This window comes from Melospiza melodia, chromosome 2 (assembly GCF_035770615.1).
Source record: "Melospiza melodia melodia isolate bMelMel2 chromosome 2, bMelMel2.pri, whole genome shotgun sequence".
Classification (NCBI taxonomy): domain Eukaryota; kingdom Metazoa; phylum Chordata; class Aves; order Passeriformes; family Passerellidae; genus Melospiza; species Melospiza melodia.
The window spans coordinates 66,240,447-66,310,723 of NC_086195.1; the positions used below are offsets into that span (position 1 = coordinate 66,240,447).

General features: G+C 49.3%; 2 protein-coding genes across 2 annotated transcripts; both read left to right on the forward strand.

Annotated features, from left to right (window-relative positions):
- Positions 1–1,067: 1,067 nt before the first annotated feature.
- Positions 1,068–53,677, forward strand: CAPN5 (calpain 5). The gene is made up of 13 exons (XM_063148689.1): positions 1,068–1,143; positions 16,921–17,097; positions 33,002–33,133; positions 41,579–41,787; positions 42,206–42,398; positions 42,956–43,149; positions 43,802–43,879; positions 44,440–44,635; positions 45,711–45,833; positions 46,499–46,695; positions 47,183–47,304; positions 49,939–50,075; positions 50,372–53,677. Exons 2-13 carry the CDS (start codon positions 16,936–16,938, stop codon positions 50,552–50,554), a joined length of 1,926 nt encoding a protein of 641 aa, XP_063004759.1. The 5' UTR covers positions 1,068–1,143; positions 16,921–16,935; the 3' UTR covers positions 50,555–53,677.
- Positions 36,333–36,812, forward strand: OMP (olfactory marker protein). Its single transcript, XM_063148690.1, has one exon. The coding sequence runs from the start codon at positions 36,333–36,335 to the stop codon at positions 36,810–36,812; it is 480 nt and encodes a 159-aa protein (XP_063004760.1).
- Positions 53,678–70,277: the final 16,600 nt, after the last annotated feature.

The following is a 70,277-nucleotide window of genomic DNA, read 5'->3' on the forward strand; positions in this document are numbered from 1 at the left end:
AAGCTTTCCAGCAGCCTGGACACCTGGCCCAACACCAGCCCCACGATGCCTGTTGCACATGGACCTCCATGGATGTGCAGGTGGGCCAAGTGCATGCCCAGCCTTTGAATCCCCTCCTCCCAGTGCCTCAGCTTCCCTCTTACAAAAGAGAAAAGCGGATTAACTTTGGTCTTGGGCTGGAAAACACATCTCCTCAACCTCTGTGACCATGTCCCATGCTATTCCTTACAGGGGATGTGCCCTTTGCACCCAAATCCTACAATCTCTGATGACTCTCCCCTGCACCCTCCATGGGTTATGTCCCAAAGCCTCCCAGTCCCAGCTGGTGTCTCGGTGGCCCAGCTGGTGGTGGTGCATGGTGCTCCAGCTTGTCTAGCTCCCAGTGACAGGACAAGGTCCCAGGCAGTGCCTTGTCCTACTATCCGGTGCCAGGGCAATGCTGGGCCAAGTGCCAATGCCTGGAAGGTCCCAGTGGCAGTGCCAGTGTCCGGGTATGCAGGTGCTGGTCCCAGTTCCAGCTCCCAGGTGGTGCTGCAGGTGTCAGGGTAGCCCCAGTTCCCCATTCCTGTTTCCTACCCAAACCGGTGCCAGCCCCTGTTCCCAGTGATGGACACATTTTCTGGACGATGCCAGGTCCTGGTGCCCGGGCAATGTTGGACCCGGATCCCGGTTCACCAGACTGGTCCCCAAGTCCTGGACCAGCGCCAGCTGGCACCGTTCCCATTTCCCCCTACCGGGTGGTGCCAGTCCCCACTCCCAGTAGCGACCACAGCTCCCAGCAGTGGGGAGTGCCGGTTTCCGGTGCCGGTTCCCATTCCTAGTGAGAGTTCCCGGTGCCGGTTCGCTGTCCGGTTCCCGATCCGGTTCCCGGTTCCCGGTTCCCGGTTCCCATTCCCGATCCCAGCGCCGGTTCCCATTCGCGGTGCCGGTTCCCATCCCCGGTGCCGTTCGCAGTGCCGGTGCCGGTTCCGCGGCGTGCCCCGGTGCCGGTTCCGTGGCGCCCGGAGCGCGGGGCGCAGGCGCGGTCCCGGTCCCGGCCCGCCCGTCGGGGCGGTGCTTGCGGGAGGCGAAGCGCTGCGGGCAGCGGCGCGCCCGGAGCGGCGGCACCGCACGGGCACCGGGCACCGCTCCAGCCCCGGGCAGGTAAGGCGCCCCCCGGCCCCGGGAAGGGGGGCTCGTCCCTGCAGCCCCGCCGCTGCTCCCGCCGCGGGGGGACGGCTCCGCGCCCCGCCCGGGGTCCCGCCGCGTCCTCGGGGGATGCTCGGGGGCACCTGTGGCTTTGGGAGCAGCGCAGCAGCTGCACTCCGGGGTGGGGGCGTGTGTGTTGGTGTGCGAGCGTGTGTGTGCCCAATGCCTAAAGGGATTTGGGGAAAAAAGCCCGAAGCGGGCGCCCTGCGCCTCCCCTGCGCGGAGCACGCTGCTGCCTTTGCCTTCAGCAAGCGCTGGTGTGAGCGCCGGTGTTTGGGGGTGCTGAAGTCGGGGTACTCGGCGTGGTGCATGGGAAAGTTGCGTCCCGGATGGTTAAAACCCCACAAGTGCCCCCCAGTTCAGCTTGTGGAGCTGGGCTGGACAGAAACTTTGAGCACCGAGGCCTGGGTGCTGGCTGGAGAGCAGCAGGATTTCTGCGCTGAGAAAAAATCCTGAGGTTTCAGTATTGTTCTTTGTTCCATTTTTCTGGGACAAACACAGGGCTTTTGGAAAGTCTCCTGGAAAGTTTAGGCGAGAGAGAGCTCCTGCTCTCAAGAAAGGCTAACTCGCTGCTGGGGTGCAGGATACTGATGGCTTTGGGGTTTCCAAGCTGAGATAGGAATCTGGATTTCCCAAATACCAGTCTTTCCTCCCTTCCCTGAAACATGCTATTTTGAGCTTGAGACACCAGCTTGGTGCTTTCTGGCAGAGGGTGTCCCACTGGATGTGGCTCTGGTCTTCTGTCCCTCACCTCCCACTCTGGTGGCTGCAGGTGAGTGTGGGCTGCACGCCTGGCTCTGCAGATCCAGCCTGTGTGGTGCTTGGATAGATAACCAGTTATTTATCACCAGTTACCATTTCTGCCTGGATGCTGTGCTAGCTCTGAGCTTGGTGGGGAGTGCAGCCACAGCAAATGGAGCTGGAAGCAGAGCAGGGAGCTCAGTGTGCGGTGGAGAATGCTCTTAAATCCTCAGCTGCTTGTCTTCTGCATCCAGCAAGGACCTTGCTGCAGGCTTTCCCCAGGGCACCTTTTATCTCCATCCCATCTTATATCTTCATGGATCCTCCTGCCCGGGTCAGCCTGAGTTCCAAGCGTGCTGAACCGCTGTTAAACTGGAGGGAAGGCAACACGGGGTCCCTGGAGCTGCATCTTTCACCCATTGCTCTGCACATGGAGAGTGGGTAGCCCAAGGTGCAGGGAGCCTGGCTGGCCCTGCTGCTCAGGGTAGCAGTGAGTTGAGGAGGAACAAATTTTGGGACACAGGTGAGAGCAGGAGTCACCTGTTGGCAGCATCCTTGGGGCAGCAAGGACTAGGGCAGGGGAAAAGCAGCAGAGTCAGGCATGAATGGAGGTGCAGAGCCTGATGCAAGTGCTCACCACTCACTCCTGCTCAGTGCAATATATTGCTACAGGCATATCTGTCCTGGTGGGTTCTATTTCCACCTGCTCTTCCCAGGAACATCAGCTGCCTCCTGCTTATTTAAGCAGCTCTTTCATGTGAATCACCTGGAGCTCAGCTCCAGCCCATGACCCAGGCAGTGGGGTTATAAAACCCAAGGGGGAGCGAGAGATGCTCTTTCAGAAACCCTTTTTGTACCCTTAGGAGTGGGATGTGAGGTCTGAACCCCTCCTGCACGGGTGCCTGTGTACAGGTGCTGCTGTGTGCGTGGGGGCTGGCTCGCTCGGTGGCTGGTGCTTGCCAGCAGCCATGTGCCAGAACTGGTTGGGGAAAACTTTCTTGTTGGCACCAGAATTAAGGATCAAGTCATGAGTGAAAGGAAAAGCAGGTTTTGAGGAAGCCAGCAGGGCTTGCTCTAGCAGGCCCTGCTCAGAGTAGAAATCAAGTCCCTTTGTCATGTTGTAAGGACACCATGATGACACGCAGAAGGAATAATGCCATCTGCAAAGCAGTGACACATGAAATAGGGGCAAAGTGATGTGAGTGATGTGACCAAGGCAGTCAGGTTTGTGGCAGACTCAAGTCCAGCCTGCTCCCTGTCATCAGCACCCCAGTCCCTGTATGGAATGACTGAGGTGTGGCTTTGACATGGCCACAAGCCCGAGAAAATCCCTGCCCCGCTGCTGTGTCCACCACGGCATTTTCTGTTCAGGGGAGCTTTCAGCTGGTGATTGACAACTGCCATGGGTATTCTCAAGCCTCTGAGGTGGAGGGAGATGGAAACCCAGAACTATTACTGAAGGGGACTGGCCTGTAGCTGTGCTCTCATTTTTGGGGAAAGGAGATGCTCCAGGTCTCCTTTACCTGGATGTGCTGGCAGTTTACACGGTGCATGTGGGAGTATGTCAGGGGAGAAGATTTCTGCCAGGGGGGGCTGGGGGAGGTGACAAAGGGCACTGCTGGACAGATTAAGCCCACGCAGCAGAGCTTAAATCTGCTTAAAGCCTTTAAGGGAGGATCTGAGCTCATTCTCATTTTTCATGCTGAGATCTGCCTGCAAAACCAAGCTGAGAGGTGGATGGGGTGCTCGGCCAGAGGGCAACAGCTGAGCTCAGGCTATGGGGCTGGCCCCTAAGTTGTACACCAGCCTGTACACTGGGGCACGCTGCGTCTGGTCTTTGTGCTGTGTTCAGAGATTGAATCGTATTGGGATAGCTGAGACTGGGGGTTCAGGGCTGCTTTGGTCCTGGGTGCCCCTGGGGGTGTTGCAAAAAGGTGAAGGGAAACAGGCAAAGGGTGTTTGTGGGACATGGGCACGGAAGAGTTAACGTGGAAGGACCAGGCTCTTCGATCTGGTGCTTGAGAGGGATTAACTCAGCCTGGAGCAGGTGCAGGGAAAAGGGCTCTGAAGCAGCTCAGAGGGATGGAGAGCTATTATACGAGGCTATAAAAGCCAAGCCCAGCGAAACAAAGGCAGAGAGAGGATGTGCTTGCTGACTCCAAATATATCCAAGGGGTGAGCTCCAGGCAGGCAGAAGAGCAATTTAAACTGAGGGCAGTGTTGGTGCTGGGGTGTGAATTCATTCAGTTTAGCTTAGGAGGCTTGTCTAGAGGCTCTGCAACTGTGTCACACCAGAGGAGAGTAGGAGGGTGTGAATTAGAGCACGTCACCTCTCTTACAAGGTGCTTGGCTGTGATACAAGGAGGTCTTAGCATTTGTCAGTGTGGGAGGGCAGGACTCTGTGGTCCAGACACCCTGTCCCGGTGTCTCCTTTGGGAAGGGCTGTGTTAGCCAAGCAGGTCTCACCATCTTCCTGATGTGGGACCAGACCAGCCATGAAGCAGATGATGCCCAGCTGAGATATTTTTTGTCTTTGATTATGCCTCAATAAAATGAATCCATCTCTCCCTTTCCTGGTTGCTGCACGGATTAATAACAAAGCATCCATGCTTTAAAAAAGGCTTTGGCTCTGATCCCAAGAGGAATTTAGGCAGTATTTGTGCTGGGGGATGATGATATGAAGAACGAGTGCATCCTCTAAATCTGCTCACACTTGTGCATTAATTATTGGATATTTTTGGCTGTCCAGAGATGCCAAGATTCTTCTCCTAATGCTCTCTCCAAGCAGGGCAGCATCAGGTTAATACAGAGAGAAGGAGAAGGATGCAGCTGTGCCTTGAAGGCTGGGATCAGGCTCTCTCTCTTCCTCCTCGCTAATCTCCAGAGTTGTCAAGTCCTTTCTCTGCAGATGTCCAGAGGTGAAACCCCTTCCTTGGAGAAGCCTCCTCAGCCCACCCAGAGGTGTTTGTTGCCCTCTGCTCATGCCGTGGTGGGGCAGGGCACGCTTGGGCACTGTTTACTTACTTATGTCTTCATGCCTTCACCTTCAGCTGCTCCTCTGAGGGGCTGTGGGGCACAAGGCCCCGGCAGTGGGCTTGTGCTGGCCTGCTGGGGCCAGACGGGGCTCCTGCATCTCCCAGCCCCGAGGGCACTGTCACGGGTGGGGAATGAGGCCCAGACAGGGCTCCTGCATCTCCCAGTCCCGGGGGCACTGTCACGGGTGGGGAACAGGGGCGGTGATCACTCGGCTCTGCTCACTTCCAGCTGATTACCCAGGGAGAAAGGGCCAGGCTCTGGGCACTGCAGAAAAGGGACACAGACCCAGTGGCTTCATGGAAGCTATGTTTGTCTGGCTGCGTTAACCCTTTACCTGCTCTGAGCTCTCCCTTTCAGACCATGGAGAATTTTCATCCACCTGCACTGTAGGAGGCACCATGTAGGAGACATGGGGATGACTTCTTGAGGTCATGGAGGGAAACAGGAATGGTTGCCATTGAGTTTTTCACCCTCTCTGGGAAAAAATCCTTTCTGCTCCACTCTGTGGCCAAGGAGACTTCACAGTTTTTGTTTTTCTGCATGATGCATTGGTTTTTCAGCCAAAATTGCAGATCCTCATGCTTTGGGGATCTTCCTGGACTGGAGATGTGACAGATGATACCCCTGCAAAGCCGTGCTGGGAGCCCGCGGGGTTTGCAGCATCTAGGTCAGAGCCTGGCTCCTTTGGGCCTGGTCCAGCCCTTCAGAGGGGCTGGACTGAGCTCCTAAGCCCCTGCCTGCAGCTTTTGTGTCCCAGTTCAATAACACTTTGATGCATTTTGCCTTAAAATACTCTTCTGGCAGAGAAAAGCTCTCCCCGCCCCTTGGTTTGCCCTTGTGCAGAAATGACCAGTTTTAGTCATTCCACCATCCATCTGAGCATCAGCTCTGTTCCCTCCTGTCCTGTGACTTCCATCCATTGGGAACCAAGGTTAAAGGGAGAGGGGACTATAAAGCATCCCAACCACCTAAAGTCTGCCCCATGCTGGGAGGCTGGAAGCCTTAATGTGAAGCTCTGAAATGATTTGTGGGAGAGGGCTCCTTCTCCATACCATGCAGAGACTTTCCCAGCTTATCACAGCCCCCAGCAGTAGACAGATATGTTGGAAAGACACCAGGAGAGGCCATGAAGACAGTCAGAGGGCTGGAGCACCTCCACTAAAGTTTCCTTGAACCCTTTTCTTCTCCAGGCTGAGGGAGTTGAAATTATTCAGCCTGGAGAAGAAAAGGGTTCAAGGAAACTTTAGAGCACGTTCCAGAACATAAAGGGGCTGCAAGAGAGCAGAGACTTTTTACAAGGGCATGGGGAGATAGGACAAGGGGGAATGGCTTCAAACTGGGAGAGAGCAGGTTCAGATTAGATGGTAGGAAGAAATTCTTTCCTGTGAGGATGTTGAGGCACTGGCACAGGTCACCCAGTAAAGCTGTGGATACCCCATCCTCAGCAGTGTTCAAGGCCAGGTTTGATGGGGCTTTGAGCAACCTGCTCAAAGAGGGGTTGGAACTAGATCATCTGTAAGGTCTTTTCCAACCCAAACCATTCTGTGGTTTCATGATTCTATAAAATTTTCTCCTTGCCTGGCTGCAGCTCATCCTTACGTGAGGGAGACTGCAGCCTTGGTTGATTCCTTCAAGGGTTATCCTGTGACCTAGACATAGCTATCAAACAGGGCTGTGGCAGACCATGAAAGGTACCCAGAATATTGCTTCCAATGTAGCTACAGCACGACAGGCAGCAGCAGGTCTCTCTGAGCTCCTGGTGAAAAGGGCAAAGCTCCAGCTCTGCTCCTGCATTATCTTCCCTTAAGCCATGTTGCCTCATGTTTTTGTGCTTGTTGCTGGAGTTCTTTTGGTTACATCTCCAAACAATCCATACAGTGATTTCTCTGGGTGACAAAAGGCATCCCTCCCTTGCAGCAAGCACCCTCTGACCCAGTTTTCATCCCATTTCCACTGGTTTGAGCTCCCCTGACTCCATGGTGCAGGATGCAGGTGGCTTTGGTTGACTCCATCCCTTCACAGCCCCTCCTGGGCTGTTCCACCATTTCCTCCTGTCCTGTATAGAGATGAAGGATGCATGTCTGTTTGTCTCTCTGGGTTTGGGCTTCATTTGTTTTATATTTTCTGAGGCACACCCTGATAATCAAAAGCGTCCTATGAAATGTTTGCAGGCTTGTTGCTCCCAAATCCTTGAAGAGCTGGTCCTACCAGTTGTTTGAGCATGTGTAAATACTGTGAGGATTGCTTAGGGGTGATTAAGGGAGGTGATTTCTCTGCTGAGCAAGGGGAAGCCTTGATTTGATAAAAGCTGCAGCTGCAAACTCTACTTTCTCAGAGCCAGGCTAGCACTGCTGCATGAGTGCAGGATGGGGATGGTGAGCGCTGGCTGCCTGCCCAGCAAGTGTTGCCTTTGGATCCGGGCAGGTCTTCGTGCAGGAGCAGGGGAGTCGTGATTTATTGCATCTGACACGGGCTGTGCCAGGGTCCTGTCCCGTGCAGGGGAGTGAAACCCCTCCCTGTGTCACAGGGTGCATCTCATCCATGCTCCCAGACTGCTGCTCCAGCCGGGAGCTGCTGCAACATCAGTGTCTGAAGAGATGCAGAGCTTGGGGCAGGGCAGTGTCTGGAGAGGAGGAAGGGGCTTACTCGTGATCCCAGAGCGCTGTGCTCAGCCCACACTCTCTGCTTGCTGCTCAGAAGGGTTAGGAACATGCTCTGAGCCTCCTCCTGAGGGCAAGCCAGGCTGTCTTCATGCAGGGAATCCAGACAGACCCCAGAGCAGTGGTGGGCATTTTTGTTTGGGTGGGAGCAGGGTGATGGATCTGGCTGCCAGCCATGGCAGCAGGAGCAAGCACCAGCCTTGCTGGGCTGCCACAAAGCAATAGGTCTTCATAAGAGGAGGAATCCTCACTGAAAAGTGAGAGGTGTACCTGTCCATGGCAGAAGGTGTTGGACTTGATGACCTTTAAGATCCCTTCCCACCCAAACCATTCCATTACTCTGTGTCTGGAACACAGAGTGGATGCAGTGCCCAGCATTGTGGCCTGTATCCATCTCCCTGAAGGAAGGGGAAAGTTTATGCCCAGCCCCTGGCCAGAAGAAACCAGCAGCCTTTCTGCTCCAAGGGTTGTATGGCAAACTCCTACCTCTGTGTTTAAAGAAGGGCAGCACTGCTGAAATGAAGGAATAATGGGGCGGGAAAGCTGGCTGGAGGTTGGAGGAGTTGCAGCATCCAAGGCAGAAACAGTTTGAAGAGCTCAAATTAAGACAGTGGGAACTTGCATTCAGACCTTTCAGCTTGTAAGAGCTGAGTGGATCCAATAGCAAGTATTTCTAATAAATCTCACAGATTTGAGGTGGTCCCGTCTGCCTAAGAGAGACCTGTTCAAAAGCAGCAGCACTATCAGTTGCTGCAAGCCTTCAAATATTACTTTTGTGCTCATGATGATTTAGAATAGTCACAGTAAGAAAAATTCAGTTAAGAGAGAGGGAAAAGGAGGTAAAATTAAATTTTAACCCAGCAGATTTTGCTGGTCAATCCTGAAAGTTTTACAGACAAGGAGAATGTTCTTATGAGTCAGTACCCACGTGTGGTCTCATATTTGCTATTGTGACTTTGGAATTTATAGGATGTGGGTTTTGGGAAGTGACTAGCAAGTGGGTTGAGGGCCTGTCAAAGAGAAAACTGAGGAGGGAGGACCCAAGTCTGAAGTGGACTTTGTGCCTTCTTGGACCTGTTCACAGAGTGCCTTGGTGCTTTGATTCAGGTTTGGGTCAGGCAAAGAGAAAATCCTGAAGTGGTTTATTAGCAAAAGGTGGGAGTCTTGGCAGAGGTTTGAGACCTGACTTGAGGCCAGCAGCTGTAGGACTGGGATGAAACCTGTGGTGTGGAGCCTATTGTCAGAAGCATTTGGGTTGCCTCCATCATCTGGAATTGCAGGAGATGTTCCTATCCTCCTTGAAGTGGAGCAGGTCAAGGGATACATTTCTGGGAATGGCCAGGAGCTCTCGAGAGGAGACCTGAAGGACTTGGTTGTACCTCTGGGCCTCTGTGGAGATGGAGTTTTGGGCTCTGCCAGCAGCAAGGGGTGAAGGTGATGGAGAGAGAAGAAACCCATTGCCTTGGGAATGGTGTTGTTATGGAGTTACAGAATGGTTTGGGTTGGAAGGGTCCCGAAGACCATCTCATTGCAGTACTATGCCATGAGCAGGCACACGTCCCACACGCCCCATCCATCCTCTCCTTGAAGGCTCCAGAGGGAGAAGGGGCACGCTGTGAAGTGGTCAGGGCTGAAGCTGCAGGAAGGATGCTCTGGGTCAGCCAGAAGGACAAACATCCCAGCTAGCCTGGCAGGGATGATCTTGAGGATCCAGCTGCCTCTCCTCACTCTCCCAGAGTAGCTGCAGCCCCGTTATCTCCTCTGCTCCTCCCCAATTCGTGTTTGAAGTTCAATTGCTTTAATCATCCCAGAGGCTGCAGAAGCGATTGAAGGCAGAGCATTTGCATGGAGACGTGCTGCATTTTATCTGCACTGATGATGACTTCTCTGAATGGATTTTCCAGTTCCTCAACCTCTTAAATAAACACCTCTGTCACCCATAATGCCCAAGAAAAAGGCACACATGGCTACATCAAGTAATGCCCTGTTATTCTTCCGTCCTAGTCCTTCCCTCTTTCCACCTCATAAAGGTACAGGCCTGCCTTTAGACCATAATTTTTTTTGCTCAACTGGCAGGAAAACCAGTGTGAGTGTATTGATGTGGTGCAAGGCTCCCACTGGAGTCAGTGTGACTGGATTTAAAAGGAGCAGGTCTAGCTGTTCAATTAGAAATGCTGAATAAATAATAAAAACACGTTCTCAGTCCAAACCTGCAAAGATAGCATCCTCTCCCCTCCTCTTCTGGTGATCAAAATGGATGCTGAGAAGGGCACAGCATCTCTGTGTCCTCATAGGGTGTGTGGTTTGTGTTCAACACGATCCTCATGTGGGGTGACAGCCCTCCTGGGCTAGGCAGGAGCCATGTGTCTGGATGACCGTGAGTGCAGGAGGCTCGATTCCGTGTGTGTGAGTCTGCTCTTCCTAGGCTGTATTTTTCCAGTGCCTGAAAACCTGCTCTGTGTGAGCAGTGTCATGTGCTGGAGAAGGTTCCTGCCTTCTCCTGCACAAAGGTGTTATTTTGGAAGCTGCACTGGCTGCTGAGTGAGCTTGGGAGTGCTTTGGTGTTGCTGGCCCTGTGCTGCTCCTTACAATTATTAACCAGGGTCAGGGTGTGCTGAGGCATGAGGGGTTAGTGAAGTCATGGCTGTCTCCAGGGACTTGGCATTGGCAGGGCCTATTAATTCACCTTTTGTTACTCGTCCTGCAGCTCCTGGTGATCTCCTGGGGTTTTTAACCCTTCTGTGACCTGGGAAACAAGCCTAACATCACGCAAGCAGTAATGCTGGGTGAGGGACCAAACAGCATGTGGAAGGAAACCCACAACTTAGCTTCTTCATTCTCCCCAAACCACAAATGGATTGGGCTGAGCTGGGCCCTGAGTGGTGAATATATTCAGCCCATCTCTGCTTTCCCTCAGGCTGCCTGGTGCCATGTTACTGCCTTGCTCTTTCCACTGCTTTTGGGTCTGTCTCTCTGCCACCACCTTTTGCTGTTGTTTCATTCTTCTCCCTGCTATTCCTGCATCCCTCCAGCCTCCTGCATTTTCTGGTCCAGTGGGAGAGGCTGCCACCAGCTTTGCTTTGATCTTGTTACTCCTTCCTGTGTCAGGACGCTTTCAGACGTGTGTCCTGGTCCCATCTGATCCTAGAGCCTGTGCTGAGGGAAGGGCTGGTCTGGCTGGTGCCACAAGCCCCATTTGTGTGCAGAGCTCTGGCCAGGCAGAGCTGGAGCCAGCACAGGGTTATGAGAGCGTTCCCAGTGTGGGGCTGCCTCTTCTCCTGCAGCTCCAACATCTGACCCTGTTTGCAAGCATGACTCACAGCTACAAGGAATGAGGAACTCCCCAGTCAAAGGCCTCTGTCCCAGTGTGAGTCATCCGAGCAGAAAGGGAGCTCCTGGTCAGCACACCCGGCTGGCTCCTAAAGGAGATCGGTATTCAAGGATGCCCAGACCCCCCTGTTAACCCTGGCCCTCCCAGGAACAAAATATCCCAATCCTGCACATACATGCAAACCTGCTGACTAGCTATGTCTGTCCCTGTGCTATCATTTTGCTGTTAAGCAACAAAGGAGTGATGTTCTGGTGGAAAAAAATCCAGAGGAAATAAAGCGAGTGTGATAAAGATCCCTGTGCCTTGCCGGAAACAGCCTCCAAATGTGACATCTTATCTGCAGCTGATTTTGTGCAGATGCTGACAGCCAGGCACGTTTTGGTGATATGGAGTCACTTGCAGCAGCTTTCTGCCAGGATGTGTGACCCTGCCCTTTCCCTGGCCCGGGTGCAAATGCGCTTTTTAATGAAAGATTGCTCTTGGTTCATACAACTGTAGAATGGATTGGGTTGGAGGTGCCTTAAAGACCTTCCAGTTCCAACCCCCTGCAATGGGCAGGGACACCCTCCACTAGATCAGGATGCTCAGAGCCCATCCAGCCTGGCCTTGAACACTTCCAGGAATTGGGTGGCCACAGCTTCTCTGGGCAACCTGTGCAAGTGTCTCACCGCTTTCACAGGGAAGAATCTCTTCCTCATATCAAATCTAAACCTACTCCCTTTCAGTTTAAAGCTATTCCAGATTGTCCTATCACTACATGCCCTTGTCAAAAGGACATTTTTTTTGAGTTTATTTTCAGTAATAGCCAGCTGTTAGACAGCAACTTCCTTTGCAGGTCTTGGAGTGCTTTGCTGAAGGGACCAGGATCTCTGCAGAGTGATGCTTTTTCCTGCTTCATGGAGGAGGAGGATCCATCAGGGAGCATTTGCTCTACTTATATGCTTGCAAAAAGCCAGAGGGTTTACTCACTTAGAACAAACAACCCTTAGCCCCACCAGGATGTTTTTTGGGGGCTAAATCTACCATTCTGAGTTTCTGAGGGGGAGCAGCTAGTCCCTGTAGTTGCTCATGCAAAATTAACCCTCAGGCTGAAAGGTGCCGTGTTAAGGTGTCCTGATTTGGATGCCATCTGTGCTGTAGCAAATCACTGATTAAAATCAGAGCTTGATATAAACATAATTAAGAGTGAAAATTATTATTTCCCCTTTAGCTCTTAAATGAGAACAGAGATATGAACTGATGAAGAAAAGAGATAAAGGCCAGAAGGGGATATTCAGTGCTCTGTTCTTCAACAGTTTTGTTTCAGCAAGTAACCACTGTGAGTGTTCAGTAATTTGCATTTTGGCTAAAGCAGCTGCTCTGTAAAGATGTCCAACTGTGCTCAAAAACATCTGGACACGAGCTACCTGTAACTTCCCATGGGAATTAGCTTCCCTGGTTAACCACAGTCAATTTGAGAAGAAATGATGTCTTGTTTTCTGATTTCCATCAGTGTGGTTTCAGCTTCCCCTCCCCGTGGGCATTGCTAATGCAGGATGCTGCACTGTGCTGCTGGCTCTGGGCCATGCCATTTGGGGTCCAAAGCAAACCTAGGTGCATGCACAGCTGGGAGTGGGAAAGGGCTTTGGGAATGGCACGGACACTGGCACAGGTTGCCAAGAGGAGCTGTGTGGGGAGGGTTGGAAGTAGAGGATCTTGAAGGTCCCTTCCAACCCAAACCATTCTGTCATTCTAAGATGACTCGAGGCTTTTTTGTTCATGGTTGGCATAGAGTTGTTGGCCAAGAGGTGTGGAGTGCTTATCTTATGTTCAGTGTAAACAGTGAATGGCAATTCAACTGCTTCTTCTTCTTGTTCTCTGAGCCGTGGAGAAACAGTGTGTAAAGCTCCCCTTGCATCAGCAGGGTTTCCTCTGCTGAGCTGGACTTCTGTGTTGGTAGGTGAGAGGATAACCCTGATGTTGCCACATGTCTGTCAACAGAAACACCCAAGGAGGCTGTAAAAAATTATTTAAATAACATATTTATAAAAAGCCTGCCTGCTGCTCTGAACACCCCACTACTGAGCCCCATAACATTTCACCTGGTTGAGGGTTGTGCAACCACATGCCTGGTTCCTGCTTTGTCTTCTCCTTGGCTGATCCTCTGCTTTGCAATGTGATATCAAAGCCCTCTCCTGTTTAGTGGGAACACAGCTGACGAGCAGCAGATCCTGTCCTTTGGAACAAAGTGTTTTGTCTGACCTGGAGGCAGGCACCTGTAGGATCTGCAAGCAAGGAGGCTTTGCTCCTGGCCAGACTGCAGCCTTGCATAGCACAAGCTTGGTGAGCCCATGCCAGCCACCCAAGGAGCCTCTGAGCTGGAAGGCAAGGAGAGGAAGATGTTTGGAGGGGAGGAGGGAAGAGCCTTTCAGCAGGCATTTGGTCCTGGCCAGTGCAAACACTTTCAATCCTTCTCCCTGTTGCAGTTCTTAGAGCCATGGCTGTTAGCAGCTGGCAGGAGCTGGAGCACCTGGGTGATGCTGGAGGTGAAAAGGGGAGTGCACAACACCCCTGAGTCATAAATCTGGCTCAGTCTTCCAACAAAGTGGTTTTTTGTTTAACTCCTTCATGGCAGGACTGAGGTGGGGATCGGACCACTGTTAATAAAAATTCGTGCTGAGCGGTGAGTGCAGATTCCCCTCCCTGCTCACAGGCAAACACGTGCATATGCAAGTGTAGAGTTGTTAATTCAAATCAGGCATGAAAACACCCACTTCTTGCGCTCCTGGAGCAGCTGAGCTTGGTCCAAGAAGGCAAAGAGTAATTAGACAGCCTTTGGGCATTTTAACGTGGCAGAGGTGAAGTTCAGCCTGGTAAGCATGAAATGCTGCAAATTAGAGAGAGTAATGAATTTTAACGCTGCCCTAAGAACATTCCCTCTGCCCCTTCCTTTTAATTATTTTGCAAGGTGTTTTATTTATTATTTGTTTGTTTTTCTAAATGATCCTGAACAGTGTCCCTTCCCCTTCTGCTTGGCATTTCCTTTGCAACTCAAATCCATCTAGAGGCTGTCATGTGAGAGTAGCCCTGCAGCGAGGACAGATGGCTGGCAAGGTGACAGTCACTGTAGGGTGGGATTGCAGGGCAAATTTCAGGCAGATCTGGGCATCAGAAAGGCTGGAACTCCTTGGCTGAGATGACTGCCACCCTGTTCTCATAGGGATGGACATTGCACAGGGTGTCTTGTGAAAGTCAGTGTTGCAGCGATCACTGGAAAGCACAGCTCCAAGCTGCAGGGTGTAGCAGTAATTTTATGAATGAGCAGCCAAGTGCCAGCCCTTGGCCATGGTACAGGCTGCAGAGAAGCATCCAGCATCTCCTACATCAAACCTATAATTCCTGCCTTTAACTTGAGCATGGCTATTAGAAAGGCACCAGACCTCCCTCCTCCCTACCCTTCCAGGCTCCCTTCCTAATCCCACTGGTTCTTTCTGCACAAGATCCCATGGAAATATCCTCTCATGTCTCTCAGCCCAGTTCATGCACCAGTCCAAGCAATTCATCTCGCAAGTCAGCTAACAGCACCTTCCTCCTCTCTCAGCCTGTTGTATTCCTGCAGAAGGCAGTTGCCAACCATCCTTTCCCAGCACTGCTGCTTTCCCTGTGTCTCTTTAGCATTGAGCGCCATCACTGTGAAGGTCTTGGCCTCACTGTCACTCAAAAGCAGCTTGTTCTGTGCCAGATGTCCCCATGACCTCTCTGGGTAAATCTCCCTTATTTTTCACCCCTTCTTCTGCTGGAGATCTGAAGGCCAGTGCCTTCCCTGGCCCTCTTAGCAGGGTGGATTGGACTACTGGGTGCATTCCCTGACTGCTCAGTGAGGCTGCCAGCCTTTCCACAAGGAGTAAATTTGGTGTATTATTTGGGGGTTTATGTGACCGTGTTCACAGGGGTCTGAGGATGAGGGAAGAGACAAGGATCTGATTCCTTGTTTCAGAAAGCTTGATTTATTGTTTTATGATATATATTATATTAAAACTATACTAAAAGAATAGAAGAAAGGATTTCATCAGAAGGCTAGCTAAGAATAGCATAAGAAGGAATGATAACAAAGGCTTGTGTCTCGGACTGAAAGTCCGAGCCAGCTGACCGTGATTGGCCATTAATTAGAAATAATCACATGAGACCAATCACAGATCCACCTGTTGCATTCCACAGCAGCAGATAACCATTGTTTACATTTTGTTCCTGAGGCCTCGCAGCTTCTCAGGAGAAAAAATCTTAAGGAAAGGATTTTTCAGAAAATATCATGGCTATAGGTTTATATCAGGCCATTTATTTTTAAGGCTTTTCTGAGGGTAGGTGATCCACTTGGGCCTCTTTGTATCATCTGGGATGCTACAAAGCATCTGGTACTGATGGGAGGGAGAAAATCCCCACGAGCTGCTTTTGCAATTCCTCCTCAGTAGCACAGACCTGTGGAGCAGCCAGCAAGGGGATTATTTTGGGTTCACTTAAGCTCTGAGTGATGAGCACTTGTGCTGCTAATCAAGCTGATAAATGTTGTCAATTAAAACCTGTGCTTTGCTCTTCAGCTTTCCATAAGTGAAGTGTTTTTGTCTCTCCCAGAGGAGAGAAGGCTGGCTGGGTGGGCAATGCTCCTGGATCATCAGAATGGGCATTAGTTAGCTCTCAGACACCTACTTTCCTGCTGCTAATCCTAGTGGCTCATTAACATGGGATATCACACTGCTGCTTAAATTGGTGCCAACCATCAGTGATCAAATAATCCTTGGGATTTTGGGTGTTTACAAATTAGCTGCTTCTGATTAGCCATTATCACAACTTCATTATCCCACCACGTGTTGTGATACCACAGCAAGCATATGGTTTCTATATGTCTCACCAGGAGGGATGAGAGGTCAGCCTGCTGGATGCATCCACCCACTGGATGGAGCACCCTTAGATTTACCGTGTTGGAGACTAAAGCTGGGATTATGTCACTTAGGAGCATGCTTTAGCGGTGGGCTTGGTGCTGCGGGGCTGGGTTAATGATTGGCATAGGTGACCTTAGAGGTCCTTTCTGACCTCAGTGATTCCATGCTTCCATGGTTATGTAGCACAAACATTCCCATTTCTTTAGGAAACCACACTAGATATTTCCAGACAGAGGTCACTAATGGCCAGCTTTTGAAAAAGGACATCCCATTTTGGGGAGAGATAAGGATTGTACATAGCTGTTAAAAATAAATACAGAGAAACTTTACGGAAGGAGTTCTGGAAGGAGTCGGTGATTAGGTAGTGGGGAGCTATGCAGAGCACTCCTTTTCCTTGTGCCTGAGCAAAGGGGTTGGTACCAGTGACTGAAAGGCAGGGGTGGTGGAGAAGTGCTGAGCTCTCTCTGGGGGGCATTTGAGCAATGGTTTCCTGCTGTTGTGTGGGTTGCTAAATGCACATCTCTGCTCTGGAAGCAAGACGCTTGTCAGGAAAGAATAATTAATCCAGAAACACGCAGTGCTCTGCCAGAAGACCTTTTTTTTAATTAAAAACCGATCTGATAAAGTCTGCTGAGAAATTGGTGTCTCTGACAAAATCATGAAATGCACAGTTTTGTGAGTTGAGGCTCTGTGATGGGGTAGCTCTGGGTAGGGCTCAGCCCCCACAGCTGTGCACACCCATCTTGCAGGGGGTGTCTTTTCCTCCTTTGCCTCTGAGGGCTGTGTTTTTCCCAAATGAGTTAAAAATTTGTTTGGAAGCAGGGCACCAGTTATTATCTACTGCTATGCCTGGTTTGGTGTCGTTTGGCCAGCTTGGGGGATAAATGGGAGTCCCCAACCCCGATGCATCAACAAGGTACGCTTGGGCTCCGAGCTGGTTGTCTTCAGCCACCATGTCTTGGTGCTGCCACTCAAGAGTGGCAGAGGAGGGTTGAGTGTCCCTGGGCAGCCCATGGCCCATCTCATTGCTGCTCTGCCTGTCCTCCAGAGCCGGTGGGGAAGGATGTTTTCCTCAGTGAAGCCCTACGAGAACCAGCGCTACGCCTCGCTGAAGAAGGAGTGCCAGCGGCGGAAGCAGCTCTTCGAGGACCCGCTCTTCCCTGCCAACGATGACTCCCTCTTCTACAAGTCGAGGATTCAGGGCATCCAGTGGAAGCGACCCAAAGTAAGTGCCCCATCTCCTTGCCCCTCAGCACTGCTTCCTACCATCTCTGCTCTCAGGTGTCCCTAAAAATGCACAGTGCGCCCTTCACCGAGGCTGTCAAGCCCCAGTCGACATCTCCTCTCCCCAGCAACATTTATTTATTTACCCAGACCTGATATTGTGAGCCTCTAGGGTGCCAGGCAGACCCCCTGCATTTAGGTCCAAGCTTCTCTGCATCCAGTGAGGTCCAAGAGCAAAGGAGGCTTTTCTGTGACTCATTTCCCCCATGCATAAACCAGAGAGATGGTTTGCAGCTGGGTCGGTGTTGTGTACTCCTGTAAGGCTGGCGGGTCCAGCAAGGCAGAGTGTTATCTCTGAATCACAGAATGGTTTGAGTTGGAAGAGACCTTAAAGAATTAGTTCCAATCCTCCTGCCAAGGACAGGGACACGTTCCACTGGAATACTCTTGATGGTCCATTTGGAAGGGGAAAAGAAGATAAGCTTTGGGTAGGTGAGATGGTTTTGGGATCTTTGGGGGAGAGGGTGGTTATACCCATCCTTCCTCTTCTGTGCAAAAACCTCTGTGCTGCTGTGTCTGTCGTGAAGGCAGGTTGCAGGAGGCTGGGGATGACATTGCCTGTCCCCAGCATTGCCAGTCCCTCTTCTGCTGTCCTCAGTGCCAGCCCAAAGGATACATATCAGGACCTGCGGGCAGTATGGGGAATTTGTATGTCTTGTTATGGCTGTCTGCTTGGAGTTGCCCACGAGTGCAGTGCTCTGACTGCCACGAAGCACACGGAGTCCCAGGGAGCTGTGATAATTGTGGTTAGGGAGTGGCAGTATCCCAGCATCTCACACACCAGGGTTTTTTTCCCTCCCCGTGGGGAGCAGCAGCCCTCTCTGCCCAGCCTGTGCTTTTCCACACGTGGCTTGGTGGCATTTGAGTGTTGTGGGGGTGCCTGAGCTGCTGTCATTGTCTTCGCCGCCGCTGACAGCCCAGAAAATCATCTGGCCTTGCCCAAGACAGTGCTGTGTCTGTGTGGGCGAGGGCAGCCCGGAGGGGGTGTACAAAAGGCTTTGTGTGCAGGGAGAGAGGGAGCTGAACTGACTCTTGTTGTGTGGCCAGAGGGGCTGAGCCCTCCAGCATCCCACTGGGCTCCTTGTGGGAGGAGACCTCGCTTCCCTCTGCTCTGCCTTTGTGTCTTCCACTCCAGCTCTGCCTGGACACAGGATTTGTGCAAAGCCCTGTGTCTGTTTTGATTTGTTCCCCTTGTCTGCTGGAAGGAAAAGAGGCTTTGTGCACAGCTGCCTTCTGAACACACGGCTGACATGGTTTGGTCTCATTGTGGGGGCCAGCATGAACACACTGTGCACATCCCATTTATATAGCAGGCAGGTGATAGCTGAGACTTTCTAAACAACTTTCTCTGGGACTAAAAGGTGGGGATCTATTTGATACTCCCTTGCTGATTTGCAGTCAGGTCACATATATTACTTCAGCCCCATGTCTAGAGACAGAGGGTGGGATCCCTTTGCAGAGGGACAAAGATTCCTTGTGTTCTGCTGAGCATCTCAGAGCTTTTCTCTATCTGCTTTTCTGCCTTTCATCTCACTTGCAGCCCTTGGTGTTCAGGCGGGTATTATCCTTTTGCTGCCTTGCTCTGCAGAGCATGAGTTTGTGAAAGCCAAGAAAGCTTTCTGAACCTCATCTGCAAGGTGTCATGCTCACCTAGTTCAGACCCATCCCTGCTGAAACAGAGAGTGAATTCAGACTTTTTCCAGCCACCCAGCTCTGCGGTTTCATAGGATCATAGAACGGTTTGGGTAGGAGGGGATCATTGAAGCAATTAGCATAGAATGTTGGGCCAGGGCTCTTTATGGCATGGGCTGTCAGTGGGAATGGAAGCTGGAAGTGGGTCCCATGTGCCAGCAAGGTTCTGTGGCTTAACAAGGCACAGAGGTGATCCTTGTTTTGCTGCCTGTGCACCAGATAAAGGGAATTTTGCCAGCAGTTTGGGTGCCAGAAGGAATGCATGCTCAGCAGTGGCAGACTCATGATGCCTCTGTCTGGTAGGATTGTTTGATCCAACCTACTCAACTGCCTTGACCACAGAATCACCATTAAAAAAAGAATATGAGCTCACACCTGCCCTGTTTGCTGCTGAAGTTTCGAGAAACCTCTTTCTCAAAAGCATTTCTCTATGTTCTTTCTCTCAATTGTTCATTTCAGCAAAAGTAACTCAATTTCACAGGGAGAATTGCTTTGTGCCAGCAGAAAATGCAAAATGACATTTTTAGTTGCTGGACCTGATTCTGCCTGAATTCATACTGGCTTTCCAAGGGAGGGAGTCCAGGAAAAATCCCAGCATCTTCTGCAAGAAAGCAATCACTATCAGCTTTTCCAAGTTAATGCAGGATTCAGTAGAGTCCAAAATGTCCATGAAGCTTAAATCAACTGTTCTGCTTGTGTGCTATTGAATGGCATGGTGCATTTATTAAACCACAGAAACATCTTGTTTCAATTACAACCAGCAAATCTTATCTTAGGCAATCACATTTAAATCTGTTTCAGAAAAAAACAAGTAGTGATACTCCCAGCTTTTGGCAGATGCTGTTTTGGGGATTGCCTTACCAGGAAATGGAATCCCCAGTCCCAGGAATACTGTTTACAGGGAAGGGATGGTGTGCACACATTTTTATCTCTCAGGGCCATGGCCATGGGTTGTTCTGGAGTGCTTGAGCTAAAACTGTGATAAAACATAAGAGCTCATAGTGTCTCTGGCTTTGCTGTGAGAACAGAGTGGGTGGAGAATGGAAATAAATGCCGTCCACTATTAAAAACAACCACTTGCTTTCTCAGAAAAGTTGTCATCTGTGATCTACGGAAAGAAATCAGACTTAGGAGATAAATTGTACCCTGAGAAGCTGTAGCTGCTGTATTCCTGGAAGTGTTCAAGGCCGGGTTGGATGGGCTTTGAGCAATGTGGTCTAATGGAAGGTGTTCCTGGCCACAGCAGGGCAGTCAGAACGAGGTGATTTTGAAGGTCCTTCTGAATGAAAACCATTCTGTGATTTTTCAGATAAAGCACTTGCATGTGAAAAGCAACCACAGTGAACTCGCTGGGGTGCTGGGAATGTGCTTTGGCAGAGGCAGGATCTCATTTCCTCATCCTTCCGTGGTGCTAGCACGGATCTAAACAGTCCATCCTCCGTGTGTGCATCTCTGCCTCCCCAGCTGTTCTTCCAGCATCCTCCCTGTTCCTCCATGCACTCCCAAAGCTTGAGGCTGCTTTGGCAAAAATACCCCAGCAAAACAACAAAACCCCCAATCTCTGCAGTTCTTTCCCTTTTGTTTGTGGTTTTTGTGGGCAGAGGGGAAAGGGAGAGGATGAGGAACAGCTCTGGTCCCTTCCCTGGTCAGGCTGTTTTGCTTCGACTTCCTCCTGCATCCGGCACTGCAGCCTTTCCTGGAACAGGCTCAGCCTTATTATTTCCAGCAGGGTGTCCTCCCTCCCTCCCTGCTTTCCTTGGCCTCCGGCCCTGCTCTGGATGCCAGATCTTTGCAGAGGGAGCAGCTGTTTGAGCCCTCTAATCGTGTTTTGGCTCCGGTGGTTGTTTGCTGGACGCCTTTGTGATGCGTCCGGCGAGGCCAGGAAGCCAATTACTGGAGTGCTTCGGAGGGAGGCAAACCACAGCATCAGCCTGGGCAGGGAAGGGGGTCCTGGACAGCCCTGTGTAGTGAATCCACTTAAAAACAAAGCTGGCTGCTCGTTGCCTTGCCAAAGCAGATTGTGGAGATCACTCAGGCAGCATCAGCAGCTCCTTTTGGCAGCAGCGCTCGGCTGCTGCATTAGAAGTGAAACAGAGCTTTTGGGCTTAGCTCAAATCCCAACACCTTGCTTGAAACTTCTTTCCCTTGTGCTCTGTATGTTGCTGTGCAAAGGAGAGGGAAATCTGTATCCAGCAAGCAGTACCACTCTCTGTGGAAATCTCGGCCTGGTTCTCAAGCTGAGTTTTGCCCTCTCCTTTTGGGACAGGAGTGCTGGCAGCGCACCTTGGAAGTGAGAGGTTTGGTCTGTGCTTTGGGTGAGCTGGTCTGGATGGCTGGGAGGTGGGTAAATAAGAAGGGGTGGCACAAAGATGAGTAGAAGGGGGTGAATGAGGTGCAGGATGGATGGCAAAAATACGGGGAGATTTGGGGCATCTGCTGTGTCTGCTGATCCCCTGTGGGAAAAAACGATGATGGTGTAAGGTAGAAGAGACTCATCCACCCTGTGGGGAAAGAATTAATCTCTTCTAATCATCACTGTCCCAAGTTCTTTCCTTGGATACAGAGTGCTTCCATGATGCCATGGGATTGCTGCAGGCTTTGGTTAGGGTCTGCCTTTAACACCTTTGGGCTTTACCCAGGGCTTGTTTTCTCTCTGCAGCAAGGAGGACACTGGGTTCAGGTTCAGCCTGCCAAGCTATGACCTGCTGCTGGGATGAGTCACCAGCCAGCACAAATTTGGGCATCCCTGCACCCGTGGGAAGCAAATGAAGCCTGGTGGATGTGGCATCCACAGCTTCTCAGTACAACCTGGTCCAGTGTCTCACCACTCTCACAGAGAATAATTTCTTCCTAATACCTAATCTAAATCTACCCTGTTTCACCTTAAAGTCATTCTCCCTTGTCCTATCATGCAGAATATATTACATCCATTGTCTCCTGGACTGGATGCTGTTGTCTTTGGAGGAGGTACTGCATGATGGGAGAGCATCTCTCAGCTTACATCATGCACAGGTGTGATGTTGAACTGCATGAGTTGCATGCTCTGGTCCTTCAGCTCTTCCCAGGGAGCAAGGCTGAGCATGGAGATGGTGTTTTCCTCCCTATTCTGGGAGGCAGGTGGGCTGCTGTGTGCTGAGTGTATTCCTGTCCAAGCAGTGTCACAGTGACTGGGTGGCTCAAGGTCACCTGTGGTCATTGTTGAGCCTGAGCTCATCCCTGCACTGTGAGTTCAAGCCTGGATGGTTGCAACCACCAGAGAAACTCTCTTGGGTGAAGTGTACACCCTCCCAATCTTCAGGGAAAGAGTTTTTTCCTCCATACCTGTTTCTCAGTATTTTTATCTCTCTCCAGTATTTAGTTGCAAGTGCTGAATTAGCTCTGCAGGAATTAATTGTCAGGGGAGATTGTCGCTGATTAAAGAGCATAAAGGTAGATTCTTGCAAAATGGTAATGCTATTTTGCCTGGATGAGGGCAATGTCATTTGGAGGGGAAAGCCTGAGAGAGTAGTCATGGGGGGAGAAAGACAGGCCAGGTGTTTTGGGAAAAATTATGGAAGCAGGAGATCTTAGGGCACTAGGACCATGGCATTTTCAGCCCTAGTATGGCACTGGGGAGACATGCTCCCAGTCACAGCCCTGAGATTTTTTCCCAGACAGACAAGAGAAATCTTGTTTTAGAAGCCAAGACAAAAGGATTTTTCAATAGCCATTCCCCGCCTTCCTGGTATATATCTACTATGACTTGTGTATAGGGGTTATGTCCATTCACAGAATCATAGAATGGTTTGAGTTGAAAGGGATCCTAAAGATCCTCTAGTTCCTTAGGCAGGGACACCTTCCACTGGACCAGGGTGCTCAGAGCCCCATGCAGCCTGCCCTTCAACACTTGCAGAGATGGGGCATCCACAACTTCTCAGGACAGCCTGGTCCAGTATCTCACCATCCTAACAGGGAATAATTACTTCCTAATACCTAATCTAAATCTGCCCTATTTCACCTTAAAGCCATTCTCCCTTTTCCTGTCATGCAGGATATGTTATGTCCATTGTCTCGTGGACTGGATGCTGCTGTCTTTGGCGGAGATGCTGCAGAATGGGAGAGCATCTCTTACCTCCACTCTTCTTTACATTATTAAGCACTTAGCTCTTTTCTCTTGCTGTATGAGGGTTATACAGTCAATCCCCTTAGGGGTTTCCTGGAAGGGGAAAGGAGTCAATGAACTAATTCACTAAAAGCAGGACCAGCACTTCCCTGCCCACAAGTTTGTGCACTAAAAGGTCGTTTCCCCAGTGTGTAGTGCAGGCTGGGAAGCTGGCAGAAACACAAGAGTGAAGATAATGGGGAGGACAGAGGTTAGGTTCTTGCAGTTCTTTGCTCTCTGAAGTTCACAAGATTTAGCAGAGAGGCACTTACACTGGCAATGGCAATTGGCACTTACACTGGCAATGGCAATTGGGTGCAAAAACCTTCTGGTGTCCCACTTGGAGGTGTTTCTTCCAGAAAGACTAAAATACTAACTGCTGTGCTCCAGAGGTGTCTTTACTGAGCTTTCTGCAGTGTCTTGGCCTGTCTCTCTCAGTTTTGGTCTCTCCCAAAGAATGCTTGGGGTTAGTGTTGTCACTGGGGCTCCTCTGTGCTGCTGGATTGACTGAGGGATCATCTCCTCTGAACAGAGTCAACAGACTGCCTGGGGTCCATCACAGGGGTTAAAATCCTTCCAGACCTTTGCATTTCTCGTCTTAAGAATTTATGAGCCACTTGCCTGTTAATTTATCTGCTGTTTTCAGTAAAACTGCAGATGATTGCCAGTCTGGCTGTTCCTTGCCAGGAAAAGATTTGATCATCATTTAATGCAATCTCTGAATTGACCTTGTTTTTTACATTTTTTAAGCCATTCATAGGCTACTCCATCCCTCAAGGATGGACAAGAGATTCATTGTTCTTATTTGCACTTCTTTTAAAAGGTCTCTGCTCCCATTAGATGTGATGCTGACCCTGGCTGTGTTCCAGCAGGTCTCGCCAGATCCTCCCAGGGCCACGGCCTCATGGTGCCAGGCAAGCACACTCTCCCCCTTAGCCCTGGAGGGAACTGGAGTTGATAAGCTGCTTGGCACTAGTGCAGCCTGGGATAAGAAATTTCCAGCCAGTCTGCTCTGTCCTCAGCATCAGAAGGACACGGCCTTAAAAGCAAAAGTGATGGTAAAATCCCTGCATTAGATTCATGGCGTGCTTCTTAGTGCTTCTAAGTGCAGCTGCGTGTTGGTGACAAGAAATTACAGTATTGGTAATGAGGAAGAGCAGAACAATAGCAGAGGGTGTCACAGAAAGGAGTCCTGGCCATCCACTGCCTCTGAGCTCCATGGCTGGGAATGTGTAAATCCTCCCTCCCAGACTGGGCTCTGGGGTCCTACAGGGGCACATTTGTCCTGTGGAGCAATTACAAAGCTGCTTATCGCAGAACCACAGAGTGGTTTGGTTTCAAGACCACCTAGTTCCAACCTCCCTGCCATGGGAGAGATATCTTCCACTGGACCTGGTTGCTCAGTGTTAAGGGAACTTCCCTGTGCAGCCACCCCGGAGCTGCTCTGGCAGTCACACTCCCCCCACCTGCGCTGGGACCAAGACCCCTTTGTAGGGGGAGACAGTGGGTGCCCCACTTGGCTCCCTGCACTCAGGGGCAGAGCAGGTTTCCTTACTGTGACCCCAGCTTTTCCAGAACAGAGCCTCAGAGATCTGGATCATTAAAATTATTTCATCTTGGTGCAGTGATAGAAAAACAGTCTGAGCGCCTGCCTCTGAGGAGGGACCCCGAACAAAGGAAACCTTATGGTTTTATCCTCTCAAAGTCCAAGCATGGGAAAGCCTGGAGGGTCTCCTAGTGTCTCCTAGGTCACATGGGTGGGACACAGGTGCCCTTTGTTCCTTGGTCAGCAGTTCACAGCCTCTTGTCTCAGGCTTGGGCTCCCTCTCCCCAGAGCTCAAACTGCAGCTGCTCACCAAGATACCTGCACTGAATGTGTTCCTCACCACTCAAAGCCCTATCCAGCCTTTCCCAGGGATGGGGCATCCACAGCTTGTCTGGGAAACCTGTGCCAGTGCCTCACCACCCTCACAGGAAAGAATTTCTTTCTATTTTCTAACTTAAGCTTGATTTTATTCAGTTTAAAGCCATTCAAGCCATTCCTCCTTGTCCTGTTACTTCATGCACGCTGTCCAGCTCTCTTGGAGCTTCTTTAGGCACTGGTAGGAGCTCTAAGGTCTCCTTGGGTCCTTCTTGTCTACAGATTGCACAACCCCAACTCTCTCAGCCTATCTTCATAGCAGAGCTGCTTCAGCATTCCAAGCATCCTCTGGACTTGTTCCAGCAAGCAGGATCCATGTCCTCCATCCCAGAGCTGGATGCAAGCTCTGAATCAGCCAAGGCTTTTAATCTTGGTGCAGGCTGGGAGTTTCTGCACTGCCCCTGAGCTCTAATCTATGAGCCCTCAGAGAGGATGGGATTTTGGGAGAGAGGATGGGATTTTGGGGTGATTTGTCTATGTTAAGGGCAGGTGTTCTTGCTGGAGCAAGTGCCTTTCACTGAAGCTCTTGAAAAGATTTGATCAGGCATGGTGCTGCCTCTTGCAGAAGGAAAATAAAATACAAAGAGTGTAAGTGTGTGTGTGAGTGTGCAATGCGTGAGTTTGTGAGTGAGTGAGTGAGTGAGTGAGTGAGTGAGTGAGTGAGTGAGTGAGTGAGTGTGGAAATGTAAAACAATGCTTCTTTGGTATTTCTGGATCTTTGTGAAGAAACCACTGCTCAGTGGTGCATTGCTCCCAGTCCCCACCCAAGAAGGAAAAGGATGAACAGACCATCTTAATGGAGAGTGGTCATGGGTGGTTAAATTTTGACTGTGGTCTGATGCAAATGCCACTGACAGAGTTACATAAGAATTAATGTCCCTTCTCCCAGTTAGCAGAAGCTCATGACTCCACATCTCTAGAGGGTGGTTTTCTCATAAAACAGGATTCTGTTTGTAAAGCTACACCCAGTGTATGAATAACCAGAATAGGCGTGGGCTGGAAGTAGTTTCTTTAAATGGCTTAAACTCATGATAACCTCATTTTTCATAATCTTTGCATAGTCAGGGATTAATTTAGATTGTGGTGAGGTCAAGTCCTGTTTTTGAATGGAGGTGCTATGAATGGGACACAATCACAAACCAAAGGGTATTTCCTTGCCCTGGGAGAAGTATGGCTCAAGGGGTGTGGGAGGTGTCCCCACAGAAAAGCAGTTTGGAGATTTTGATCTGAGATATGCACAATGGAGTGTGGAGGTAGTTTTCCTTTGCAGCTTCCAGTTCTTCTTTTCCCATCAATAACTTGGCTCTTTGGTTAATTAAAAACAAACAAACAAAACCAACAGAAAACCCCTGCGTAATTTAGATTTCTAAATCCTGTTTTAGAGGATTGGCTTTCACTAGGACACAGGATTTGGGGTTCGGCAGAGCAGCTGCTGAATTATGTTTTTTGGAGGCAGAAACAGTGCAGCTGAGCTCGTGGCCACATCAGCTTGCTCAGGATTTCACTGGCTGGGTTTGGACCATTCCTCCTGAGATACTGTAGTGTTTCACAGCAGGACTTGCTTGGATAGGCTCCTCCCTTTCCACGAGCATGGCCCCACCTCTGCATCCTCCAGGGTGGGGACTGATGGCTCAAAAGTGGTGCAAGATAGGGAGCATCCTCAGGGCTCCTGCCTGTGATTTGTGGTCCCTCACTTGTGCCTCATACCCGTGATCCTCCAGGTCTGGGGCTTCATGCTCAGTTTCAAGCCAAGCAGTTCCTCTGCTTGAGGTTAAACCTCACAACTGAAGGTGTTGGAGCAACTGAGAGCATGGTGTGCCATGTGGGAGGGCAAACTTTGGGTGTGGGTGTATTTTAAACTCACAATACTGCCAAATCAGGGCTGGTTCACCCTGCAAGTCCTTCCCAGGGGAAGGGGGTCAAAGGAGCTCTGTAGGAGAGCTCGACTGGGATGTGATGGAGGGTGGGGGAACTTGGGTGAAGGTGGCAGCAGCCCTGTGCTGAGTCAGAGAGGTCTATCTGTCAGAGGGGTTAAACAGCCTTGGGAGCTTACTTCCTTCCTCTTCCTCACATGTCCTCTCACTGCTCTGAGCATCCCATCCACAGTTTTGTCAGTGAGCCATGTGAAGACTTTCCTGCTTTGGCAGTGACTTCTGCAGCCCTCAGGGCTCTTGGTATCCAGGGAGGTTTTTTTCCTTAGCGGCTCTGCCACCAGACAAAAGCACTTGCTGTGGGAGAGATGGCCTGGGGAGGGCTGTGTCTGGATGAGTGGTGATGCTAAAAGCCAGGCTGTGCCAGCCTCTGCATCAGTCTTGGCTGGGTAGAGACTGAAGAAGTTCTGGGTGGAGTAATGGTGAGACTTCCCAAGAGTGCATCCCTGGAAAGGGCGTGTGGGAGGAATGACAGGTCTGGAGTCTCTGTAGTTGTGCCATTCTCCTTCCAGTCCCTCTCCATCTGCTCCTGGGGAAGTGCAGTGCTCTCACAGCCTCTTGTCTCTCCACCTCTCATTGATTTATCCTTTTTTGGTTGCCTTTGTACTTTGGATACCCGGAAGATAAAACTGCAGAGGGACCTGATAAGGTCCTGCAAACTGACCTTTAGATCTTGTTTGCCTCTGTCCCCACTCTTCCTGGTGCCAATACAAACACTGCCCCCAGTCTTCCTGGTGCCAGAACAAACGCCATTGCATGATGCTGTGATTCACAAACTGAGTCAAGGAGTTTGTGGGGAGCGTGTGTTTTTGGATGCCTCCCTTCACAAGCAAGTCCTGTTTGCTGTGGGTGGAGTGTCCAGTGCCCTGTGCATGGTGTGGGAGCTGATAACAATACAAATGTGTACACACTGAGGTACTGTGAGTGGATGAGCATTAGGGATGCCTGACTGAGGCAGTACAAGCCCCCACAAACAGTTCTGTAGGGTGTAGATATTCCCAGCCAAGCCTACCCTCCTTCCATATGTGTGAAGCTGATCTGCCAAGTATATATTTTTTAGTAGAGCCTGTAGTGACAGGACAAAGGGATAATGGCTTTAAACTGAAAAAGGATGGATCAAAAGTAGATATAACAACACAATTTTTTTATTGTGAGGGTGACGAGACACTGTCACAGGTTGCCCAGAGAAGCTGTGGCTGCCACATCCCTGGAAGTGTTCAAGCCAGGTTGGATGGGGTTTGAGCAACCTGCTCTAGTGGAAGGTGTCCTTGCCTATGGCAGAGGGCTGAAGAGAAATGATCTTTAAGGTCCCTTCCAATCCAAATCACTCCCTGATTCTATAATCCTATATTAATGCATCTGAAAGCATAGACAGCTGGTATTCTAAATTCACCCCGTTTCCCTTTCCTTTGTCACCCTGGTGCAAATTTTATTAATTCCCCTTTTTTGCAAAATCACATCCCAGTTGCAGATACCTGCAGCAGGGCAACACAGGGACCTTTGTGTCTGCTGTGTCACCATTGCTCACCATGCCTGGGGGCCTCTTGCTCTCTTGTCTGTGTGAGTGACATTTAAGACAGGATCCTTTCGGTTCCCAGTTGCTCAGAAGGGAGGGAGGGAGGGAATGCAGCCATGCTAATAGATTATTTTGCTGATTTTGCAAGTCTGAGTGAAGGCATTGTTCTGAAACAGCCAGGCTCTGCAATGAAATTAGACTAGTCTGTTCCTTACAAAATCTTGTTAGCAAAAAATGGTCCTGGCATGCAGCAGATGTTGCATCTCCCGTGGTTATTCCTCCTCCTGCCATAGCTTTTCCCTCCCCACATCTGGCTGGACGTGGTCCAGATCCCCAGTCAATCTGAACCTCAGAAACCTGCACCAGGAAACATTTATGGTAAAACAGTCACCAATTATAAAGCAAATTAGAAAGTGATTTTCTCCTTACAGCCCTGTGTGGAACTGGACTGGCTGGAGAAGGTGAGGAAGATATTTTCTGCTTTACATGTATTTGGAAGAAAATTTTGTGTGTTTTGGGAAAGTATCCCAAAAGGGAGAGCAGAGGGAAAGACCATGTGCTTTTGGGAGGGAAGCAAAAAAGTACAAGATAATTGCTCTGATTGGGTATTCTTTTTTGCCTTAATGAACTTCAAAAACCCAAAGCTAGAGGAAGCAAACTGTCCCAATCTGGTCTGTCATAAGCCAGACCTCTGCAATCAGCCCCTTATCAACAGGGACCTGCTCTGGCTCTGATTTCCACCTCTGTCCCACATCCATTGGAGGAGGGAGGATATGAATCACCAGAACTTTGAATCACTATTTTGGCCCTCTCTGTGTTATCAATCTGAATCTTTCCACAGAACCATCCACACAGGTTTTCTCTAAATTGTGTTTTGTTGCCTGGAGCTCAGCAGGCATTTCAGCAGACAATTTTAGGGAGGGCAGATCATCTCTGATGGTGGTTAGGTTCCTTGTAATAACCATCTCCAGAAGTGTTCAAAGAACATGTAGGTGTGGCACTTGGCAACATGATCTAGTGGTGAACATGGAGATGTTGGATTAATGGTTGGCCTTGGTGATCTTAAGGGCTTTTCCAGCCTCAGTGATTCAGTGATTCCTGGGATCCTCCAAGACAGGTTCTCCTTAGGGGTAAAGGGACATGGATGGCTCCCTTGGCCAAGGTAGAGTTAAGAGCCACACATTAAAACCATTGCTTCCCTGCAGCCATGGCTTTTGGCTTCCCCTCCCTGTTCCTTCCTGCTCTCCATCTGTGTCCAGACCAGGAGCAACCAGGATCAGGCTGTGATAAATGAAGGACAGGATGGAGTTCCTGCCTGCTAGAGTCTCAAGTAGCAAGAAGCAGTTTGAGCTGGTTCTGCTGTGGCTGAAGCCTGAACCCAGAAGGCCCCAGGGTGTGTGTGGGTGTAGATGTTGGTGTGCTGCCCTCCCCTCTCAGGGTCATGGTGCTGGGAGGGTGACGTGCTGTTTGCTGCCTGGATAAATGTTATTGCTCACCTGGATTCTGTCTGCTGCGTGGCAGGGAGGGGAGGAAACCAAGGTCGTGACCTTCTCTGGTCTGGGGATCTCCGCTTCCCTCCTCCCTTTGCACATGCAAATCCCAGGCCCTGTAATTCCATCTGGCTGCAGAGCAAGCTCCTTATCACTTCCAGCACTTTTCACAGGAAAAGGAGCACTAAATGTTCCAAAGCTTTTCTTGGCTTTTTGACCTAGTTCCCACTGGTATCTTGTCCATCAACCACTTCTGTACGTAGGCATGGTGCTCCATGGCTCCAAGTGTGCTCTGCATCACACACCAGGGCCCCACTGTGCTCCATGCAGTCCTGGGGCATTGCAGCCTGGCTTAAACAGTGCCTTGGTCCTTGGCTCCCACTCAATAGAGCCAGAAAGAATACAGGGAATGTCATCCCAGTGGATTGAGGCCGCACAGTCTACACCAGGTACAAAATGTATGAGTGGAAACTCAGAAGCTTCAATAGGGACTGAAGAATCCAAATAATTTAATATTGGTAAGCTCCAGTCTAAGGAATATGGCAAACCTTCCCAGGGGGTTTTGCTGGGGAGACTGACCCATGGATGAGACTCATCCTGACAGAATCAGTTCCATGGCATTAGAACAAGGAGGCAATGCTGCTCTCCCCTTTAGAAGGATTGGATATTAGAAAACATGTCATCACTGAAAGGGTGTTCAAGAATTGGAACAGGAAAGCAGTGAAATCACCATCTCTAGAAATATTCAAGAAAAGTACAGATGTGGTGCTGAGAGACATGGTTTAGTGGTGGGCTTGGCAGTGCTGGGTGAATGGCTGGATTCCATGATCTTAGAGGTCTTCTTAATGCTTGTGTGATTTTTCACTCTGGAGAAGAGAAGGCTCAGGGGAATCTTAACAATGTCCATAAATACTGGAGAGCTGGGAATGAAGGAGACAGAGGCAAACTACTCAGTGGTGCCCAGTGACAGCATAGGAGACTGTGTGTGCAAACTGAAAATCAGGAAATTCCATTTAAGTATGAGAAAAGACTGGATATTGTGAGGGTGGTCCAAAAACTGGCACAGGCTTCCCAGAGAGGTTGCAAAGTCTCCATTCCTGGAGATACTCAAAACCTGACTGAACAAATTCCTGAGCAACCTGCTGTAGCTGACCCTGCTTTGATTAGGGGGTGTGGACTGGATGATGTCCAGAAATTCCTTATAACCACATTGATTGGTGACTCTGTGCTTAGGATCACTGGGACCGGGCTCAGTCCCAGGGCTTGAGCGTGGTGTGTGGGCCTTCTGCAGGGGAGCGTGGTAGCCCAGCTCTGCACTCCAGGGCAGACCTCACTGCAGCTTCTCAGTACTCAAGAGTGGCTTGTAAGAAAGACAGGGACAAAATTTGTAGCAGGGCCTGTTTACAGGACAAGGAGTAGTGGTTTCAAACTGAAGGACATTTGATTTATGCTACCTATGAGGAAGAAGTTTTTTACAAAGAGGGTGGTCAGACACCGGCTCTGCTTGCCCAGAGAGGTGGGCGATGTCCCAGCCCCAGGAAACACTCAAGGTCAGCTTGGACTGAGCTCTGAACAACCTGATCCAGTTGATGATGTCCTCACGTATTGGAGTAGATAGGCTTTAAAAGATTCCTTCCAACCCAGACCATTTTGTGTCTCTGTGTTTCTCCCCTGTCTGTGTAATACCAAGCAACTCCTTTACTGTAATCCTCATATCCACCCAAGGGCAGAAGGGGCAGCTGTGGCCCTCAGATGGGATAGATAAAGAGCAGGATCACAAGGAGCAGATCTCACAGACACCCCCAGCAGCGGACACATCCCCAGTGCTGGAGCTTTCCCGGTGCAGTGAGGCAGGAGCTGAGCCCGCTCCTCTCCCATCCCTGTGTGCGCTCAGCGATGCCGGGAGGCGCCGGTGGCTCCTGCCCTCGCTGCTGTCAGCTTGCCTCCCCCTAGCGCTCATCCCAACATCCTGCACCGCCAGCTTCAGGGATTAGTCCTTTTCCTTGGCTCTCATCCTGGCCAGTTTGTGTCAGGTTAACTTGGAGGTATTTGCTGCTGGCTGGGCCGGGTGGGAATAGCAGGAGGTGCCTATGGTTTCTATCCCTGTGGTGGGGCCTTAGGCAACATAATCTAGTGTGGGGTCTCTGCATGGAGTGCAGGGCTTGGAACATGATGATCTTTAGAGTCCCTCCCAACCCAAGCCCTTCCATAAATCTATGGGTAGAGGTAATACAAGTCCTCATATGCAAAGTCAGGGGAGGGGGGGCAATTTATTCTGAGTACAACCAGCCTGCAAAATTGGGAGGTGTGGGGGAAGAATAATAATCTGCTTTTCCTTTATCCTCTTCAGCTTAAATGTAATAGCAAAGGGGAAAAGATTCTTTCAGCTCTTTGTCTGTCCCATCTTCTCCCAGCCTCCAGCTGTTTGTGAACTTAGAAACAGGACTGAGCAGGAAAAAAGTCCTTTTTAAAAAAGCAGTGTGTCACCTGAAGCTTGCTCAACACCCTCTGTTATTTAAGTGCTTTCTTGGCCAGGCTCTAAGTGGGAATGGGAAGCAGGGAGGGCAGCCTGACAGGAGCCAGGCAGAGAAAAGCTGATGGTCTTGGTGCATGGTTGAAGGGATGAGCTTACCTCCCTGCTGGCTCCTACCCAAGTTTCTCCATCCATGGTGTCTATGCACAATCCACCATCCTGGTTTTGGTGGCAGAATGAGTATTTAATCCTTCTGGCTCAGCTACAAAGCTTTTGGCTCATCGAAATTTTTGTATCTGCTGTGCTAGGATCTGGAAGATCAGATCCTTCGCTCTTTGAAAAGCAGTCACAGTGTAGAGACATCTGAGAGGAGACTTAGAAGGGCAGTAATGATGTGAAACTATATTATCAACAGGGATAATTATGACAAAGTTGCCCTGGTGCTGGGACAGAATGGGGAGTAGGTGTTGTGATGCTGCCCATGTCCTGGTGAGAGCAGCAGGCAGGGCAGGGTCCTTCTGCCACCAGCCTGATGAGCGAGGCCAGCAGAAATCTGCAGGTCAGGTTTGCATAGAGCCTGAGGAAGAGAGGAAGTGACTTTCCTTTGCCAAGAAGCCCCACTCCTGATTTCCCTGTATTTCCCTGTCTGTTCACTGAGCCAGTTTTTCTCCTGTCCCACAGGAAATCTGCAATGATCCACGTCTCTTTGTGGATGGGATCAGCTCCCATGACTTGCACCAGGGCCAGGTTGGGAACTGCTGGTTCGTGGCTGCCTGCTCCTCCCTGGCATCCCGGGAGTCTCTGTGGCAGAAGGTGAGTGGTTCCCCATGCCAGGGGAGAGCCTGTCAACACCTTGGCTTCGCATTGTGTTTGTCCAGGTCAAAAACTGGTTCTCAGAGATGCCTCATGTCCTGAAAAGCTGATAATGTGCAAAAATCTCCCTTAAAAGACTGTCTTGCAAAGGACATTGGTCATCATGACTGCAGTCACCACACTCCAAACAAAGCCTTGGCCAGTTTCTCCTTAACCAAGTGGATCAAATCCCATCCTGTTTTTCAGATCCCAAATTTGAATACCAAAACAATCCAAAAATTAAGAATAAGAACAAAATTCAGGATGATTGAATTGCAGCATTAGGCCCTGTTTCCCTTGTTCCCATGGTGTCCCCTCTCTTTGGCTGTTAACTGTGTCCCACCTTGGCAGTGAGACACCTCATGCTGGGGCAGGAAGGTTGATTTCAGGCTGTTAGCATCTCTCCCAAGTCACTGCTTGCGAAAGCACCCATCCCTGGCCTGTCCCATGGCTGCATGTCACCATGTGGCAGTGTTCCTTCACGTGTGGGGTGCAAGGGGAATGTCCTGTGTGCCAGAAAGCCACCAAAGAGCTGCAGCAGGGCGAGGGGCTGCAGGCCTGGGGAGCAAGCAGAGAGGTACAAGGAGAGGGAGGTGCTCAGTGCCACATCCTTGTACAGTCTGTGCCCATCTGCACCATGGCCTCAGCTGTGTAAGATGTCAGCCCTGTGAAAGCCAAGGCAGGGGGACTTCAGCCTCTGGTGCAGGTGTGTGTCATCATAGGGCAAGAGACCAGCAAGTTGCAAGCAGCTTTTCCCAGATTTTACTGTAAAAGGCAGCCAGTGTGTGCGGGCTGCACCACCTCCTTCACCCACAGCTCCTACAGCCTTCCTTCACCCCACACCTTTACATCTGCCCTGGGTATTGTGGTTCTTCCAGTCTCTGCTTCCTGTGGTGAGCCTGAACACCAGGCTCAAGGATTTCTTGCAGCATCCCCATTTTTTGTTAAAATCGAGGGTTTTATTTATATGTGAGCAGGATAGCTGTTGTTGCCTTCTAGATAAGCAAAATTACTTCCTGCCATGGTGGCTGTGGTGTCTGCTGTGGCTCTCATCACAAGGGTGATGCACAGGGTTGTTTAGCTTGTTCCTCACCATCAACATCCCCCAAGGATGAGTGGGCAAGTTGTCATCCTTCCTCACCATTCACTTCCAGCTCTGCCCTGGGAAATGCCAACCCAACAGAGGTTGGGTCCCTTTGGGCACTTCATTATTTCAGTTTGCCGGGCACTGCTTTTCCTCCCTTGGCAATTTGGCTGTGGGTGTTTGTGACTTCTCATTTTCCATTACTTTAACTCTCAGAGGCTTTTTTTACCTGCCTTCTCTTTTCTTTCAGAAAGGTTTGATTTATAGAATTATAAAGGTTGGAAGGGACCCTAATGACCATTTAATTCCAGCTCCCCTGCCACTGGCAGGGGCACTTTTCACTAGACCAGGTTGCTCAAAGCCCCATCCAACCTGACCTTGAACACTTCCAGGGATGGGGCATCCACAAATTCTGTGAGCCACTTGTGTCAGTGTCTCACCATGCTCACAGTAAATAATTTCTTATTTGCTGAAGATCTCAGAGACAGAAATAATGGGCCCCTTGGTCCTAAGTGTGATTACACATGGAATGTTATCACATGTTGTCTCTATTTGGGGTCTGGCAAAAACTGAGAGATGCTGATGCAGGCTTTAGTATCTCTGAAATATCAGCCCAGGAATCTTGGCCCAGATCACCCATGGCTACTAGAAAATGTGTTCCTGGTGTGCACCAGGATGTAACATCGGCTCTGCATGTCCCTTGCTCCATTTCACTGTCTCTCTTAAGTGTGGGGAGGGGGAATACCTTCAAGAAAATAAGGCAGACTGGCACATCACTGGGGATCCTAGGAGGTTATTTTATTCAAACATTTTCTTCCACCTTGCTTTCTCCATGTCCCTGCTTCCCATTATGCCTATGTGGTGTGAATCACTGAGTGGGAATGGGGTACTGGAATTTAGTTGAGAGCTATTTTCTAAATTCCTGAGTCTTGGATGAGCCTACATGGTTCTAGGTGTGATCTGGCTCTGTAACACCCTTTCTATGACCCTTCAGATGTGTCTGGTTTTTATGAAAAGAAGTGGAGACATGAAAATGAGAGGCAAAACCATGCCAGGATGCTAGTGCTGATTTGCTGCTGCAGGAGCAGTGTGGTGTCTGGTTCCTGCCAGCTGTGCCATGCAGAAAAGGGCATGATGGTCATGTTAGTTTGCTATTCATTGACTTATAGTCAATTTGTCCCTTGGGACCCTCCTGTCTTTTTCTGGATGGCACAGCCTGATGGAGGCCACCAAAATGGTCAGGAGGAAAGTGGGTTTGTACATCCAGGAGGAGAGAAGGTAAAACAGAGCTAATTGCTGTGTGTAGCTACTTGATTGTAGAATCACAGAATGGTTTGGCTTGGAAGGAACCTTTAAAGGTCATCTAGCTCCATCCCTCCTGCTGTGGGCAGAAACACCTGACACTGGACCTTGTTGCTCAGAGCTCCATCCTGCCTGGATAGGGGAGTGTGGACAAGATGGAGCCAGGATCTTGTGGGGATGCACAGCCAGAGGACAAAGGACAGCAGCACAAGCTGCAGCTTATCTACTGCATGAGCTCAGTCACACCCTGGAACAGGGCTCACAGAGGCTGTGGGACCTCTCTCCATGGAGATACTCAAAGATTGACTGAATGAAGCCCAGAGAAACATGACTGATTTAACTCTGAAGTAAGTCCTGCTTTGAGCAGTAGCTTGGACCAGACTCCTCCAGAGTCTCATTCCAGCCTGAGTTAGCCCTGAACCTACACTCAGAGGAAACCACTACCACTCATCCCTCCCAAGGTGGCATCCCTGGCTTTGTTTTGGGCTAATGAGCCATGGTTGTCAGGGAGGTTACTGGGGAGGCTGACATGAGACATCCCCTCCCTGTAGATTATCGTGCACAGCAGCACCAACAGCTCTGGATCTGCAGATGAGTCGGGAGGCGCTCAGGGGAAGCCCCAGGGGTGTTTTGCATCACTGGGCCAGGTTGCCTAGCACTGCTGTGACTGTGGAGAAGGGACACCAGCTCCAGGGCCTGTCTGATCCTTCCCCGTGCGTGTCCCGTTTGAGAGCCACACGCTGCTGAGGACGGAGCAGAGGAGCGGGCAGGGTGATGGCGGCTGGGGCAGGGACGCTGGAGCTGCCCTTCACCTGCGACGAGCAGCTGACGCGGCGCATGCGGCTGCGGTTCCAGAGCCTGCAGCAAAGGAACGTGAGGGCCCAGGACGGGGAGAGGCTGCTGCATCCCAATGAGCACATCTTCCGAGTGGATTTCATCCAGCAGCACCAGCTGCGCTTCCTCCGCTGGGACGTGCAGCTGGAGAGACCCGGCAAGGTCACGGTGACGGGCACCTCCCAGCTCTGGACTCCTGACCTCACCCACCTGATGAACCGGCAGCTGCTGGAGCCAGTGGGAATCTTCTGGAAGAAGCCGGGGGCCGAGGAGGTGCTGTGCAATGAGGCAGATGCCCAGGAGTTTGGGGAGAGGATAGCAGAGCTAGCCCAGATCCGCAAGGTGATGTATTTTCTCCTCACTTTCACTGGCGGCCTCGAACCAGCTCAGCTGAAAGGCTCCATTGTTTTTAAAGCCTGATCCCCTCTTGCTCAGCTTTCCTCCTTCCAGCTATGTTTCTTTCAGTTCAGTTCTTTGTTCCATTTTTGCATCTGTTTTTTTTTTTTTTTTTTTCTTTTTAATGAGAGCCAGCACTGTGGTAAAGCAGAGAACAGCTCAGTGCTTCTGGAGCCCCTCAGCCCTGTGAAATATTCCCCAAATGTGCTGTCTTCTGTCCAAATGATGGGGAGAAGGGGACCATGAGCTTCCTGCTGCATTTGCCTGGAGTATAAGACTGTGTGCTTGTGAATTCATCAGGGATTCACACAGGGTCTCACTGGCTTGGAAATACAAGGCTGCCCTGTCCGCTCACTGTAGCAACTGCACACCAAAAACCCATTGGAAAAATGAATAATTGCCATACCAGAAGCCATCAGGGACCCCTGGAGAGAGCCCTGCTTTCCAGTTTCCATCCTAGCCATTGTTTGTGATGGAGTTCCTCTCCTTGCAAGGTGCTGAGTGCTTGCAGGCTCTGATGACTTGTGCTGCTGCTGTGGCTGCTTGGAGTCTCTGAAGACCAGTCCCATGGAGAACCCACCTTGCTGTGAAGCTGAAGTACATACACCTGGACTCACTCAATGTGTTCTGCAGATTGTAAACCCACTGGACTAATGGGGAGGTTGGACCAGCCTTTTCTGACCACTGCCACCATTTCTTGCCGGGGGGAGGGTGGAATTTGTTGGTCCAAGATGGATGGAGCAGGTGTGTGTGTGTGTGGACTAAGCCAGCAGCTCAGAGTGGCCTAGGCCAGCAATGAGTCCTCTGCAGCAGAGCAAATTTGTGCTTTGTTCTGTCCTTAAAGCATCCATGAAAATATTTACTCTGAAGTGTCTACAGAGAGCCGTGAGGCTGCAGAGCACTTTGCAAGCCACAGAGCAGGAACCTGCTGCTTCTGTCCCTGAAAACACAGGGAAGGGTGACCAGGGGAGCAGAGGGGAGTGATACATTTATAAGTATTGGAACAAGAGAGTGTTTTTTCCCTGAGTGCCCCATGACTGCAAGTAAACTACTATATTTGGATGTTTCCTTTTGTTCCACAAAAAATGGAGAGTACTTCAATGAAGCTTCTTGAGACACACAGATTGAAAAGTCCCTTGAAAGAGCTAAGTGTTATCACAGTTGGTCCTCTGCTCAGATTGCACTCAAATGTGTGTGAGTACTCCTCAAGGGGTGGCCTGACATCCTCCCAAGATGAGTAAGGAGAGAGCAGTGATGGGAAAGCCAGGGCAAGGTGACTTTGTACCTGTGGCCTGTGAACTTAGGCAGACCAGCCCCAAAAAGAGTCCAACCTCTTCTCCAAACCTCCAGAGATGCAGACCCTATGCCTTCCCTAGCCCAACAATAATGTATAAAATGGCATGCACAAGTTATGCCAGGCAGAGAGGAGAGAGAAAGCAGATCAGCTGCTGGTTGGAGAGATGGTGGGAGCTCTGAATCTTGCCCAAAACCAAGGCCCAGCAACCACCAAATCCTACAGCCATGCCATGTCCATTGCCAGACAAGTTGATATCTTTGTTTAGACCCCAAGAATTGCTGGGCTCGGTGAGTAAAGTGGATGCATCCCTGCTTGGCCAAACACCCTCTAGGGTCTTAGCAGACTTTGGGGTAGAAAACCCCTCCTTGTACATCCCAGAGCAGAGTTCCTGACTACAAACTACTTTAGACCAAATAACAGGTGCCACTGGCAACGTCCAAAGGGGTTATTGAATGCTAAGTCTCACAATATGCCATTGCTATGTTGCTAGGGTAGAGTTCTTGCTGCAGATATTTCACTGGGTATTGGTGTACCACAGTAAATAAAAGCCTGGACAATGGGTTCCCCTTAAGGATTGAGGCTGTTTGTGTCTTCTTCATGCTCCTTTTGGCAGCTGCCCTAATCCTACACACAATAAAGCACCAAATTTCAGATCAATATTGGTATTCTTGAGCCCCTTTTAACTTCCTGTAAAATTTAAGATGAACATTTACTTTCTTCTCTGAAAGGTTTCATGGAGTATTGAGCAGGTTTTTTGTGGTCAAGAGGGGGTTGAAGCTGGGCATAGAAGGGGAAGTGATTCTCAGGTGGATCCTTTTTTCCTTCAGAACTGGGGAGAGAGTGAGGGGACCAGTGTGATCTCTCTCTGCTGCAGGGAAGATGAGCCTTTTTTTGCCAGTCACTGAAACTATCCCTGCACAGTTTCAGTATAAAAACTTTCAGATACATCACCCTGTCCCATCTCCCAGGGCAATTTCATCCCACTTTGTACCACAGCCCAGCAGAGTAGTACAGCTGGGTGCCTCTCTCCTTATTCTGAACTGGCAAGTTCCCAGCACAAAGCTTGGAGAACTTGGCATGTACCAATTTCTCCTTCTAATCAGGGAGGTTTTTTTTCCAGGGTCACAGGTACTTTTTCTCTTATCTAGTGACTCTTAAGAAAATTGAAAAAGAGCCCTAAATCAGCTTAGGGAGGTGGACCTGGCATTTTTGAGCTCCCAATTTACCCATCTCTGAACCCTTTCACTGTAAATTTGTTGCACTAAATGGTGTTGCAGCTCCAGATTTTGTGAACCCCTAAGGAAAAAGCAGCACAGCTGGGTGAAGAAGAAAAATGTGGTTTGCACTACCCCAGTGTAGCACAGCCAAGCTGAGTGCAGGACTTCTTGGGATCCTGGGATGGGTGGTCTATGGCCACACTTTCCAGCAGGGAACACCTGTGGAGATCAGACTCCCTCATTTCCTCCTGGGTCAGGGTAGAAATACAACCAGTCCTTGCTCCTGGACCCTGCTCTGGATGAAAGCTGACCATTTTTGCTGCCTTCAGTGTTGGAGGATGCTCCCAGAGCTGTTCCCAAGGGAAGAAATGAGTGGGATGGTGGGGACCTGTGTGTCCTGCCACCAGTGACAGTAGGAGCAAGCCTCAGACCCAGCCAGCTGGAAGCTGTCACTACCAGCTCTGGCAGACAAGCTGCCTCTGATCAATGCTGGGATCATTTCTAAGCCCACATTAATAGCGAGTTGATTATCACAACAGCTCCCTATGACAATTCATTAGGATGAGCTCCAGTCAGGAGGTAATCCATGGGCACTGATGGAGGGCTGGCTGACCTCTCCTGGCAGTCTCCAGAGAGGACTCTGGGGCACAGTTGTTAGCACTCCTATAAAGCCCCAAACCCTCCAAATGTGGCTCTGTTTCATGGCTTTGTCTGCTCTGCTTCTATTGATCCATATGACTAAAGAGTGGCTGTGAGCTTGCAGGGCTGATGGCATCATTAATATTTCAGTGTAGGAGCAATAAGAGCCCTGGACTAGATCATTGCTGGTAGCTAAGGAGTCAGGGGGCTCTTCAGAGGGAATTCTCTCTGCACAATTCCTGCTTTGTGACAGCAGACAAAAAAAAAAAAACCAAAAAAACAGAAAAAAGACCCCAACCAAACAAAAAACAAATGAACAACAACAAAAACAAAGCAGCTCTGTCAGCTGGACAAGGGTAGACAGTAAAGGTGGTTTCACCACCTTTGTGACTTCTTGTGAGGCTGTTTCCATGCAATGTAGCTGTGTCCTCTCCTATCCCATCCCCTCAGCTCTCCACAGAAAAGGGATTATTTGGTGTATTGGAACATAATAACATAATGCATGCTTGCATGGACACTTTGGGGTTTTTTGTCACTGAGCTCATGATCCTTTGGGAGCAGGTAAGTGGAGTAGCAGGGCTGTGGACAGTCAGTCAGTTCACTGCTGCTGTGTAAGTCAGTCCTTGACAGCCATCAGCTGCAGTAACCACATATGGCCTCACAGCCCGCCCTGGCCATGCAGTAAAACCACACTGCCTCCAGCCTCAGCAAAAGCTAAACTGTGGTGTGGTGTTGCCTTGCCTTGTGCCTCTGTATCCTTGTTCCAAACAAGATGCAGATCCCCCTGCATGTACCCTCTGTGCCTGGCTGTTGGGTGTGTTCTGTCCCACCTGTTGGGTGAATTTTCCATCCAAAGCAGAGCTGGTGGTGCCTGCAGCCATGACGGGCTATGGACTTTGGCAGTTCCTCTTTGCTTGTGCCTGTCCTGCTGGCAATGACACCAAACCTGTGCCTCCTCTGACCCTCAGCTGCTCTAGGGCTTCTTTCACCTCAGGCCTTCTTTTCTATCTTTCATCAAATCACCTCCTTGTGCTTGCCTGGGTGAGTTTGGTAGGTCTTGACAGGAAAGAATGGAGACCTTGAGGGAATGGGGATCCTGCATTTCCCACTTTTACTTAACTGAGTAGGCTCATGCAGAGTATCTGCTGCATGTATCTTTGTTGGCACTAGGTAGATGAATACCACACTTGTTCTTGGGCCAGTCAAGTCACACCAGAATCAAGTAGGAGAATCAAAGAAGGTGCTCTTTGTTAGTGGTACCCTACTGACACTAAAAAAACCAAAAGACACGGTCATAAAAATAACTATCCCTGCTTAGGCAAAGAACTCATCTGCTCCAATAGTCTGTCTACAGAAGTAGATAGCAGCAGATGTCCAAGGTAGGTTTATAAGAAAGAGGACAAAGATCTTTGACTTCTCCTTCCAAGGGACAGAGAAGTCTAAGCTATTCCAGTACATGATAATCTAGTCTGCATTGGCAGAACCAGGTCCAAAATCTGGCCCCAGCTGACTGTAAGCAAGTCCATCCCCCTCATAATCTTCCTTGTCTTTGATATTGTCTGCATTAGTGCCAGGATGAGAGTTAATCCCACCAAAAAAAGGGAATAATTTGGGTATGTGTGCCTCTTCTTCTGCAGGTCATCCCAGACTGGAAGGAGCAGGAGTGGAACCCTGAGAAACCCGAGAGCTACGTGGGGATCTTCCACTTCCAGTTCTGGCGTTTTGGTCAGTGGCTGGATGTGGTGATCGATGACCGCCTGCCCACACTCCACAATCAGCTCATCTACTGCCACTCCAACTCCAGGAATGAGTTCTGGTGTGCCTTGGTGGAGAAAGCTTATGCCAAGTAGGTACTCAGGCAGTTGTAGGATAAAGTGGGACCTGGGCACTCTGATTTTCCTCTCTGTTCATTCACCAGCTAGTTTGCAGCAGTGGAAACAACATCTTTGCTGTGGAGAAGTAGTACATGACTCAAACAGACAAACACTGAGGAAAAAAACCCTTCTCTAGCCCTAATTTACCCTCAAAACAAAACACCCTTCAATGTTTCTTTAAGTAACACCTATTCTAGAGATTTAAAGTTCCTTTTACATTGGTCCAAGAGTGCAGCAAGGAATGTGGGTCCAATTTTTTCACCCTAGTTTGCTGTCCTCTCCCACTTGAAGGTCAACTGCAATCTCCATTCTTGAGGTTGCCCCAAGAATCGTTCCCGACCCCTTAAAATGTCAGGCCAGTGTTGTGCCATCCCTGCCACCCTCTTTCAGGTTGTCAGGCTGTTATGAGGCGCTGGATGGAGGCAACACAGCTGATGCCCTGGTGGATTTCACTGGCGGGGTCTCTGAGCCTATCGACCTGACCGAAGGGGACTACATCGCTGATGAAGCCAAGCGCAACCTCCTCTTTGAGCGCGTGTTGAAGGTGCACAACAGGGGAGGCCTCATAAGCTGCTCCATCAAAGTAAGCAACATTGCCAGTATGGCCACAGTGCTGTGGGAATAGGTGTTTTAGGATGCAGTTGTTTTACACAGTTAGAAACTTCTAAATTAGATCAGATAAATTGTGGCCAAGGGTTCCCGCTTCTGGGAGCTGGCAAAAGGAGTGAATCCTGAATGTCAACCCTCTTTATTCTTTGTTGCTATGTCCAAGAGCCCTCATTCATCCCAGCACTCTTTTAAGGCTAGGAGGGGATCCACTCTAGAGAAAGGCATTTTGGTGTCTGCATCTGGGCATCTTTACAAATGCTGGTTTCCAAACCTCCCAGTATAACCAGTATATGAGCTTTATCAGTTGCCAGTATGGGAGCTCAGAGACCTCATGACACAAATTAAGAAAAGGGGGGATGCAGCACATAAAATGGCATCTGAGATGTACCAGCTGGCTTTCTCCCTGACTGTTGATGCTCTTCTTTTTGGCTTAAAGATATCTGCAGGGAAATCTGAGTTGCTTTTTTTCCCAGCCCCTGCAGCGGTGGTCATGTCCCTCTGGTCTGAGCACTGTCTGTGTCCCCCTGCCAGGCCACGTCAGCAGCTGACATGGAGGCTCGCCTGGCCTGCGGGCTGGTGAAGGGCCACGCGTACGCGGTGACGGACGTGCGGAAGGTCCGTCTGGGCCACGGTCTTCTGTCCTTCTTCAAGTCGGAGAAGCTGGACATGATTCGCATGCGCAACCCGTGGGGCGAGCGGGAGTGGAATGGCCCTTGGAGTGACACGTGAGTTGGGATGGACAGCTGGTTTCAGTGGGAAATTCTTCCCTATGAAGGTGGTAAGGAACTGGCACAGTTCCTCAGAGAAGCTGTGGATGCTCCATCCCTGGAAGTGTTCAAGGCGAAGTTGGATGGGACTTTGAGTGACTTGGTCTAGTGGGGGGTTCCCCTACTCATAGCAGGGCGTTGGAATGAGATCATATTTAAGGTCCTTTCCAACTGAAGCCATTCTGTGATTCTGTGATTCCATGTTCGTTCATACTAGTGAAGGATGTGCATAGGTCAGCTTTGTGCTCCCAGTCTTATACCAGCAAAACGAGCACCCAACAGAATCAGCCTCTGTCACCACCAACTGCTGTGATGGCTGGGGATGAGATGAGGAACCAAGGGCTGGTGCAGCCAGAGCCTTTGGCCACCGTCAAATTTGTTATCTTTATGGATAGGGCTGTGATGGTACTGACCAAATAAAACCCTGCCAGACTGGATTCAACTCCACTGGTCAGGGAGGAAGTTGAAGCTCCAAGCCATGCTGCACCTCCCATGTGTTTGGCCGATGACCTAACCAGAGCAGCATGGGGACTGGCTTTATACAGTCCTTGTGCCTCAAATTCTTGCATGTCCCTTACCTCTGAGTAATGATCTTGGTCTCTTCCCACAGGTCTGAGGAGTGGCAGAAAGTGAGTAAAAGTGAGAGGGAGAAGATGGGAATGACAGTGGAAGATGATGGAGAGTTCTGGTGAGTCCCTCCTGGGTTTGTCACTACAGGCCATGCTCACAGCATCCTCCCACCTCATGGAGCATGTACATCTTTTCCATGCATACAGCTAGCCAGAGAAAACAGGCTTCCAAGGTGTAGGATCTCTAGTGAAGCTCCCTGCTTGAGCCCATGGGCTTTTGATGGCCATGGCCCTGGAATTGCAAAGTGCTCTTCCAGGGCACCACTCAGGGGCCAAACCATTTCACCAGGGTACTGAGAACCTGTCCTAAATGTGCTGAACTTCACAGCCTCACCAGGAATAATTCAGTACAACATTTACTCTTGTGTGGCAAAAGGGCCACTGTGCTACTTCTCCCACTCCAAAACACAGATCTGTTGTTTGAAATCAAGAAGTATTTACTGCAGGCATAGAGAAAGGTATCTCCATCTTTTCTGGAAATATCTGATGAATAGCTTTTGTTACTCATCAGCCATCAGAGACAACCCACACTCTCTAACAAGTGATGAAGAAAGTCCCTGAAGTGTACCTTTCCAGGGAATGAAGCAGCATAACCCAGTTCTGCCCTTTCCTGACTCAGGATGACCTTTGAAGATTTCTGCAAATACTTCACGGACATCATCAAGTGCCGTCTGATCAACACCTCCTACCTGAGTATCCACAAGACCTGGGAGGAGGCAGTGCTGCACGGGGCATGGACCAGAAGCAGTGACCCCTTGAAAAACCGCTCTGGAGGCTGCATCAACCACAAGGACACTTTTCTGCAGAACCCCCAAGTGAGTAATGGGGCAGAGGGCCTTCTGGAGCCTTCACATGTGCTTCCAATTGTTTAACTCTCCTACAGGGACCTAGAAGGCCAAAACTCTACCAGACCTCTAATACATTATTTGTGCTTATGGCAATTCTCTGGCACAGCATGACCAGCATGGAGGCCAACTCTATTAACATTATCCCTCTTATCAAGGAGACTGCATCCAAGTGCTTAGTGTAGAGCATCTTGGCACAAGGGAACAAGAAACTGTGGGTAGCAGTGTTGGCTGGTTCCAGTTAAACCGGGCCAGGAGTGATTTCCAACAATCTGGATGTCCGAATTTCCAGTTTTTATGCCCAGACTTTGATGCTGTTAAATTTACCAGGACAGGTGTAGCCCATAGAGCCATTTCCTTCTAGCTTGAAGTTCATCTCCTGGAACAGACTTTTCTGGAGAAAAGGAGGCTCAAGGGGACCTAATGGCTCTCTACAACTTCCTGAAAGGAGATCATATCCAGATGGGATTTGGTCTCTTCTCCCAGGTGACAAGTGGTAGGACAAGAGAAAACAGCCTCAAGTTGTGCCAGGGAAGGTTTAGATTGAATATTAGGGAAAACTTCTTTATTGGAAGGGAAAGACACTAGGAGAGGCTGCCCAGAGCAGTGGTACAGTCACCATTTCTGGAAGCATTCAGAAGGCATGTGGATGTGGCACTTGGGGACACGGTTTAGCAGTGAACTTGGCAGTGCTAGGTTAAGGGTTGGAGTGGGTGATCTTACAAGTCTTTTCCAACATAAATGACTCTGCAATTGTCTTGTTCTCTCTAAAATGGGATTCTCACGATTACAAGCCAGGTCCTTTTGAGTCCTTCATGTAACAAGCAGTTGAAGGATGGTCTGGTCCATTGCAGGAGTTGCCATCAAGGATGTGGGAGAGTTGTGTCCAGCTTCCAGCTCTGTATTAGCCTTTTTAAGCCAGGCTGTCCCTGCTTGGAGGTGGACTGGGAGAAGCTGATGTTGGATCTGTTAAATCCACCCCCACCCATGTCCAGGGATCCTGTATTAATAAATATTTCCCTTACCTTCCTCTCTTTGCTTCTAGTATGTGTTTGATGTGAAGAAGGCAGAAGATGAAGTGCTGATCTCCATCCAGCAGAAGCCCAAAAGGACCAGTCGCAAAGAGGGCAAAGGAGAGAACTTGGCCATAGGCTTTGATATCCATAAGGTAGGCTGGGGTTCTGCATGTTGGCCTGAATGCCACTGTAAATTTGCTGGGTGTGGGGTGGTGCACCAGCCCTGCATGACCAGATTGTTTATTTAAGCATTATCAGGCTGCTTCTGGGGTGCCATCAGCACAGCCTGCCCTCCTCTAGAGAGGAAGAGGGATATCAAAGGGGACAGCATGGACAGCAGGTTGCCCAGAAAAGCTGTGGATGCCCCGTCCTTGGAAATGTTCAAGGCCAGGCTGGATGTGGCTTTGAGTAACCTGTTCTAGTGTGAGGTGTCCCTGGCCATGACAGGGGATTGAAACCAGATGATCTTGAAGGTCCCTTCCGACCAGAACCATTCTGTGATAATGTGCAGTTCTTGCTAAAAGCAATGATGAGTCTTTTCTCTCCAAATGTGGAAATCTATTAGACTAATGCTTATGCGTTGTTTGCTGGGTCTGCAGTGTTAAGCTGGGATGCAGGAGATGAGTCCCTGAGTCAAAAGAATTTGGAAAGCCACATGCACACTTGTTTTCCACCCAGCACAATTGGGACCCTTTTTCCTGGTTCTCTTATCTCCAGCTCTCCTGGCACTATGGACTCAATCCTTGCAATTTTTCCCCCCCATGGTGGATACCAGTACATTTTCAGCCAGTGACAATCCGCTGTGATCTCTGCCCAGGTGGAGCTGAATAGGAACTACCGGATGCACACGCTGCAGCAGAAGGTGGCCAGCTCCATCTACATCAACTCCCGCAGCGTCTTCCTGAGGACAGACCTGAAGGAAGGCCGCTACGTCATCATCCCCACCACTTTTGACCCCGGTCACGAAGGCGAGTTCCTTCTCAGGATTTTCACAGACGTGCCTTCAGATTGCCGGTAAGGAGCATGAGCAGGGATGGGGAGGAATTGGCTCTTTGGAGACAGCCCTGTGCTTTTGATTTGTGCTTTTTCCTGAATGGAATTGGCTCTTTGGAGGCAGCCCTGTGCTTTTGATTTGTGGTTTTCCTGAATGGTCATAGCCTTGCCTGCAGCTGCTCTTGGCTTTCTGTTAAGGGTGGTCAAGAGACAGGACATCTTTGCAGGTATCTCCACAGGCATGCAGAGAAGCTCCCACTCTGCTTCTAAGCATGATATGGGAGAGCATCCCAAACCTAGGCTGAGACTGGAGTGAGGAACAGAGTCTGACAGTGTGTAGTCACAAAATCACAGAATATTCTGAGTTGGAAGAGACCCACAAGGATCAGCCAAAGGTCATTGAGTCCAACACTTAAATGAATGGCCTGTACAGTCCTTCATTGTGCCAGAGCAAATTCTTTGGGATAAGACTGGGAACCTCTCAAAGGCCACGTGTTTTTCCTTGCAGAGAGCTGACCCTGGATGAGCCACCACACACCTGCTGGAGTGGGATGTGTGGCTACCCACAAGTGGTATCCCAGATCCATGTCCTTGCTGCAGCTGGGCTCAAGAATCAGGACTCCCAAGGAGGTACTGGTCTTTCCCTGCCTGTTGTCTGGCCCTGGAGGAGTTGGGAAGTGGTTCATGAAGTGGGACATTGCTGGAATTTATATCCTCAGATTTTTTTTTTCTGTGAACATACTTAATTCATACACCAGAGGAGGGGAAAGTCCATGGAGGGCTAAACTCACTTCTTGCGGTGGACATGATCTGGGAGCTGTTGTATTTAGGCTGTTACCTGGGACCTTCCCAAAACTTCCCCAAAGCCCTTAGCAGAGGTCCTGTAACAACCTAAACTTTCCTCTCAAGTATAAGCAGCTGTAAAAGTCAGGAATTGTATTTAAAAGCTTCTTAGTAAGAGGGACAGAGAACGAGCCTGATGTGTGGTATTCATCACTGGGGGCTGGATAAATGTCCTATCAGCAGAGGGTATGCCAAATTTAGCTCACTTTGGGATGGTGTAGATCTAGATCAGTTCTGACATCCATCACTTTTCCTGCATGGAAGATGGCAGCAGGACCATACCTCCCCATGTCCTGCAGCCACACAGAGGCTCATGGTGAGAGCCCCATGCTCTGTCTGCCTCTGGACCAGGAAACCCAGTGGTAGTGATGGCTTGTACTAGAAGATTGCTAGGGGATAAAAGGTCTAGAGGCTACCATTAGAGAAGCAAATACCTTTCCACCATAGAAATAGATCAGATCCTAGCCTTTCTACCCCATTTCCTGAGTCAAGTATATGTGGTAATTGTGGCAAGATTTAGCCAAACACTTTCAAGCTGAATTTAAAATATCAAAATTTAAAAATTTAAAAAATCTAATAAAACCCAATTAAAATTATACTTTTTTTTTCACCCAATAATTATTATCAGGGCTGCCTGTCACTATATCCCTGAAAGTAACGAGTAGGATCTTTTCTAAGCAAGGACTAGTTAAGTGTGCTTATTTATCACATGCCACAAAGGGAGTCCTTATACCCTATCTGGTGTATGGGGATGGAATTTAACCCTGGGCATGTGGTTTTTTCTTGTGTTATTCACAACAGGTCAGTGCAGCTTTAGCAATGCAGGGAAATCTGTAGCCAAAGGTCTCTGAAGTGTTCGCTTCAGAGAGAAACAAGGAGGTTTAACTTTCCTTCTTGTAGATTCTGGAGTCATGAAACATCTTTTCCACAAAAACCCCGTGGGAATTGCTTTTTTCCAGCTGTTTTCCAGCTGTTCAGCTCCCACCACCAACAGTGTGTTTGGTGTTTTCCAGTGCAGTTGGATCTCTCACACATCCCAGGCCAGGCCTTATACACTACTTTGGAAATAGTGATTTGCAGATAGGAATTTGGCCCTGGCTGATGGAATATGAGAATTTAATGGGGCATCCCAAAAGATAAGGTAAATTGGAAAACAAGATGTGAAATCCAGCAGCTGTGTCTCACCAGGGGAGCCAGGTCCTTGCAAACAGAAAGTTAGCAAAGAGGTGGTCTGGCAATCAAAATCCCTGGCCCTCAGAAGGGGCTTGTTTGTTCCTCCTCATTTCCACATTTCCCTTGGACAAGAAAGCGCATCCAACTGGTCTGTGTTTCCATCATAGCCACTAAAGTTCATGGTAAGAAAATGCATTCTGGCAGTTAAATTTCCATAGGAATACCTCTCTCTCTCTCTACTGAAATTCCCAATATAAGCACTTGTTTGGCAAGGTGAAAGTATTCACTAATGAGAGACTCTTTCCTTCTCCTAGAAGCTCAGGTCCCCTCCAGATGTGGGCTGGTAGTATGAGAACTTGGTCCTCCAACTTCATCCTCCATCTGGTATTTCCTTGTGTGAGCCTCTTTCTCCTCTCCATGGTTTTATTTCTGCCTGCCTCTAGGAGAGCAGATGCTGAAAGGAGATTTGAGTAGGATCATGTCCTCCATGGAACATTTGCTGCAATGGTCAGAAGAGTTTGGTGTGATGAAGGAGTGTTCCTGTAGAATATGGAGACAAGAGAGGCAGCCCTTTCATAGAATCATAGAATTGTTGCAAAATAGTTGGAAAAGCCTTCTAAGGTCATGGAGTCCAACTTTGACTCAGCACTGCCAAGTCCACCACTAAATCATGTTCCCAAGTGCCATGTCTACACATCTTTTAATTTCCTCCAGGGATGGTGGCTATACCACTGCTCTGGGCAGCCTGTTCCCATGCTTGATAACCCTTTTGATTAATTAGTTTTTCCTAATATCCAGTCTAAACCTCCTATGGTGCAATTTGAGGCCCATACTTCTTGTCCTGTTGCTTGTTTCCTGGGAGAAGATACCAACCCTCACCTCCTTACATCCTCCATTCAGGCAGTTGTAGACAGCGATAAGGTACCCCCAGGCCTCCTTTTCTCCAGGCTGAGCCACCCCAGCTCCTTCAGCTGCTCCTTATCAGACTTGTGCTCCATCCAGACCCTTCCCCAGCTTCATGGCAGTCCATCAGCACCTGCTGCCTAGAAACAATGTCACCTAATAGAATTAAATTGAGCCAAACAGCTGAGCGCCATTGACATCATCTGGGGTGTGACAAACCCTTTGACAGATATTCATCTCCTCTGGTGGGATATGGAGACAAAGTACTGCATGACACCCCTGCAAAAGGACTCTATGGAATTACAGAAGCTACAACAAAGAAAACATTGTCTTTTCTCTCCTCAGGAGCTGATCCTTATGTGATCATCAAGTGTGAAGGGCAGAAGGTTCGCTCTCCAGTGCAGAAGAACACAGTATCACCAGAGTTCGATGTGAAGGGGCTCTTCTACCGCAAGAAGCCAGGACAACCCATCATTGTTCAGGTACCTGGCAGGCAAGCAGTGGGCTGAGGGATGGAGACCCTCTGTCACGTGGACCCCTTTCCCTCTCCTCACACTGTCCACAGCAGATCTGTTCCCCAGCTCAGCCTCTCACCACCATGGTGACATCTGGGAAAGGCATGTCCTTCATCCCTCTCACTACCAGAGTGACACCCCCACGCCTCACCACCTCCGTGGCTTCAGCTCAGGGCATGTCCCCAGTAACCCCTTCTCTCCAGTTCATGAAGGTTGGCTGCATCCCTGAAGGAGCTGCCCTCATCCCTGTTTTGTTTCCGCAGATCTGGAACCACAACTTGATAAGTGACGAGTTCTTGGGCCAAGTGGTGCTCACGGGGGATCCCAGCGACCGGCAGTCGGTGCACACGCTGCACCTCCAGGACAGGGGGAACAGGAGGTCAAACGACCTCCCTGGAACCATTGCTGTGATGCTGCTCAGCAGTAACGTCCTCACTAATGTCTGAGTACTCAAGGGTGACTCTTCTGGTGCCACATATGTGAATATAAACATGCACACGTACATATACATATACATATATATATATAAAGAACACACAGAGCCTACCTACCATCTGCAAAGTGTATATGAACCACACATGCATTCCATTCCAAGGAGCCAATCTTGTGTTTTCAATGTTAAAAAAATGGTGCCTTTTTTTTGGGGAACCGCAATGATCCTTCTGCTGGCGTCCTCTGCAGCCCCCTGGCTGCCACGTGCGCTGTGGGACCGCTGTGAGCACGCTGTGTGTCCTGACAGCCAGAGCACCATGCCCTAGGGCTGTTTGTTTACACAGGCTGGCACACACACACGTGCCACCACGCACACCTGTGGCCACCACGGTCCCACCATCTGCTTCAGCGCATCTTCAGTGTGTCTGCTTGGGTTAGGAGTAGTGTGCATGGAGCTGTCTCCCTTGAAATTGCCATGTAATCGCTTATCTGTGGAGGCACCACAGCAAAGGAGAAGTGGACAAACAGATCGGGGCCTGTTGGGTGATTTTTGGGTATGGGTTTGCCTACAGCAACTGCAAGGAAAACGCACCAAGGCAGCCCAAATCCACAGGGGCAGCAAGACCAAAGGCTCCATCATTTTGGGGACAAGCTGTCTCCACCCAAGTCTTGTTCTGCCCCACGCAACTCTGAAGTATAGAAATATCTCAACAGCTGTGGTGGGATAACAGTTCTCTGGGTCAGGTTTCTGAATCAGTCTGGACCCAGCTCCTGTGGGTGCCTCCTGAACTCCCATGGTGCCTGCTGTCTCCGTGTCTCTATGCCATCCGCATCCCAAGAGCTCACCCCAGGAGCTGGGGTGGGTTGTCTGCTGGGGCAGTTCAGTGTTCAGGCAAGAGCAGATTGATTCCTCTGAAGGCCAAAGTGTCAAGTTCAAGGGATGGGGAGCTTCTCTCATGAGCTCCATCTGTACTGCTGCCTACAGTGCATCATTTCTCAGTGCCTCGTTTTCTCAAATTCTTTTTAAAAATAGTGGGATTTTAGCTTGTACTAGAGGAGCACTGCTCCCAGTACAGCCTGGAAATGCTGGGAATATTTAATTCATACCAGTGTCCATCTCTCACCTTTAATTTCCAGTCCCCTGTTGTGGAGGATGACTTGCACAGTCCTAGAGCCAGTCCCACGAGCACAACCCAAATGCATCCTTGGGGATGTGTCTGTGGCTACAGTCTGCTCCTGATTTCCATGAAAACTGGGTTAATCTTCCTTGTTCCACTGGGTGGCAGAATCTGGCTTCTTATAAACCATCCCAGATAAACCAAACAACAACCCGTTGTCTGACCTTTCAGCAGCTGACTAGGACAAGTTTCAAACCTTTTTTTTTCCCCTGCTGTTTGGGGGTTTTATTCATGTGCCTTTAAAGTGGTGCAAGTTAAAGGAATTTTTCAGTCAGATTTTCTAAGCAAATATTTTGCAGTCACCTGCATGCAAGTGGAAATTAATACATGTGATGAAATCTTCGAGTCTTCCTAAATTTTGACCTGGGCAGAGTCCTTTTCCTCCAACAAAAGTGAACAGGAAAGCCTGCTTTTGCTATAGCAAAGGGTTTCTGTTTGTCCTACTAAATACTCATGTTTGTCCTGCAAGTCTGTTTGGGGTTTTTTTAAAGTCCCTAAAGGTCTGCTAAGTCTGAAACATGATGAAGTGTTCTCCAAAGTACCTGCTAGCTCAATTCTTGGTGCAACCAGAAGTAGATGGTGCAACTGCACTGATTTTTGTGGGCTGTTTTTCCCTTTGCCTCATCTTCACAGTCCTGCAGCTGAGTTTGCATTTTTACCAAATTTGCTTATGTTCTTAGGTCTTGTTTTTCAGGACTTAAAGGCAAGCAGTGGTACCCATGATGCTCTTTCCAGATCTCAATTACTCCTGGCTTGCACTGAGCACCCTCCAAGTCCAGGTGCCACCACTGGGACCAAGTTTGGTTCAGTGTCTTGCAGAATTTACTTAAGTGCTCCTAGTTAGGTAAAGCAACTTTTTGATCCCACAGTCACAGCAAATCTTTGAATTTAGGAAGACCAATTCAGAGATATTTTGATTTTATCTTGGTTTTGTTTATGAGACTCATCACTGAAAATAAATGGAAGCAGGATTGTGGAGCTAGAAGGTACGATTTGGGTCTTAGGAGAAGATCTCACAGGCTTATGTTCAGAGTGATATGTGAGAGGGATGCCCAAAGATACCTCACCTGGCAGGGGGATGAGCTATTTGGCATTGACAGGAGCTTTGCACCATCATCAGCAGATGGAGGTGTCCAGCCTGCCTGCATTAGCCTTGTTTTCTCGGGAAATCAGGCTATGGATAGCTTCAGCAAAGGAGAGCCATTTGTCCAGGAGTGCCCTGCCATGTGCCAAATGGCACCGAGATCCCCAAGGAGCAGTGCCAAAGCTCGCCAAGGAGTTGTGGGGCCCTGGTACCCATGGGCAACCTCCTTCCTCCCTACAGAGAATCAAGCCATAAAGAAAGGAAAGGCAGCTTTTTAATAGCTTCTTAAAAAATCACTCTATATCAGGACCAAATTGTCTTAATATCAGTAATATTTGTCTTTTTTTTTTTTAAGGAAAAAATAAGTTTTGGAAAAGCTAGAGCAGAAGCCTTCTTCCCCTACATTTCCAATGGAAGAACAAAAATTACCTTTCTTACTCTTCTTTTTCTCTTATTTGTAGGGCAGATGAGGGAGGGGAAATATTGAAATGCCATTCCTATCATTGATGCCTTTTCTCTTTGAATGAAGTAAACAGAAATATTCAGGGGGTTTTGGGTTGGTTTTTTTTTGAGAGGAGGGCATGTCTGAAAAGCACTTTCTAGTCCCTCATGAATGGGGTAGGACACATGTCTGATTGATTTCACATTTCTTTTGTTAATCATTTCAATGGTTGCAAGCAGCCTGGCATTACACTCTGTGGAATCCATTTCTTTTTGACATCTGCCTGTTAAAACAGGCTGTGACTTGTCTTCATCTCCAAAGGCACTGATGTATCGTGCTGCACAAGCTCAGAGTGGTCCAAACAGAAAGCCAACATTGTACAGCTGTAAACCTCCTATAAATAAATAAATAAATTGTGTATATTTTATTCAGACTCCTTGCTTTTGAACTGCTGTGTTCTTCCAGAATGCTTTTGGTGGGCACAAGGTGGCTCTGCAGAGCCTTTTAAATTTGCTTGATTCACCAAACTCCATTCGAATAATTTTCTCTGTAGACTTTGAGACTGAGGCAAGGGGATCTGCATGAGTCTTTCACACAAGGTTACACTCACATTTGCTGGGAAAATCCATGGTAGGAATGGGTAACCTCCTCTGACTATAAACCTTTGCATCCTATGCCCCAGACATACCACAGTGCAGGGAACTTGGTTTTTTGAGTCTCACCTGACTTGGAGAAAAGCTTTGTAGATTGCTGAAAAATAAAAATGGGGGGAGAGAGTTTATGGGCAAAGTAGGTGGAGGAAGTGGATTTTGGATGGCTTCCCCTCGGAAAACAAACCTGCACAATGCGCATGGGGAGCATTTGAAAAGGCTGGCCCTGCCCATGGGAATCTCCAGTCTTGCTGCTGTACCACACAGACCCAAAGCTTTAGGGACCTTGCTTCCATCTCAGCTTCCCTCCACCAGCTGCCTGTGCTCAAAGTCTTTGCAGCACGAAGGAGCTGTGTGCCTCTGCAGCCCACCCTTTAGAGCCTGGAGCAGACATCTGGAAACAGCCCTTTTGTTGTGGCCTGCAGGAGTCTTCCCAGACTCTTCAGCTTCTGGGATCATCCTCTGGGACAAAATGTGTCAGCAAATAATGCATAGAGAATGAGCATCCTACTCCTCTGCCTCCACCACTGAAACATCCTGCAAGGACCTTTCTTAGGGGGAATGCCTTACAAACACCTCAGTCCCACAGACATCCTGATACTCTCCTGGAGGATGTCCTGAGCAGCAGACCTGGCTGGGCACCTATGGAGCTGTGATGTTTGATGCTGGACATAGCTCAGGAGCTCTGGTGTCAACCACAAGGCTTTACTGAGTCTGGCTCTGTGCACATTCTAAAAAAAGTCTATGCACGCCTGGGTAAGCCACAGACCATCATGTAGGCATGGAGGCTGTGCTTTCCCACCAACGTCCACGCCTCAGTTTTGCTGGTATTGGGGCAGTGGGATTAAAAGTGTAGGTTGCTTTGCAGCCCTGCCTGTGTCTGCTGGTGGTGCACACCAGCATGGAGATAGGGCTTCTGCAATTGCTGTGGGACCTCAGCACGTCAGCGGGAAGAGGTACAGAGACTGTGCATGTTTGTAAATGAGCAGCAAGTAATAGAGTAGTGCACAGCTCCAAGCACAATCCAGTCCAGACTCACTAAGGATCCTTCAGGATTTTGTCATCCTTCCAGCACGGTCATTTGCTAGGGATTTCTGCTCACAACATTAGTTTCATATAGTTCCATAATAGTTTTCATAGGGGACTTTTTAAAGGGCTTTTTGTAAGGACATGTTTTGATAGAACAAATGGGGAATGACTTTAAAGGGAAAGAGGGTGAGGTTAGATCAGGTATCTGGAAGAAATTCTTTACTGTGAGCTTGGGGAGGCACTGGCACAGATTGCCCAGAAAAGCTGTGAATGTGATGTAATGCTGGAAATATCCAAGGAGAAGTTGGATGGGGCTCTGTTCAACCTGGTCTAGTGGAAGGTGTCCCTGGCCATGGCAGGGGGCTGGAACTGCATGATCCTTAAGGTCCCTTCCAACCTAAATCATTCTGTGATTCTATGATTCTATGGTTCTATGATTCTATGATAAATTGGAAGTTCAGGGTTTTTCCTTTGACCTGAAAGAGCATCTTCATGGAGGAACAGACATCCATCTTGAAAGTTGGTGCTGAAGTATTTCTTCTTGTACCTGGATCCCCTGTCACCGGGATCTTCCCACCTTAAACCTGTATGCATTCCCTGCCATATGAGCCTCCTGCCACTTAAAAGGCTGAGGGATTTCCAGCAGGAAGGGCTGCAGAGATGGAAGGGCCTTCAGCAGTGGGATGTGTTCATTGCCTGTGCCTCAGAACTGCTCAGGTGCTGCCATATCCTTGGCCAATAGCCCAGGTTAATAGCCAGGGATCAGCCACTGGGGTCTTTTCTGTGCAGCTGTCCAAAGGCTCCCTGCACTCTCCAAATCCCACCTCCAAGCCCAGTGGTGCAGTCAGGAAGCAAGTCCAGCCCTGTGTTCCTGGCAGAGCCTCCCTCACTGCCTTTCCACACATGCATGGGTCCTGTTGGGCACAAGGCAAGGCTGCCCAAGCAATTCCAAGTGCATCAGATGTAGTCCAGAGCAAAGACCAGACACAGCCAGAGCCTGCCCTCACACCCACACCAACTGTAGTGACACAGTGAGGAGGGCTTGAGTGACATGGGCATGGCCCCAGGTGGTCACAAATCATCTGTCCTGAGCTTAAGGTCAGCTGAGAGTTCACAGCTGGGGGCTGGGCATCAGCAGGGCATTTCTAAGGGCTGGGGAAGGAACCCTGTGACTGTGCTGTGACTTCTACATTTTGAGCAGAGTTCCCAGTTTGCTTTGAAGCAAGGAGACTCCCTTTTATTGCTCCTTATTTCTGCAGTATCACCAAAAAAGCACATTCAGTTGGGTCCCCAGGAGGATTTCCAGCACCCTCATTCCAAAGTGGAGCTTAGAAACAACTTTTATGATAACACTGCAAATATAAAGGTATGTTTTGCACCTTCCACTAGCTAAAATTACAAGCTTTATACCTAAGTAAGAAACTTCAGTGGTGTTTCGTAGAACAATTAAAATCCAACTCCACCTTTCTCAGCAGGAAGGAAAAAAGACACTAGCCCAGATTTGGGCAGGGAGTCACCAGGTCAGAGTTAAGCTTCTAGGTGAAACCCCAGCTCTGAGTTTCCTGATCTCAAGTGTTTTCCTGTCCCAGTTTTCAGATTTACAAGTGCACAAGGCTGGTGCATTCAAACAAGGATGCCTGTCAGCTCCTGGCCTCACCCCACAGGACCTCAGTACTGTCCCTGCACAGCCCAGAGACCTCTGTGCACAGGGCAGGAGGACCTTTCCAGCCACACTTTTTCCTAGGAATTAATCAGGACTCTGCACAACGAGGACTTGAAACTGCAGCTAAACTCGTAGCATGGGTGCCATGAAAACATTTTACATGAGCAGATAGTGATAGGAAAAGGGGGTACAGTTTTAAACCTAATGAAGGGAGATTTAGATTTGATACTAGGAATAAATTTTTTACTGTGAGCATGGTGAGGCACTGGAACAGGTCGTTTGCCCAGAGAAGCTGTGGTTGTCCCATTCCTGGCAGTGCTCAAGGCCAAGTTGGATGGGGCTCAGAACAACCTGGTCTAGAGGAAGGTGTCCCTGCCCATGGCAGGGGGGGTGAACACTCGGTGATCTTTCAGGTCCCTTCCAGCCCAGGCCATTCTGGGCTGGGCATATGATTTTATGATACCACAAACCGGGGCAGACTCCAGGGCTGCAGGAGGACGCATCTTTGGAGAGCGGGGATGCTGCGGGAGAGCGGCGCGGGCGGTGCCCGGGCTGGAGGTACCACACTCGCACACACACACCCGCACCACACCCACAGCACAGCAGGGGCTGGCTGCCGCCCGGCTCCTCCCCCGCTAAGAGGCTCAGCCCGGGCCGGCGCTGCCCTCGCTCGGTGCTGGCGGCAGCGCGGCTCCGTGCGGGCAGCAGCCCCGTGCCCGTCCCGCCGCCGTGCCCGGCCATGCCCCGCTGAGGTAAGCCGGAGCGGGGGGAGCCGGGGTGCTCCGGGCCGACGGGGAGCAGCCGTGGGGTGCCGTGGGATGCGGGGGGCGCGGTGCCATGGGTGCGGTGGGTGCGATATGTGCCATGGGTGCGGTGCCCCCGGCGGGGCTGCGGGCAGCCAGGCGGATCGAACCTGGGCAGGAGGCTGGGCTCGATGGGAGGGGGAGAGACACGGCGCAGACCTGCCGGCGGTGCCCAGCAGCCCCGAGCCAGCTCGGCTCCTGCAGCATGGATTAGCGGCTCGGTAATTTCTAGCTGCTGCTTAATTTGGCTGGGGTCACCTAGCAGGGAGCTGGAGGGAAGGGTGGAGGGCATTGCCCTCGTGTGCCGTGCAGCCCTTCGCCCCTTCGCTCCACAGCCCTGTCACATCCAGGGATACCTCTGGATGTGCATAAACGTGGGGAGGGGCTCTGGGGGATGTTCCTGCTGCATGGATACACTGGCAGTGCCACAAGACCCCGGGTGTCCTCCTAGCCCACTTCACCCCCTGCCTGCTTTCACGCAGCTCCAGACGCGGCATTTAGGTGGATAAAGCACAGCCTGTGCTCAGGCAGGTGCTGCTCTTCAGGGAGCAGCACAAGTTCCCCTGGCTGCAGCACAGCACAGCTTGTGCCCAGGCTGGTTTTTGGGGGTGTCTCCGGGTCACGTCTGTGCTGGTAAGCAGCACCCAGGACCTTCCAGGCCATTTAAATTATTAGGAGTCTCCCTGGGAAGGGGCTGAGGCTTGATGTGGGATAGGCAATTCTCACAGAGCGGTTTGCATTTTGCTGCCTGGTTTGGGTTAACAAGATATTTAATACTCTGCTTGTTTGATTTGTCATCTATTGGTGATTTGTTAATAATGTATGGATGTAAGCTTGTGTTGTAGAGGGGGGACCCTGGTTACTCATTCTAGCATTAATTCTCCTATTTAAATATAAGTTAGCCTGTTTTGTACATGGGCTGTGCTGGGCCAGCTGAGCACAATACCAAAGAAAAATCCCAGGATTTCCTAGGGTATTTACAATTATGTTATCCTAAGGAAAGTGGCACAGTGGAACTGGCATATCTTGGTGTCTCTGGGAAGACTGGGTGTATGGTAGAGGACCTGCCATGCAGGCAAAATGGAGTTTGAAAGGCAGCACACCAGTGGGTCTAAGACTGCCTGGTTGCCCCTTGCTGTTAAGTCTCCCCTGCAGAAGGAGGTGGCAGGAGCTTGAGAGGGTTTTCTCACAGCCCTAGGCTGTGGTGTTGGTGTGAGTGCTTCTCTCCATAGTCTGGGCAAAAGGATGTCCAAGAACCAACCCTGTGGGGTTATCCTATGCATTACATAAAGATGGCAAGGACGTGGTGGTTGCAAGCTGACTCCTCACCCATCCTCCACTGTATGATGCTGTGGGTCCTACTCTTCCCATGAGGTGAGGGGCTGCAAGCTCCCGGCACTGGTAGCGTGAAGGTATGGAATGGATTTGCAGCTTTGACCGAGCTTTGCCAAAGCTTCAGTCAAAACCTGCATCCCTGTGAGAGGCTGTGAAGTCTCCTTCCTACCCTGTGCCTAACTGTCCCGAGGAAAACCAAAGAGGGACAAAAAAGGGCAAAAAAAAAATCCAGGACAGCACCTCTCTCCTGTTCATTGATGGTTGAAATTGTTTTCACCTGTGACTTTGCAATCTCTGAGCCCTTACAAATTCCCAAATATGTGTGTCTAAATTGTGTTTAGTTCTGTGGTGATGGCCTGGTGACAAACTGTCCTTCTTCTCTCCCCAACCTGTTTGAAAGCTGTTGATCTTCTGTAAAAGCAAGATGTAGGGCCAAAGTCTCTTCTTGGGCTTTTGGGGTGAGACTAGAGTAACTTCATGGAGCTACAGAATCCCCCCACAGGCAGTGGCATTTATGGGATCTGAATCCTGGCCAGGGATGACCCTCTTTTCAAGGCAATATTATTTGTGTCATTTCCCCTCCCCAGAGCAGCCGATTCCTCTTGCTAGCTACGAAGTTTCCCTGGGCCAAGTGCTGCTGTGCAGCCTTTCTGTCTCGCACTTGCTAACTTGTGACTTCGCAATCCTTGGGTTGCCATGGAAAGGATTACGCTGTGATTAATGAAGGCATTGTCAGCTAATAGTTTTTTTTCAAAGCCTTTCCTGGAGCTGCAGAGGGCAGCTTCCAAGCCTGGCAGAAGGGGGCTGGCAGGATAGGTGGGTGCAGGCACTCAGTGCTGGGCACATTCTTGGTTGTCTGCATCAAGACCACGCTGGCTCCAGTCACAGTCATAGTGGTTCTGCAAGTCCCTTTTGAGGGTGAGAGGAAAACCAGGGAGGTTATTGTCCTCTTGGAGCAGAGCCAGTGTTTTTTTCTCTCAAAGCAGAGCGGGACAAGTGTCACTGTACCAAGGGTTTGGCAGGATGTGGAGACAGCATGTAAGACTGTGAAACCCTCCTCTCTGCCAGGCAGTGTCCTAGAGGAAAACTGGTATGGGATGAACCTGTGTGTTGTGACTTTCTGGTCCCTCAGTCCTGTGCTAGGTAGAGCCAGAAAGCTTTTCAGGACAGCCCTGCCCCAGCAGTGTCCATGGTTATGCTGTACCAACCCCAGGAAAACCTTCCCAATCCTGCTGTGCCTGGAGCTGTGCAGAGAGCCCCTGCTCTGACCTGTAGAAGCACAATGGTTGGAAAAGCCCTCTAAGATCACAAAGTCCAACCCTCAACCCAGCACTGCCAAGTCCACCACTAAACTGTGTCCCCAAGTGCCACATCAACAGGTCTTTTAAATACCTCTAGGGATGATGACTCCACTACTTCCCTGAGCAGCCTATTCCAGTGCTTGGCCACCCTTTCTGCAAAGAAATTTGTCCTGGTATCCAATATAAAGTTCTCATAGTCAGACACTTGTAGAGAGCAGAGTGCAGTTGTGCCCAACTGCGCAATGGGAGTGCAAAATGTGAAAATCCAATGAAAAGCAGGCACTTGAAGTAGACTGAGTACCAAATGAAAATAGAAAAGTTAGAAATCCATAGCCATAAGTCTCTGGGGACCCCTTCATATCTTGGCATTGTTAGATGAGTCTCCCCCTACCCCAGACCTGCCCAGCCTGAGCACCTGGGTAGCAGCTTCTACCTCAGCCCAGCTGGAATCTAAAAACTGAGTGCTTGGTCCCACTGTCAGCCTCAGAGCAGTCACAGAAAATCACTGAGCTCTTCTTAGGCTGCAGGCCCAGCAAATGCCTTTCCCAGGATGTTGGTTCAGCTGCTGCCATCCCCTTTCCACATCCTGGTGTCATGGCGCAGCATTTACCCGGGGTGCAGATGACCTGAACACAGTTTCACATGCATGAAAGGGGTTAAAACTTGCACTGTGAGGTTGGCTGTGCACTGACAGGTGCCTGGGGGGAGGTTTGCCCTGCTGTTGTTGCTGCACAACTAGCCTGGTCTCCACCTTTATGATCTGGAGGAAGGAAGATTTGCAAGAGGCTGTGCCTGATGTTACGTGGAGTGTTGGGAGAATGGAGCCTCTGTGAATCCTGGTTTTGTCTCCTCTCTCCATCTGACACTGGCTTGTACAGTGGGAGCTGTGCTTGGAAGGGGCTTTGCCCCATCTGACAAAGACACTTTGTTCAGCTGTTCCTGACTTTTGAAATGGGAAGATAAATCTGGGATCATGGTAGCTGTCAACACCTCCGTGTAAATGTAAAGACTTTTACAGGGATACCTTCTACTAGACCAGGTTGCTCAAAATCCCATCCAGCCTAGCCTTGATCACTGAGATTTAATCTCTTTAGGCTTGCAGGTTCCAGCAGGGAAACACCTTCCACCTGGGCAGGACTCACCTGCCCAAAACACCAGGGCACAGGGAAAAGGTGCTGTGGGCTGTGCTAGGCTGGGACCAGGACCCAAATATTGAACCAAGCCCTTCTGTGTTCCTTCTGATATCTGCTGTTGTCCAGAGAGCACATTCCACTCCTCTGGTGATTTATCTCATTTCAAGTCACCTAAAACAAAAATTATTCCACTGGGGAGAATTCTGAGAAAGGAAAGATGGTCAGAGGTCTGGGACATCTTTCACAGGAGGAATGATTGTTTAGACAAAGGCTCCAAGCTGAGAAGAGATGGGAAGAAGGCATGTTATAGATCCTGGAAGATCATGTTTGCATGGTAAATGCAAAAGAAAGATTTTTCCTCTGAAATACAAAAATTAGGGAGCATCAAACAAAGTTTACAGAGACCAGGCTCAAAGATAAAAAGAGCTTGCACAATCTGGCATCTGTGGAGTTCCTTATGGCAGAACTCCGTGGATTCTCAAAGTATTGGGTTAAAAAAGCACTTGGACAAGTTTCATTTACAAAAAGCCTCTAAAAACTATAAAGCATGTATATGAAAGGAAAAAGAAAACTATCCCCTTTTTGGCTCTAGAGGTTCTTGAGCTGCAAATTACTGTTTCTGGGGGAACATTGCAGAGTAATGCCACTACATCTGCTTTTATACTGCTCCTTAGGCATCCTCTGTCCAAGAAATATAGTGGGTGGGGAGCCCACAGGCTGGATCCAGTGTGGGCTGTTTACTCACCAAAAAGTTGTTCAGGCCTAGAGATCCTCCTTAAAGAATTCTTCTGAGATATCAGCCTCACTGCACTTCTTAGTTATCTTGGAGAAGATAAAGTGTCAGCACATCATTTTAGTACAACTCCCATGTGTCATGTGGCCAAGGGAAATACAACAAAACCTGCTCTCTTCTTTTTTTCATTGAAAACATTTTTGTTTTCAGATACAGAGAGGAGCTTAATGGGATTTCTTGCAGGTTCTGTATCAGATTTCCTGAAAGCCATTAGGGAATTGCCACAAAGATACTGATCAGCTGGATCTCTGCTAGAAAAGCTGGGGTTTGTGTGTGGGTTCCTGTGATTTCCAGAGCTGACCCATGCCTTTGTTGGGGTGAGGCTTGCATTGTAAGTCAGTTTTCCATGTGCCTGGTGTGTGTTGGTGTACAGGAGTTTGAATTCATGCTGACAGGAGAGGCTGGGAGAAGAAAATGCTTTGCCTCTTGGTGGCATCGAGTTCCCAGCCCAGGCAGAGCTCCCATCGAGCTCAGTGGGCTCAAACAGCCTCACAAGAACTGGGGGGCTGGAAGGGAAGGGGAGCACCCACAAACACAGCACCCCTCATCACCGGTGGGGATGGGGCTGGGGCACAGGCAGACCTCCTGCACTGGCACAGAGGAGTCCAGCACGTGTGTGCTGAGGTGAGGTGGTGGAAGGAGCCCTGCAAGCCCAGCTGGAGCACATCAGAGTGCTGCCTCCCACGTCTGAGCCTCTGGGTGTTTTCCAGCATCAGTGGAGGTTGCTGTTACGTTGTGATACCCCAGCTATTTCTGTCCTGCTTCCTCTCATCCCTCAGCTTTGCTGGATCAGTGCCATCAAGGCCAGCAGATTTACCCCGGGCTGAGATGAGCTGCAGAAACCACACACACACACTGGGTTTGTTTCATACACCCACACAAGCTTTTGGTCTGGAGAAACAAAGAGTGGTCATTTCATCTGTAGTTTCTGTGTAAAAGTCTTCCTCAAGTCAAGTCTACTGAAAGTCCGCAGGAGTTCTCCATGGCTGGAAAAAGGCTTGTAAGCTCTTGGCCGAATGATGAAGTAAATCAGGACTGCAGTTGATTCAGCTTAATTGTACCGATACATATTAGGGTGGTGGGTAACAGAGGGTAAAAGCTCTTAGGGCAGCCTTATTCCTCTTAGAAAAAAACCCTCTAGATCTCCCCCAATGCCCTGTTAGATCTGTTTTTCTCCCAGGGCAAACTACTCTTCAGAGTAGCAAACCAGGTCCTGTCCTCCTGAGCCCTGAGCTCAGCAGTCACGAAAATATTAAGTAAATAGGAACAAAATTCAAGCTTTTCAGGTGGAGCTGTGATGTTGACCTCAGCCAGGGAAATGAGACCTGTCTCCAGAAACCACCAATTTCTTGAGTGTAGCTAGGAGCAAATGACAACTACCAACAGCCACCCCTTCCTTTGTGTGAGTATCTCAAAGTACTGCAAAGAAGGGTAGGAACAGAGCAGTTTGTTAATGCTGGAATCGTTTAAGGACCTGATTAAAGCCAGCTTTCTCATCTAGGCTGATTTCCATAGGAAACAAGGCTTGTGTGGCCACTCTGCCTGTCCCTTTAGTTGTGTCACCTAATCACAGCAGTTTGATGATCAAGTTCACTTCAAATTTCAGCTGTAACAAGGAAACAAAGTTCCTAGACACTTCCTGAAATGACACAGGTGAGCATGGGAGAAATCTGGTGCCCTACAGCATGATGCCACTGCCTGTTGGCCATCTCAGGTGGGGTGAGAAAGCTATTAGGGATGCCACACCTGCAGGAAAGGCTTCTTAGGAGGGGCTATGCCCTACTGACCATCTAGAAATCTTATTATTTTTGGAATTTTGTCATTCTAAGCGAGGCTTTTGTTAGCACTGCTCCTCACAGATGAAATTCTATCTGTTTCTGGCTCTGCTGTTTGCTAAGTGGGAACTTGGCATGGAGCAAAACTGCTTTATTTCCTGGAGACTCCAGTCCTTTTGTCCATCCAGGCTGTTTCAGGATGCAATGACTTCTACTTTATGCCTGTGCAACACCTGGCATATAAAATCATAGAATGATTTGGGTTGAAAGAGGCCTTTTAGATTATCTCATTCCAACCCCCTGCCATGGGCAGGGACATCGTCCACTCAAGCAGGTTGTTCAAAGCCCCATCCAACCTGGCCTAGAACACTTCCAGGGATGGGACATCCACTGCTTCTCTGTGCAACCTGTGACAGTGTCTCACCACCCTCACAGTAACATATTTCCTCCTAATATCTAATCTAAATCTACCTTTTTATGTGCCCTTTAGTCTAACTCTCTGACCTATACGAGTGACTTCAGCTCAGCCAGATGATGCCCTTTAGAGCAGAGCATCCCATGCACTGCATAACACCCAGCAGGAGAGCCACAGATCAGCAGCAAGCAGCCCCTGTGACTCAGAATCCCCAGCTAAACAATTAATATGACTTTTTGCATGTGCAGCCAATGAGTCAGGGAGTGTCAGTCCCCCTCTCATCCCAACTATTACAGGGCTGATGTCTCCCAGCACTGCCTGATGCTGCCCTGAGGGGTGTGATGGTGATTGCACCAAAGGCATCCTGAAAGGGCAGAGCAGAGTCTCCACTTAATTTTACAGTCCCTGTTCAAGCAAAACAACCTCAGGAGTCAGCAGAAGTCCCAGCATAAAAAGCAGGGTTGGTATCTTATGATTTGAACCCACTTAATCCTAGCAACCCTTGCATTTGGAGGCTGACCCCAGTCTCTTGAAGGGCCACCCTGAATTTCTCCAGGCCGTGAAAAATAAGAGGATAGTGTTATGGCAGGCAGAAGGAGGATTTCACTAAAAATCCCAGCAAAGGGGTTCCTGCTGAGACAAAAGCCCTCACAGGATTACAACAGCTTGCAGGAGTCCTGCTCCAGCCAGCATTAGTAGCACCAAAAGGAGAGCGCCAAGGCCAGATTATTAGGGACCTACAAGAGCAGAGGTGAGACAGCTGCCTGTTATGCCAATTTAAGGATAGAGAAGAGTAGAAGAGCTGCCTTTAATAAAGATATTCTGATCTGGAGTCATAGGCACAGACTCGGGTGCCCTGGTTTCACTGCATGACCTTGGGGAAAGTGACTTCCTAACTCTATGCCTTAGTTTCTCTCTGTGTGAAATGAGGACAGCATTAGCCCCTCCTCCATAAATAGGCTAGGATTCAAGAAGGAATAACACAGGATAATATATTTATAGAGTTGGTAAAACAGTGGCTGCAGTAAAGACTCCCTTTACTAGAGAACATTTCTATAGGTAAAAAACCAGAAGTGGGTTAGTAATTAATTTACTGAGCTGAGCTAAGTTCAGTAAATTACCTTTGCCATATATTGTCTGGGTGGTGAAGGGTCATCTAGAGACTGTTGTAAAATGGAGCACCTTTCCTTAGATTTCTGGTTCCCAAGCCTTTGCAACAGGCTGCCCTGCACAGATAAGCTGTGGATGCCCTATCCCTGTTGGATGGCTCTATTTGAGCAACCTGATCTAGTGGAAATGCTCCCTGCCCATAGCAGAGGGGTTGGAACAAGATAATGTTTAAGGTCCCTGACAATCCAAATCTTTCTAGGATTCTATGACATTTACAGAGTTGTTTTCAGATAACAGAGTCTTTGTAGGTGCCTGAGCAATACAGCCCAAGGGTTACACCTGCATCTAAGCCAAGGGCTGATGTCTGTGGTTCAGCTGCAGGGCTGACACAGCCTGGGGGGCTCAGAAGGTTGTGGCTTCCTGAACCTGGCCCTAAACAGGATGTACCATGTATGAATCTCCTCCCAAATCCAAGCATTCAGTGTAAAGCACATCAGGCTCAAGTCAGCCACCACATCTGTGTCTATCATTTGCTCTCTAAAGAGCAGGGATTTACCAGCCCATGAAGGAGCAGGTCCATGGTGACCCCACTGGCACTTGCTGGTCTGCACAGTCCAGGCTAATTGGGCTTCTCTGAATCACAGGTAGGCAGGTTCTGAGCTCTGATCTTGGCACAGTGCTGTCCAGACATCTCAATTTGCTCAGGACAAGCAAGAGGGTTTCCAGTACAGCCCAGCCCTGTGCTGCTCCAAGGAGGAGAGTCTTGAGAGAAGGTCACTCGTACAGGTCAGAGAGTTAGACTAAAGGGCACATAAAAAGGTAGATTTGGATTAGATATTAGGAGGACACATGTTACTATGAGGGTGGTGAGACACTGTCACAGGTTGCACAGAGAAGCAGTGGATGTCCCATCCCTGGAAGTGTTCTAGGCCAGGTTGCATGGGGCTTTGAACGATCTGGTCGAGTGGATGATGTCCCTGCCCATGGCAGGGGGTTGGAATGAGATAATCTAAAGAGTTCATGTCTCAAATCACCCCCAGTTTCAAACAAAGGCTTTATTTCTAGTTTTTTTTCTTGTCATGTGCCCTGTTTGTAGGGGCAAGACTTGGGAGTTCGTGTACAGGTAAAGAGGAGATGAAGACACTTGCAAACACCATTCAGCCAGCCTGCAAGTGCAGCATTTTCCCTAGATCAGCTCAGCCTGCTGCGTCTGGATTATGCTGAAATTACACCTGACCTCCTTGCAAAAGGATACTTTATTTGATTAATTATTGTGGCAGTTGAAAACTGCTCAGTGGGCGGCAGGGGCTGGTGCACAAAAGGAAATTGCCCTCCTTGGAGGCTGTGCTGAGCGCTCTGTGCAGAGTCGGGATCGGATGCCACCGCGGTCCTTTGTTCTGCTCGGGCTGTGTGAAAGCTCAGCAAGGGAGAAAAGGTCAGGTCTTTTGTTCAGCTCCTCTACCTGATGGACTTTTCAAGGAGATTGAATGCAGGGCAAATCTATTGAACTTCCTGCTGAAGGCTTAAAAAATTGATGCCCGTTTCCTGGCCACTCTCAAATGAACATAGGCTGCTACGTATCAATCCTCTGACTTTCCAGAGGGGGGAGTTTTCTGAGATTTCTTGCTTTAATGTAACATTTTGGCTGGGACTCGTTCAGTTGAGGTGTCTCTTTCCATGGCACTGCTACCAAAACCCTCCAAATAGAGGTTTGAGGATCAGACCCTCAGAGTCAGATAAGTGGTCTTTTTTCATATTCACAGCTGCTCAGGGATGGGAGAAAGGAGGGGACATAAAAATGAAACCAATCACCTCAGGCTTCTTCTGTAGTCTGTGGAGATAAATAATCCTGATAGATGGAATGAATTGGGCCTTGGAAGCACTAGTGTATCCCTATAGTCACGGAGGTGATCTTAGAGAATCTTAGAAATATTCAGGTTGGAAAAGATCTCTAAGATCATCAGTTCCAACCATTAACTCAGCACTGCCATGTTCACCATTAAGCCATGTCCCTAAATTCTCTATCCACTTATAAGGATGGTAATTCCATCACTGCCCTAGGCAGCTTGTTCCAATGCTTGAAAACCCTTTCAATGAAAATGTTTTTCCTAATATTCAATTTAAACCTCCCCTGGTACAACTTGAGGCCATTTCCTCTTGTGCTGTTGCTTGTTACTAGGAAGAAGTGACTGACCCCTGCACCTGTCTACAGTGTCCTTTCAGGGAGCTACAAAGACATCTAAGTTCATCCCAAGTCTCCTTTCCTCCAGGCTAAACACCCCCAGTTGCCTTGGCTGCTCCTTATCAGACTTGTGCTCCAGACCCTTCACCCTTCCAATCCTTGTTGACTTGCTCAAACCCAGTGTCTGTATATAAACAGCTCCATCCCACTTTGGGTGTCAGATGGGACTTGGAGCATGAAAAAAAAAGGTTGAGAACCACAAAGGCACCTAAAGATAGCACTGTCACAGGAGAGGGAAGGGTGGGTGCTGATGTGAGGCATAAAGCCACAACAGAGAGATTCGCTAATGGGCTCCCATTCTAGGATTTGCATTCTTCTTTCTTACTCCATGGTCCCCAGGCTTGTGTGGATAAACACAGTGACAAGTATTTGCTCCCAGCTCTCCTCTGATCTGTGGCATGGCCAGGAGGAGGCAAGGAATTGTTCAGGCATTGCCCCATCCCTAGTTAGTGAGTGCATCGTAAAGCAGACTCTTGGCTTTGAGGAAATTTGCTTCTGTCTTGAGTTCTGCTTAAAATCACATCCAGAGGTCCACAGTGTTTTGGGGTTAGTTTTTTGAGTTAGCTAGTTTATCACCTTTTGAGACATGGTGTCAACTCAGAGAGTTGCCCTCTTGCACAGAATAACAGAATCAATTTGGTTGGAAAAACCTCTGAGATCAAGTCCAGCCTGTGACTGACCACCATCATGTCAATAGACCATGGCACTGTGTGCCATATCCAGTCCTTCCTTAAACACTTCTGGGGATGATGACTCCACCACCTCCTTGGGCAGCCCATTCCAATGTCTAATCACTTTTCTGTGAAGAAATTCTTCCCGATATCCAAGCTGAACCCTTCTTGGCACAACTTCAGACTATGTCCCCTTGTCCTGTTGCTGTTTGCCTGGGAGGAGAGGCAGCCGGCCCACCTGGCTACATTTGAGGTAGTCATGGAGTAGAGCTCAGAATGCACCCCCAACATAGCTAAACCCACAGGGGGTGTCAGCCTCTGTGGGGAACTGTCTGTATTGTCCTCACCTGAAAAATGGAAGAGTTTGGGTAACTCTGTTAGGAGATTGGTGGTGACAAAGCAGAGGATCAAATGGACCACAGAGGTCCATGAAGACATTCAGAGGACTGGAGTGCCTCTCCTATGACAGGCTCAAAGGAGAGATTTGGGTTTGTCCAGTTTGGAGAAGAGAAGGTTCTTGGGGATGTTACTGCCCTTTCCAGTAATGAAAGGGGCTACAAGAGAGCTGGAGAGGGACTTTGGACAAGGGAATGTAGTGATAGCACAAGGGGAAATGGCTTTAAGCTGAAGGAGAGTTTATTTAGACTAGATAAGAGAGAAATTTCTTACAATGAGGATGGTAAGGCACGGGAACAGGCTGCCCAGAGAAGTGATCAATGCCCTATTGCCGGAAGTAGTCCATGTCAAGTTGGATGGAGCTTTTAGCAACCTGATCTAGAGGAAGGTGTCTCTGCCTGTGGCAAGGGATTTGGACCAGATGACCTTTAAAGGTCCCTTCCATCTCAAACTGTTTTGTGTTTCTAAAAAAAGCTCTGAGACCCTGCAGCTGGAGAAGGGGTCTCCATGGTCCTTTCACTGCAAAAGCAAACTGTATGGCACAGCCTGGAGCTGTCATCACAGGCTCTGATTAGCGCTGCAGCTCTTGGTGGAGGAACGCACAGAGCATTACTTCGCTTTCCTTTGCTTCTTTTCAAACCCTTCACAGTCTCAGCAGAGATCACCACCTCAGCATTTCATGGTGCCACATTTCCCAGCTTGTGGAAATCAGCAGTTTCAACCCAAGTCATTTTATCTCAATCATTTGATACTGCTGGGGATCTGGTTGTTGAGATTTTTAGCTGGGTGAAAAGAAACAACATTGTTTGCATTTTTAACTGATCCATAGTCAGCCTGACCAATGAGGAGAGCTCAGCACATGGTTTATAAATTCTTGGTTTTCAGAGAGAAGCCATATTTTTCATATTGTTAATCTCTACTGAGGGTCTGTTGAAAATCATACCCTATTTCTGGATACTGAAATCTTTGGCTGGAAGCAGTACCTACTGCACAGCCCCTGCTGCTCGTCTGTCACTCATGTAGTGTAGATGACACCCTGTTTATTGGAGGTTTCAGTTACGAGCATCATTTATCTGGGTTTCAGTTGCACTTGCAGAATGACAGACTGCCATGTGCATTAGCACTGCACTTTCTTCCTGGAGCTGCTTGCACAGAAGAAAAAAGCCCTAATGTACAGAAATGCAAAGTATCTGCATATGTAATGCAGCAAGGCTGCTCCTGTGCTGGGCTGTTTTGCTACAGAAAGCTACTTTGGCACCTGTGGTATTTTCATCCTGTAGTTATTTGGCTAATTGATTAGCAGGTTCTCTGTGTTTGTTTGTGTAGGAAAGGTTGTTTTTACTCCAAGTAGCTGGGATTTTATGGGTTTGGAGATTCCAGATCTGTAGGATGCCTGGAACATCCCTTTTTTGTAAAACACAAAACAAAAAAACTAGCCAAACAAAGCCCCACCACAATTAAAGACTACCAGGTCTTCCCTGCGAACAGCATCCGCCCACGAGAAGGAGAAGCCTGACAGGGAGTACCCTCAAATCTAATTAGCACTAATCCTGTGCCTTTCATCATTGTACGGCTGAGTGTTGCAGGAATAGCTGGAGAAAAAGCTGCACATCTCCTAAAAGAGCCCTTGCAGGCCATTGTTTAGTTGCACAGTACTGCACACCAAGGAGCCCTTTTGAGGACCCAGGGCTTCCCAGGGGCTCTTTTCCCACCCTGC

Coding starts and splice junctions, on each gene's coding strand:
- CAPN5 (XM_063148689.1), top strand. CDS start 16,936: ATGTTTTCCTCAGTGAAGCCCTACGAGAACCAGCGCTACGCCTCGCTG. Junction 17,098..33,001: donor TCCAGTGGAAGCGACCCAAA/GTAAGTGCCCCA, acceptor CCTGTCCCACAG/GAAATCTGCAATGATCCACG. Junction 33,134..41,578: donor GGGAGTCTCTGTGGCAGAAG/GTGAGTGGTTCC, acceptor CTTCTTCTGCAG/GTCATCCCAGACTGGAAGGA.
- OMP (XM_063148690.1), top strand. CDS start 36,333: ATGGCGGCTGGGGCAGGGACGCTGGAGCTGCCCTTCACCTGCGACGAG.